The sequence below is a fragment of the Cheilinus undulatus genome, linkage group 5, assembly GCF_018320785.1.
Source record: "Cheilinus undulatus linkage group 5, ASM1832078v1, whole genome shotgun sequence".
NCBI classification, from domain to species: domain Eukaryota; kingdom Metazoa; phylum Chordata; class Actinopteri; order Labriformes; family Labridae; genus Cheilinus; species Cheilinus undulatus.
This window is the reverse complement of record NC_054869.1, coordinates 48,391,009-48,462,551: the sequence shown is the minus strand read 5'-3', so window position 1 is coordinate 48,462,551 and position 71,543 is coordinate 48,391,009. Positions and strand designations below refer to the sequence as shown.

General features: G+C 39.7%; 5 protein-coding genes across 9 annotated transcripts in view; all 5 read left to right on the top strand.

Moving 5' to 3' along the window:
- The window catches only part of LOC121509524 (NLR family CARD domain-containing protein 3-like), a 37,336-nt gene extending 28,755 nt beyond the window's left edge, over positions 1-8,581 (top strand). For both annotated transcript variants that reach the window (XM_041786961.1, XM_041786960.1), the window contains one exon: positions 1-8,581. This exon is cut by the window's left edge and continues 745 nt beyond it. The gene's annotated coding sequence lies outside the window, so the exon portion shown is untranslated.
- A 3,350-nt stretch (positions 8,582-11,931) lies between these two features.
- On the top strand, positions 11,932-39,981 carry LOC121509526 (endoplasmic reticulum mannosyl-oligosaccharide 1,2-alpha-mannosidase-like). 3 transcript variants are annotated; one of them, XM_041786963.1, is made up of 16 exons: positions 11,932-12,185; positions 12,327-12,453; positions 14,217-14,304; positions 16,456-16,575; positions 16,934-17,042; positions 20,135-20,256; positions 23,431-23,564; positions 23,650-23,759; positions 23,907-24,086; positions 24,161-24,309; positions 25,859-26,047; positions 28,201-28,391; positions 34,252-34,372; positions 34,920-35,114; positions 35,352-35,483; positions 36,754-39,981. In XM_041786963.1, the coding sequence occupies exons 4-16, from the start codon at positions 16,471-16,473 to the stop codon at positions 36,958-36,960; spliced, it is 1,944 nt and encodes a 647-aa protein (XP_041642897.1). In that variant the 5' UTR covers positions 11,932-12,185; positions 12,327-12,453; positions 14,217-14,304; positions 16,456-16,470; the 3' UTR covers positions 36,961-39,981. The 3 variants fall into 3 exon arrangements, with proteins under 3 accessions (XP_041642897.1, XP_041642898.1, XP_041642896.1); XM_041786964.1 differs by having other exon boundaries at positions 14,214-14,304; XM_041786962.1 differs by lacking the exon at positions 14,217-14,304.
- Positions 39,982-47,831: 7,850 nt separating this feature from the next.
- Positions 47,832-51,190, top strand: LOC121509542 (kinesin heavy chain-like). 2 transcript variants are annotated; one of them, XM_041786985.1, is made up of 5 exons: positions 47,832-47,917; positions 48,007-48,077; positions 48,158-48,267; positions 50,940-51,097; positions 51,165-51,190. In XM_041786985.1, the coding sequence occupies exons 1-4, from the start codon at positions 47,833-47,835 to the stop codon at positions 50,956-50,958; spliced, it is 285 nt and encodes a 94-aa protein (XP_041642919.1). In that variant the 5' UTR covers position 47,832; the 3' UTR covers positions 50,959-51,097; positions 51,165-51,190. The 2 variants fall into 2 exon arrangements, with proteins under 2 accessions (XP_041642919.1, XP_041642917.1); XM_041786983.1 differs by having other exon boundaries at positions 50,998-51,097; positions 51,165-51,182.
- A 5,799-nt stretch (positions 51,191-56,989) lies between these two features.
- On the top strand, positions 56,990-58,663 carry LOC121509540 (tripartite motif-containing protein 16-like). Its single transcript, XM_041786980.1, has one exon. The coding sequence runs from the start codon at positions 56,999-57,001 to the stop codon at positions 58,661-58,663; it is 1,665 nt and encodes a 554-aa protein (XP_041642914.1). The 5' UTR covers positions 56,990-56,998.
- A 7,654-nt stretch (positions 58,664-66,317) lies between these two features.
- Positions 66,318-69,250, top strand: LOC121509538 (tripartite motif-containing protein 16-like). The gene has a single exon (XM_041786978.1). The coding sequence runs from the start codon at positions 66,342-66,344 to the stop codon at positions 67,995-67,997; it is 1,656 nt and encodes a 551-aa protein (XP_041642912.1). The 5' UTR covers positions 66,318-66,341; the 3' UTR covers positions 67,998-69,250.
- Positions 69,251-71,543: the final 2,293 nt, after the last annotated feature.

The following is a 71,543-nucleotide window of genomic DNA, read 5'->3' as shown; positions in this document are numbered from 1 at the left end:
CAAATGTCTTCTGCTCTGTAATCTTAGGAGAAAAGTGATTAAGAGTGCAAAAATCTCACCTTTTGAGATAGAAGAGCTAAAGATTAACAAAGATGCTAACACTAGATCAACTAAGATGTGCAAGCAGCTCAAACAGACCCAAATATTAAACACCTGTCTGTTTAAACTCAGAAGTATTTGGCTATCATCTTCTTGCGGGCTTTTAATATTTAATTTAAGTGTTATCAGGATTAATAAGGCCAGAGGAGCACATTTTATGAACCACTTAAACAAATTTAAATAGTCCCTCCTAAAGACATTAAAGTATTAAAGTGAGGCACCCGTGAAGGTGTGTGTGTGAGATAAAGACTTCATTTCATAAACATAATGTCAGAATGTTTGTACAGGAAGCACAGGCAGTGTGTAGGCCTGGGATTTGGGAAGGCTGTCTTACCAGTGTTCATACTTGTTTAAAAAAAGAGTGCACACCCGGTCTTATCATGCACATTAGTGTGAACGTTCACTGAGAGGTGAGAGCTTCCCTCCTGATTTAACTTGATATTAAACTGTCAGAAGATTGAGAAAACTCAGGCCAAAGTTTCTTAGTAGAGAAAAAAATGTACTTCTTGGGTAGTCTGATAAATGTTATCGTATCTCTCACAGGGATTAAAACACCCTTTGTGCCTTCCCTAATCAACTGTGTTGAATTATTGAGTCTTTTAGATCAAAATAACAATCCACACGTCTTTGCTAAATGGTATTTCAACCATTGTCTCTGTTAACTGGAAATGTTTGAATACACTCTGAGAGAATTAGCACCTGCAGGGTGTGGGCAACTCTGAGTTTGTACTTGACATGTCTTGAAGCGTATTTAGGGTCAGGTTACCAAAGTATCATTTATTTTGAAAGGGCCTATGACCGTATGAAAATAAAATCAAGAAACAGCCAGCTTCACTTGTTTTTGCTTCTGGACAGAAACCATAAAACAAACTAGACAATTTCCTCAAGCGGAAATCACGAGAGGGGCTTGGGGGGCGGTGCCGGTTTCATCGCAAGGCCATTTATGACAATAGCCCAACTTGTCATTACAAGGTCATGTCCAAGTCCAAGCTGAAGCAGCAGGTAGCTGGACAATGACACGGTGAAATGGTTGAGAAACACTGTACATGACAGGAGACTTCATTCATGTGTTTTAGTCATGTGGCCTGATTAGCTGATGCTGATCACCTGGCAACTGAGCCTCAGCTGTTTTCTTGACATACCTGGTGGTGTTGACCTTCCCTATGAAATAGAGTCCTTTATTTGAATTTTATACAGACATGCAGTTCCTGTCAAGGTCTTGATGAGAGCAGGTGCAGAAAAGATGAATTTGATTATTTCCAGCTCCATTTGAACACATTAAAAACTTTTATTGAGAAAGGATTGTGTGTTGTTAATTTGATTGACGTCACCAAAGTCAAGAGAACACAGAGACACACACCAATGTGTGCTCCGCGTGTTAACACACACACAAATGCACAATCTCTCCCATTCACTTCATATGGGATATATGTGTGGCTGTCTTTGGCCACTGACATCGCCAAAGACTTTATGGGGGACTGTATGTGGATGAGAGCGTCCCACCATTCTGTTAAAGCATTGTTTAAATGGGCTGCTTTATTGGAACAGCTCCATGTGTGTGCGTGATCAGAGCTATATGTGTGTCAATCAACGATGACATCATCAAAGCACCAGAGCTGCTGTTGCCATGGTAATTAATGCCTGCACGGTTACGCATCACTGATCACAGATCATTTACACCTGAGACAGCAGAGAGTAGTTTTGGGTGATTTTTGCTTGTAAACACTGTCTCTTTCTCCTCTCTGTGTGCAAAAACCGTAAATGGTAACATCATATGGATTTTGGCGTGAGCATCTGCAGGCTTGGAACTAGCAGTGATGTAATTTTGGTGTTGATTGTGCAAGAAATGAGGCCAGGAGGGCAAGCTAAAAATAGGCAACTTTCAGACCCTTTAGACAAATTTATCAGATTTGGTAACATTGCAGCAGATCAGAGAGGTGTCAGTGTACTTGGGACAGTTGGTCCTCTCATGCCAAAACTGCACATGATATGGCTTTGGTTCTTGGTTCCACAGTAGCGGGACAAGATTTCCTCCGTTTTAATATATATTTTTTATGTGTGTGGTGTTAGATTTGTGGCCGTAGTCACTAGTTGTTTGCAACAGTCTCAGCTGATGTGTTAGCTCTCTCACACTCTGGGGTGATGACATCACCAACTCTAGCAGGGTGATTTTTAAGCATTTTCACTCAACGCACAGGAGATTTGAAGACTTGCCTATCGAAAACCATAAACCCCATCATCATAACAAAGACATTCCTGAAGACAGGACAAAAATACCTACTTTTTAAAGTTTGAATGATCCCTTTAGGTGAAAGTATGGCAAAGCCGTAGGGGTGGTTAAAAAAAACCCTGTTTTTGTGGTTTCTTCATCCCTCTCCCCATTCATTTCAAATGGGACTTTTTTCCTAGTTTTTTGCGAATAACTATGCAAAAAATTAGTGAATCTCTTAGAAAAGTCATAGCACACTGGATCGGGAACAAACCACACGTTTTGATGTATAATTTGCAGGGGTTTTCTCAAAGCCCTAGGAGGAGTAGCGCGGCGAAATTCTGTCCGCAAGATGAAGAATAAAGAAGAAACGAACGGAAGAACAATAGTGGTAACCTGCTGCTGTGGAAGGTGGAGGAAGCTCGCTCCCTCAGCCTTTGGAGGGAGTGGACTAGAGCCCTGCGCGGGACTGTTTTCTTCATCCCGCTCCCGCCCGCTCCTGCTGAATTTCTGACCATTACCACCCACACCCGCAAAACCCATGCCCGCACAGTAATAGAGATGCATTGATTTTCCCACAGAAGAAAACACCTCATTTTATAGGCTATTAATAGAGATTCACGGGCAGTGCAATTTGCAAATCTTCAGGTCCTGGAACGCAGACCGGGTGTTGTTCCAGCGGTAAAGGGGAAACATAACTGTCACAGAATAGAAACGAAAAACAGTGCCTTGTGCAAAAACGGGCCAAGAAGATCATGTGACTGCAAACAACCAATTAATATAAATGATTAAAAAAGAATCAGCTGCAGAGAAGCATCGACAGAGAGCATCTCTCTCCCTCACTCTCTCTCTCTCTGTGAGCGGCAGCTGTCAGTCAAACCTGCCGTGTTTCAGCACCAAGGACAGCTCTTTTAACCACTCAGCATAAACATCACTTCACAACACAAAAGCCCGCTTTTTCAGTTGAAATAATCAATAATGAAACTATACTTGTCATGCCATTTAGTATTCGGTAGATGTTATTCTGTTATCCAATCAGAGCTTGTCTGCTAAAACAACACTTTTCGAGCATTTGACTGCCCGAGTAAACTTCCAAGTCCATGATGATGGGCCGATCATGGATGACCCTCTGTCTCTCATGTTAACGCCTTTTTCTTAAAATATCTGTGGACTGCTTCCACAGTTCACACCACACGTGCCCAGCTGTGGGACTCACGTTAATAAATGAATGAGCCACTGACAGCTTGTTTTTATCTCATAATAAAGCTATAAATGCATCCAAACATAATTACAGGCAGTGAAAATAAAGAGGTCATGTTAAGGCACTGCGGACAAATTTATGATTAAAACACGGTCTTACCTTAATATAGCAATATGTGACACTTTGGCATGGATGAACCACTGTCTTTTTCTGTCAGCTCTTTCCCGTTAGTCCTGCTGTAATTCGGGTACCCAGTGATAGCAGCCTGCTAGCAAATGTTGCTAGCTCTTCATCTCAGCTCCAGATGCCCTTACATGTGAGCCCTAACTCTTGTCGGCACTGTTTTCTGGCTCAAAGAAGGAAAAATTACTGTTGCATTTCCCGTAAGAGACTTATGCATTTTGTGACATAGATTACCTATATATACACTTTTGTTTTATAATGAGACCCTGTAAATCATGTGGATAAGGGGGGCCTACAAAAATTCTCAGCCCCAGGGCCTAACATTAGGTTAATGGGGCTCTGCCCTTGTGCACAGAATATCTCTACCCACGCGAGCAATATTGTGGCCTGAGAGGAAAATCATGCCTTGAGCGCACTCAGAATCTGAGAGAACACACTGTCAATGCTCTTCTACTCACGAAACCTTCACCTGCTCGCTCGCGAGCAGATTTTCTTTTTGGCAATAAGTGGGCGGACCCAGTTATCATCGTATCCCTGAAAAGACAGCACTGCATAGCACAAAGAAACAAAAAAAACAAAAGTAGAAATGTGAACATAGGACAGTATTCTTAGGAAAAACTGTACATGCAGTGCTGTAGGAATTACAGTGCAGTCTTCCTACACCTCCTGATGTTCCTGTATGTTGGGCAAAAAATTCTCATTCACATCACAACAAATTTCTTCTCTTGTGATGCAGCATGGAAAGAATCTTTTAGAGTGTCTTATCCAGCCTCTGCAGGTATCTGCTGTGATGTCACCACACGCTGCATCCATGGCAGCCAGAAGGGTCATCCGTGTATGTGGCGGGCGATCATATACTTTCCATCTCCATGCTGAGAAAATTCCTCAATCATCAAATTCTCCTTGATCAAATTCCTTGATCATTGGTTGATCTAATGCTTCATACATTTCTCTTTGTTAGAGAAAGTCAAGATTCACCTGGGTGCAATTTACCAATTCAGGACAGATTTAGGAAAAAAAAAAGTCTAATGGAAATGCATAAAAATATGCTTGACATTTTATGGCAAGATGTTCTACCATTTTGCATGTAAAGACTTATACGATGAACTAATGCCTAAATGTTGTGGGGGGTGAGACTATTCAACAGAGACCCATTATAATACACTTTGATCAACATGACATAAGCAACTGATAATGTAGGAAACCGCAGAGAATTGTACTTAATCATTTGCACGGATGTACCAAAGCATTTGCAACTTGATCAAAGAAATGAGAAACTGCTTTTTTGATGTGCACAAGTGACACAATGATGTGAAGATTGAACAAGTAGTTTTTAGAAGTTCAATTCTGATCTGAGAAATGTATCAAAGCGACTGAAAAAAACTGTAAACGGAGCCAACCCACTTCACGCTGTTTGTCTGAGAGTCTTCAGAGAGACAGAATATGACTCACGTCCAGGCACTTGATCGCAATTAAAAAAAGGAATTACAGTTTTTCTCCATTGGTTTGGCTCATTTCTTGAAACAGAAATTACATTCTCAAAATAACATGGACAAACCTCCAAACCACTTGGCAATTGTTCACAACTGAACTGAATTTCTCCTTCATTTCATCAAATTGCAAATGTCTTAATACATGTTGCAAATGTCTCAGTACATCTTTGCAAAGGATTAAGTACAGATAGCCTGCATTTAGCACAATTTCCAAGTGAATAGATCTTGTTGATCTAAACTGATTGTTGACTTCTCAGTCTAATGGTTGTTCTCTCCAAAACATGTCAGCATCATTTCATTGTAGAAGTCATCACATGCACAATAGTCTGTTCAATTGTCAAAATTAGTCAAGAACATACTGTAAAACCATGAATACCATACAGGTCTCTGGTTCACTACTCATTCAAGGATGACATGGTGTTCCTACCACCTTACTCTCTTTTCCTCAATCTTATTGAGTTTTTCTCTGCTTGGAGGTGGAGAGTGTATGAGCATCATGCAATGGACCCTGCATGTGAAGACATTACAGGTGATCAGTGTAGGGGATGGTTGCAACATTCACACCCTTTCTTCCCTTGTTGCATCGCAAGGGAGAATATACGCTGTGATGTAGATGAAAATCTGTGGCCAGACAGACAGCAGCGTGTGGACGGGCAGGAGGGCCAGGAGAGGGAGGGTGAGGACAGCGACCAGTGAAGAAGTGTTAGTTGTGAAACTCCAGCTTTATTTACAGCACTGTAGGCTACATATAATTTTCCTTGTTTTTTGTTTATGTGTTTATATTACAGAATGTTACGCTGTATACATTTTCTTATTAATCTGATGTATGGAAGTTACTTACAGTAATGTGTGTGAATAAAAAGTTACAGTTTCCTTGGCAGTATGAGTGCAATGTGTGATGTCAAACCTTGGAGGCTACTCATACCGCGAAGTCCTTTTTTTTTTTTTTTTTTTTTTTTCCAGTTTTATACACAACTGTATTCTGTTAGCTAGACAAAAAAACTAGCACAGTAACCATTGTCAGTGAAGGACTGGGCTAAGATTGGAGGTGGACATGAGGGATATTTCAATTTTCATCTGCCATAGTGACAAAACATCAAAACATTTTGACTTGCAGTGCTTACACAATGCCAAAGGGACAATGCATTTGGGGGCACTGACTCTATATATGAGAACAGAATTTAGTTTTGACAAATGAGTGAACTGTTTTGGGAGAGATACGAGCTTTTGCAGAGGTGAACCATGGTGTTGTGCTGAACCATCCAGGTTATTTTGGCAAAAGTATCAAGAGTGTTCAGAACATCCGGTCTGTTTTAAGAAATGAGCCAAAGCAATTGAAAAGGATCTTGCATTTTTGGTGGCACTGACTATTTATATGGGAAAGGAATTTAGCTTTGAAGCATGAGTGAACAGTTTTGGGAGAGATATGAGCTTTTGCAAGTGAGCTATGGTGTTGTGCTGAACTGTAAGACTGTTCTGCCAAATGATCTTAGAGTTTTGAGAATGTAATTTCTGTTTCAAGAAATGAGCCAAACCAATGGAGAAAAACTGTAATGCATGTGATTTTATGTGTACTCAATGGCTTGGTAATTTTAAACGTAAAAAGAAGAAGAAGAAAAAAAGAAACATGAACACAGCAAACAAAAACTTTTTGTAGTTATGCAAGAGCAGCTAAATTATGATTAAACTACAAAGCAGCATGCTTCCAGCTTGCCTTAACTCACAGAATGATCTCTCTTCTCTCTATCCACAGGTCTCATCACCTGTTGCTTTTCTTTGGACTTGAGCATATGTACGGCGACATGGTGACATGCATGATTTACATGTTTAAAGGGAGTTAGAGTTTTACAGAAGCATGCACATAGTAGGAAGAAGACAACAGCAGTGGTCTTTTCTTATATGCAGGACGGTTGTCAGTGAAAATGATCCTGTACATAATGTTAAAGTTTTTAAAGTTAAAGTTTACGCCACATTTGTAGTGTGTAAAGATAAAGTCAACAACAGACCACTGACTCTGGCTGACGTATCTAGGATCAAATGTGATGCTCCACAGCCTTTAACAAATCCTAAAGGTTTTCTTATTGTGGGCTTCTTCAATACCTCACTGATCAAGGTCTGGCAAAAAAAGAGGTTGGAAATAATCTGAATAGTAGCTTTTATTGGATGATCATATTTAGAAATTAACATTGTTTACAAAACAACGCTGCATATGATGGAGACATTACACAAATTTTTAAATGTAAATGTCAAACCAATGTAAACATGGTAGATTTTATCAGGAGATGTCGAAATAGTAGAAAAAACAAGTTATATTAGACATTACAGACAAAGTGGATTCTTTATTTATGTTCCTAAATCTGAGGACAAGATGCCTAAACTTTCAGACTATTCGCATCTAATATGTATATGTGTCTCTGGTAGAATTGTTATAACATGAAAAGTTAATTAGAAGCCTTAGTTTTTGTGTGCTTGTGCAAGCTCCAAATGTGCAGAGTGTTCAATTACCATCAGTGCCAAAAAACTACAAGAACAAGAAACTACTCGTTAACCAGGAAATAAACGACTAACTTACAGCTAGTTAAATGGAATCATTACTTTTTTATTACCTGAGCACTGTTTTCACTGTTGTTCCACTGTTAATAAACTGGAGCATCATACTGTGGAGTTGCCCAGTACTTTATACTTACCAGCTCTTTTGTTACCTGGTTAACAAGCAGTAATCATTTTTATACTAACTTTTCTGTACCTTATTGTAAAGTACACAGTGAGATATTGAACCAAGTGTATTGCCCATTGCCTGAACTAGTACACTTTATTTTCATGTACATCCAGATTTTGAGCTCTTGTCTGTTGACATTACGATGGTTTTGAAGCATTTTTATTTATTTTGATTTGATTTCTATCGATCTCAGGTTTCTTATTTGATTCTCAGTTTCAAAATTCACTCATGCTGCACGAGGATTAAGGCTGCAATAGTTGTTTTTGTACTTTGAGCCACCTGGGGGCTCCACGGCATCTTATTTGAGAGTTAACAGATGTCTTTTGTAACTGTAACACATGTTTTATCTCATACTATATCCTCCTCATCTCTTACTGTGTCTGTCTGCTGTTTGGCTTTGGGCAGGAAGTGTGCCATGAGATTTCTGACTGAAAGACCTGCATGGAAACTGAAGGAAACCAAACAATGCTCTAAGTAACGCTATACTAAAGAGTAGAGGCTGATAATTATCTGAGATTCTGTATACATTAAAGTGCAGCTCTGATGAATAAATGGAGAGACTCTGCTGTTAGAGTTGTACATAGTCCTGCAGGGCTCAAAATGTAAGGTGTCAATGCTAAACTGTACATTTTGGGAATTTGCTTTTTATATTCATGAATTAAAGTTATTGAAATGGATAGTATTGTCTGTTCTTTCCCAAATATACCTTTTTTTCTCACCGTCTAACATTAAATCAGATTAAATTTTTCCTGTTTTTGGTCAATTAGGATTACCAAAATTATTTCTATTTGCTAAATGCCAGAAGACTGAGAGAGATCATTTTTTAGACAATTTTTTATTATTTTCTTGAGAGTCAGAAGTTTACATACATTTCATTAGTATTTGGTAGCATTGCCTTTAAACTGTATGAATTGGGTCAAACGTTTGGGATATGCTTCCACAAGCCTCTCACAATAGTTTGCAGGAATTTTGGCCCATTCCTCCTGGCAGAACTGGTGTAACTGAGCCAAGTTTGTAGGCTGCCTTGCTCGCACATGCCTTTTCAGCTCTGCCCATAAATTTTCAATGGGATTGAGATCAGGGCTTTGTGATGGCCACTCCAAAACATTGACTTTGTTATCCTTAAGCCATTTTGTAACCAGTTTGGCAGTATGCTTAGGGTCATTGTCCTTTTGGAAAACCCAATTGCGCCCAAGCTTTAACTTCCTGGCTGATGTCTTGAGCTGTTGCTTCAGTATTTCCAAATAATGTTCTTTCCTCATGATGCCATCTATTTTGTGAAGTGCACCAGTCCCTCCTGCAGCAAAACAACCCCACAACATGATGCTGCCACCCCCCTGTTTCACAGTTGGGATGGTGTTCTCAGGCTTGCAAGCTTCCCCCTTTTTTTCCCACATGTAACGATGGTCATTATGGCCAAAATGTTCTATTTTAGTTTCATCAGACCACAGAACATGTCTCCAAAAATTAAGGTCTTTGTCCCTGTGTGCATTTGCAAACTGTAATCTGGCTTTTTTATGTTTCTTTTGGAGTAATGGCTTCTTCCTGGGAGAGTGACCTTTCAGCCCATGTCGGTACAGGACTTGTTTGACTGTTGATAATGACACACTCTTACCAGCTTCAGCCAGCATCTTCACAAGGTCTTTTGCTTTTGTTCTTGGGTTGAGATGCACTTTTCGGACCAAAGCACGTTCATCTCTGGGACACAGAACCCGTCTCCTTCCTGAGCAGTATGATGGCTGGACATTCCCATGGTGTTTATACTTGCGTATAATTGTTTGAACAGATGAATGTGGCACCTTCAGGCATCTGGAAATTGCACCCAAGGATGAACCAGACTTGTGCAAGTCCACAATTCTCTTCCTGGTATCTTGGCTGATTTCTTTTGATTTTCCCATGATGTTACACAAAGAAGCAGTGTGTTTCAGGTGTGCCTTAAAATACATCCACAGGTGTGCCTCTAATTAACTCAAATGTTGTCGATAAACCTATCAGAGGCTTCCCAAGACATGAAATCATCATCTGGGCTTTCCCAAATTGTTTAAAGGCATAGTAATCTTAGTGTATGTAAACTTCTGACTCTGAAGAAAATAATAAAAAATTGTCTAAAAAAATCCTTTTCTCATTATTCTGGCATTTAGCAAATAGAAATAATTTTGGTAATCCTAATTGACCAAAAACAGGAAAAGTTTAATCTGATTTAATATTAGACGATGAGGAAAAAAAGTTTATGTGTCTTTTTGATAGTGTATGTAAACTTCTGGTTTCACCTGTATATGGGTACATTCATGCAATCTGCCTTTCAAGATGAACCATCATGGTTGTTTGTAAACTCTGCTCAATGCATTACATTATGGTCCACTTCTTTATGTGTGCTGCAGACATTTTTGCAGTAGATATCATTAGTAATTTTCATAACTAAGAGAAAAGTCTACACACACATCTAACCAAGGTGGGCAGGTGCTGAGTCAAAAATGAGACTAAGAATGAACAGAAAAACGTCTTGCACGCTGCTTGGCTCCAGAAATACATTTCGCCCAATCAGTTTGGTTGCATCTTTCTTTGAATCGGTAGACAAAAGGTTTCTGTAGACTTCTGGGTTCATTTTGCTGCTACCATCATGTTTTACATCATCAATGAATTAATGAGTCCATCCCAGAAGAAGCCTTGCAAGCCAAAGCCATGACATTACCTCCACTGTGTTTTACAGATGAGCTTGTATGTTTGGGATCATGAGCAGATCCTTTCTTTCTCCAAGCTTTAGCCTTTCCACCACTTTGGTAAAGGTTCATCCTTGTCTCATCAGTCCATAAAACTTTGTCCCAGACTTTGTCCAAGACTGATGTCTGATGGTGATACCTTCAATCCTGCCCTCTGGAGGTTGTTTTAGGGTCTTTCTTTACAGCTCTCACAGTGTTTCTGTTGTCAACTGCTGCTGTTTTCATTGGTCTAACTGTTTGACATCTGTTACTGAGTACATCAGTGTTTTATTTCCTCTTCAGGACATTCCAAATGGTTGTACTGGCTATGGCCAATGTTTGTGCAATGGCTCTGATTGATTTTCCATCTTCCCTCAGCTTCACAAGTGCTTTTTTTTTTTTTTTTACCCATAGACAGCTCTCTGGTTTTCATGTTGGTTACACCATTAAACATAAATGCAGGCAAAACTCAAATCTGAAATGAAGCATAGACATTTAGCAGTATTTATTTTTGGAATAATTAATGTAATACATACCCAGCCATCAAAGTGTCTCAAGACGTCTTAAGATGTCTTAATAACCGAATTCAAGATGTCTCAAGACATTTTTGTACATCAAGACATCTCAACAAATGTGTCTTAAGACACATCTTAAGACATCTTGAGACACTTTGATGTACTAGTACTAGTAGTACTAGTAGTACAAATATGCACGAAAAATGCACCTGTCAGCCAATACTTTAGCTCACATGAAAAATGGATGGGTGTCTTCTAAGTTGTGTATCGGATCCAGATCTATATACCTGGAAATAAAGGCTGAAATGTTGATCTTGTTCCTCATTTTCATCTTTTGATGTCAAACCCAAATGTTTTTAGTCTACAGCAGAAATAAAGGAATTGGCCTCCCTTTTCCAATACTTTTAGAGGAGAATGTGTCATTTTTGTTTTGCCATAAACTGTCACGGTGACCTCAGCAATCCTGTAGTAAAATGGTTGTCAGTATTCAAGAGGGGTCAAAGAAACAATTCAAGATTCGCCTCTGTGATTGACAGTTAAACATGAAAGAACGATGATGCTGCAACCTTGCCTGGCCCATTTGGACTGAATTCAGCCTAACTAGTAAACATGTTGTCAAAGACATTTATAAAAAGTAAGGTTTTTTAATTACTAAAATAGACTGGCTGATTTTTGGTTTATTCGTTTATTTCTTTTTATTTTAACTTAAAATTAAAAAGTCCTTCTGAGATGGGATTATTTCTGGTGTTTACAATATTTCCAGGGAGTCCCTGAAGGCAGCATGTGTTCATTAGAAACCCATCGTTGTTTTCATTGAGCGTCATCATATCCCGCTGTAGCTACAAGTGGATGACACCTACTTCATTTAGTTGATTCTTTGTAACGGCCATTACAGGAGGAATACTTGAAGGGTGGGTTTTCTTGTCAGTGGAGCATTTTAAACATGAATAAATCCCCGAGGCTGTTTCAGTGACGTCCAGCTAACGGCAGTTCTAACACCGACTGCTGTTTTCCTCCTGGTGGTGAACTGGTTGCACATCTGACGTTAACAGTGGATACTTTACGAGGTAATAGCGATTTTTGCTCTTTTTTTCACATAACTCAATTAAAATCAACAGTTAACCATGTTCTGCCTTTGTTTTATGACTGCTGTGCTGTTATGAAATAAAAAAGTGCGAGACTTATACATACCTTGTCGGTTATGTTAGGCCTCAAGCCATGCCTCGGTCCACAGTGGGGCTGTGAATCCGCCAAAACGTCACTTCGAGCCAGGGAGGCGAAGGTGAGGTAGTCGCCACAGCGGGGTAACTCCAGAGGTTAACTCTCGTGTATAAGGTAGGATTACGTTACTGTGATATTCATTTCATTTAATAGTAAGACTTAATATGAAGCTTTTCGTGTCTGGACATGCTTTGTGTATCAATATTTAATTTTGGTAAAGCTCACATTATTGAGTACATCAGCCTGTTGATTATCACTGATGTTGCAGATGTGATGACAGCTATAAAGCTAGCTGGGCTAACCTCCAGTCGTTATCTTACTGAGTATTGGGTGTGATGTGAATGAAGTTATTGTAGGTTAAATACGCATTAAAACCTGTAGTACTTTTTAAGCAAAAGAGGATGCAGGATATTGAAGAAGGACCTGGATTCTTGTGTAGTTGTTGGCTGTGTGAGATAAGGGTTTCAAGCCAAGTTTCAGCGATGAACATGTTATTTTCGGACTAGTCAGTTTGACTACAAGGAGGCAGTTGATCAAACTTGGCAAGCATTAGGTTACATAATATTGTCAATATCTGTCCTTTTATTTATCAGTCAGTGTTAACACAGCTAAATTTAACTGCATCTATTCAAGAATTGGCAGACAGCAACACAGAGCAGCCAGTAGAAGGGATCATTTCAGAGGCAGGTGAGGAAGCTTGAACAGAAATTTAGTAAGACCTTCCTTTTAAATATCTGATACATGGTTTTTAATTTTTCACAACCACATCTACAGTGCTGTGAAAAGTAATTACTGCCCCCATATTTCTTACTCTTTTACATATTTGTTACATGTAAGTGTTTCAGATCACCAAACAATTTTAATACCTGAGTTAATATAAGATGTAGCTTTTAATGGTGATTTAGTTCATTAAGGGAAAGAGCCATTGAAACCTACCTGGCCCCATGTGTTCAATGGCTGAGTTCTGTTTCACAGGGCACATTCAAGCCTGATAACTGCCAGACCTGTTGAGTCAAGAAATCCCTTAAATAGAGCCTACTGTCAGACAAAGTGAAGTAGGCTTAAAGATCTCAAAAAGCAACCCATCATGATGTCATATAAAGAAATTCAAGGACAGAGGAAAGTAAAGTCATTGACATCCATTAGTCTGGAAAGGGTTATAAAAACATTTCTAAACATTTGGGACTCCCACAAACCACATTGAGAGCCATTATCCACAAATGGAGAAACCTTTGAACAGTGGTAAACCTTCCCTGAAGTGACTGGCATATCAACATTACTCTAAAAGCACTTCTAGGACTCATCTCAGAGGTCACAAAAGAGCCCAGAACAATATCCAAAGACCTGTAGGCAGGTGTTGCCTCCACAGCAATGTAAAAAAGTCTCCTTGCTGGCAATAGCAAACACTTCCATGCCATGCAGTTGTTTCCACCAAGGGTGTAACAACCAGTAATTAGGTTTAGGAGGCAAAGACTTTTTCAGATAGGGCCAGGTAGGTTTGAATGGCTTTTTTCCCTTATTAAATGAAATTGTCATTCAAAAACTGCATTTTGTATTTACTCAGACTATCTTTGTCTAATGCTAAGATTAATTTGATGATCTGAAACATCTTAGTGTGAAAAATGTGTTTAAAAAAAAAAAGAAAGAAAAAAGAAAGAAAGAAAGAAATCAGGAAAGGGGGGGACATACTTTTTCACAGCACATGCTCACTGAATCCGGTCCCTAAAGTCTGCTTGAACATATGACTATGGACTTTGAAAAGGGAAAATAAGGTAGTTTGGTGCCACCCATTGTGTTCTTGTTGTTTTGGGGCCAGGAGTGACCTGTTCTGAGTGAGAAAATGGTTGCACACCACAAATATTTGTTTGCTCCAGCAGGACAGGTCATAAAAAAGGGAAATCTGAGTTACATCACATTGCTGCTGGATTCACTCTCTCCTGCCAAAACACCCATCACTCATCAAAAGTGAGTTTCTCTGCAGTTTTTTTTTTAGCTTTAGGACCCATGCTGATTTGTTAATTCAATGCTGGAGTACCAACGTCAATCAGCAATCTCTTCCCCACAACAGGATATTGTTAAACAGAGGTTTGATCAGTGAACAAGCTTTCATTTTTTGATTTAAACCTGGCAAACTCAACCTGCACTAGGACTGATGAGGAGAATGTTTAATGAATGTTGCAGGGCTTGGCAGGCTTTATTTGCACTCTTTGTTTGATTAAACAGTAAATATGTGTAGATGTGGAAGATGATGAGAAGGTGGACACGGTGTCTCTATTTACTCTCACAGCACATTCATCTTTTATTAGAAAAAACAAGAACAGTCTGCGGAAATGAGATGATGAAGAAATGATCGTAACTGTCACCGTAATCTTAAAATAAATTAATTTTTAATTGAATTATTGAATTAAATGTAATTTAAATAGTTTTTTTTTAATCAATGTTTATATTAAGGTTGCTAAATGATGCAGTTTTTAATTGCAAAAAAATCTCAGAATTGCTTAAGTTAATCATGGTTAATTGTGCCCTTCTTATTGGATTTTAAAATTCCCCTATTATGCATTTAAAACTGGTTGTGTCATTTTGGATTTTTGTTTTGTACTAAACTAAGGGTAATTGACTTCCTGTTTTGATACAGACATGCTTTTACAGGTAGATCCAAGATTTTAACACAAACTTAACCATGGAAAAAAATTGTTATGGACTGAAAAGGGAATATGGGGGCAGTGAAAAGCTAAATGTTACATAACACAAGGTACAGATGAGTTCTTACTTTTCCATTAAGCTGTCTGTTAGGTTTTTTTTTTTAGGTAAAATGAGACATTAAAGGGATAAAACAAAGATAATATGAGCGATTTTGACTCGAGTGATGATGATGTGCCGTTTACTGTGGATATGAGAGGATATTTGTATGAGCTGGAGTACACCGAAGAAGAACTTCAATAGATGGAGATACAGTGGGCTGAAAGAGAGAGTAAGGAAACTATTCTACATATAAAAGAGTCTGCTTTGGGCCTTTGGCCAGGCGTGGTCCTGAGTCAAAATGTCCTTCAATGAGTATCTCAGAATCACTGTATCATGATACCATCAGTATCATGGACAAAATTGTACAGCATCGGGGAATACACTAGAGTCCTATTTGTTTTGATTATTCTTACTTCACTAAGGGCTGCAGAGTGTCCTCTTTTTTGGTGTTATGGAAAGGGCCACCCTAGTTACAACTGGTGTTTGGCGTTAGCTAATGGCCATGTGATACGGTGACTTTCAGCTGAATGTGTCCGTGGTTGTGGTGTTTATACATGTTATTTGGTTATTGACATGTTCCCGTTCTTCTTCTTCCTTTGAATCGACAGACTACACCGTTTTGGCACATTACTGCCCTCTACAGTCTGTAACTGCTATTAAGGGGTGTCCCATTTCTAAGTCATGAGATGACCCTTACACTTGGTTTTGAGGAGCGAGTTAAGACTGAGGGTTGAGCTTGAGGGTTAAGATTGAGGGTTAAGGGGAGAAATGGGATTGGGCTTCAAGTAAGTCTTGACCAAAACAACCAATTCACCGAGATGAGATAGAGAAGCCAGAAAGTCTTTTAAATGCAGTTTCAGTTCTGTTTTACATACTAATGTGGGGCATTTTGGAAAAAAAAAGAAATCACTTCTTCTTTTTTTTTTTCACAAAACAAGGGAAACACAAGAGATGAAACTTGAGAATAGTTGTAAAGAAAAGCATAAAGAACACAAGTCAGGGAAAGTATAAATGAAATAGGAACAACTTGAAATTCAATTTTTTTAAGTCCTTAAAGAAACACAATGAAAAATGGAACACAAGTTGGCTAAACATATTGAAACAGAAAAAAAAGAACAAGTCTGGGTCAGATTTACACAGAGAACCAAAACAGTCCCTCTTTCAAAAGCAGTGAAACAGGCTTTTATGTCAGTGTTAAAAGCAGAAAACAAAGAATGTCCAGCTCGGATGTGTGTTTCAGTTTCTTCACTGAACTATTGCATCAGGAGCTATCTTCAGGGTTGTCCTGGAGCTCATGTATCACCTCCCCTGGTTGCTCCAGTCCCTCCCAATTTGCTCACTCACACCCCTATTTAATGCATCTCTTTCTTTTAGGGCTGATCTACAGACATGCACTCCCCACCTCGACAGGACTATGTATCTATAAGCTTTGCTGAAAAAGGAAGTGGAGGTTACAATAATAGTAAGCAGTGGAGGAGACAGTCCTGCTGGCGGGTGAGCTGTGACATTGATCATCTCCTTAGAAAGACTTTTCCCTTTCTGGTTTTGTTTATTTATCCCTTTCATGTCCTATTCTGCTAATGCCTGATAAGGACAGGTTGCTGCTCTAGTGTTCCACTTTTCCCAGTTTTTTCAACATATCTGTGGAAAACGATTCTGCTGTTGTGGAGAGTGTGTTGGCCTTTTTAAAGGCTGAACAATGATAGATTAAAACAGCATCACAATATCTTTTCTTTCCATGATTTTAATTATAATTTGAAAACTAGGATATTATAAATACAGTCCCTTGTACTTACATTATTTAAAATGTCAATGTAATAAAAAAAAAATCCCATCTTCTGTGTGCCTGCAGAAATGGAAGCAGTTATCAAGACTGCAGCGGAGCCTCATCCTCTTCCTTCTCGTCCTCTTGTTTATTTGTGGAATTGCCTCCTATCCTACTTTTACTGAACACCTCAGAGGTAAGGCTTCCATATTGCCATCCATAAAGCATGACTAAACCCCAGAGTTTCAGCTGAGGTTAATCTACATTCATGGACAGGGCTTGGAGGGAGGGAGAGTTACACATGCCCACTTCCTACTTCCTGCTGTCCCTTATCAGCCACATTAACATGTAGCCAATGCTGCTCTTTGAATTTGATTATTAGCCTTTATGTCATGACCATACAAGGTAGACTTACCACAAGCTTTGATATGTGGTTACACAGAAGACGCAGTTTCTCATATAATCAACCTGATTTTAAGAAAAACATGTTTTTATCCATTGTCTTGGCTAACACATTACCGATTATTCTGTAATGTCACACTGACATCCCTGATTGTTTCAATGTGCGTTATGTATGAAACTTCTGCATTCAATCCAGTTCTGCTGCTTGAAGTGAATATAACTGTTGTGTTTTCAACAAAAGTGGTTTAAAATGAGCAAAAACATGTTTTTTTGTAACTGTAGGCAATAGCATTACAGTACTTTCTACAGTTGTTTAGTTTGCGAATTTATGATAAAAATCCGTTGAGTTGCCAAGCTCAGGGTCCGACATTAACGGTTGCCCGAATGCCTGGGGCAACATCAAAAAGCCAATCGGGCAAGCAAAACTTGCTAAGGACTTGCCCGATTGGGCAAGCATGACTCTGAGCTTTTCTGTTCATTAATCTTATTTTCCTCTCTCGTTTCTGTTACTATGGAGCCCCCGAGTAGCCAGATGCAGTGTGTTGCTGCCTCCATTGACTGAGCGTGTCTGCTGATGTGCAGACAGCTGTACAGACTTTAACTAAAAACCTTTATGAAGGTAAACACTATCAGTAAAGATTCATGGTAGGTTACATCAATAAATCTGTTACCCACATAAAGAAGACAGGCTTTTACTTCCAAATTTAAACGTTTATTATTTTAAATCCATGTATTTTACTGTCGGATTCGCTCGCCTGAGGAGCGTGTGTAAGAAAAGAGAGCAGAGGAAGTCTGTCGGTGCTGCGTCTCTTCAGTTTGCTCATTCATTGAGGTGTGCTGTAGTGTTTAATCTGAAGCTTCCCATTTCCTCGTTTTAACTTTTTCTCCAGCCACATCCTGCCGATGCTCTTTCACATCCAGATCTTTTGACAATTATGCCAATTCGCGTCATCAACGGGCATAACACATACGGATCACACATGGAGATAACGTCATATCTAGTAAGACTTGTTCAAACGTGGGTATTTAAATTGATCTTAATGCACTAATGATCATAAATATTGTCAAAAGAGAAGAAATATAAAACCAAAGCTCCAAAATGAGGCAGGGTGAAATGATGTTTCTGGAGAGCTGCAGGTGTGAGGCAGGGCTGGTTTTAGTCAGTTGGAGGCCCAGGGCAAAGACCAAAATGAGGCCCCTCCCCCTTTTACTAAAGGATTAATAATGAGTGGAAAAAAATTAGAAAGCATCTCTTTTATGTTAATAAAGCCACAGAACTACAGTAAATGCCCCAATGTGAGATATGAATACCCAAATAGACAACCATCATTCATCATTTTCTTTTAAAAGCATCTCAGAGCTTAAACTCAGCTCATTCTAATATGTTAAAAAATCTTTAGGCCAGGTGGAACTTTGTCAACGCTGGTGTTGGGCCAAAGACTGGTATCTCCAAAATGATCACTTTTCAGGGAATGAAAAGTTTATAATTTATAAAAATGATATAAATATGATTTATAAAAACAAATTAAAATCATGAAAAATTGAGATACAAGGTTTTAGCCTGGTGTCAATGATAAATAAAATAAATATATGCTCATTATCAGTGACATATTGGTTCTTCTGACTATACAGACATTGTATCCCCCCACACCTCATACCAGAGTCTGCTTAGAGTCGGACTCATGACCATTTTAAGCACAGGGACAGAAGTGTACCTAAGTTAATTATTATTCAGAGGACCTGGAGAATATTAAGGATAGATGGAGCTCTTGTACCCATGATTACTGTAAGATAGCCTAAAAAGCCCAGTAAACATTAACATTAAAGACAAAATTAAATTGCAATACTTTTTCAAAACTTGATTATTTTACATTTCTGTACATTTTTTATACAAATTCATTAATTTTTTTTTTTTTTTAAATGGGTATTTGCATCACGTTTATTATGGAAACATTTGATCAATTTTCATTGTGCCCCTAAAGTTCTTTATGTGCTCCTAACTTTTTCAACTTAGGAGCACATGTCCTCCTTGGGACAAAAGTTAGCGTCAAGCCCTGTCAGGAGAACTTTCTTCCAAGTGGGGAGGGCCAGCAGAGCCTGGGGGCATGGCTATCTCCCCACATGACATCATGAGGGGAAAATCAGAGAACGGCTTGTTTCAGCACACATTTTCTGAAAGGTGGGGGGGGGGGTCTGGTAGTGGAGGGGATTTTGAAAAAGGCCGGGGGCACATATTTTTGTTATAAAAGCCTGAAAAGTAAATTTTGCATCGTATTTCCCCTTTAAATCCGTCATTGTAGCTAAAAGCAGGTTTAACTTTTTTTTCATTCTTTTCATCAAAAAACAGTAAAATGGGGAAATGACGGTCATGTAGAAGAAACAAATTAGTGTATAATTTATACAGTACATCTAAAAAAATAGAATATCATCGTTTTTTTCCTGGTATTTAATTAAAAAGGTCAAGCTTACATGTATTCTAGATGCAAAAACATTCAAATTGGCCTCTTTGAAACAAAGGGGAACTTCACAAGGAGTGGACTGAGGCTGGAGTCAGTGGACTGAGAGCAACCACACAGGCAGGTCCAGGAAATGGACTACAAGTGTGGCGTTCCTAGTGTGGAGCCAGTCCTGAACCACAGACAACGTCATCAGCATCTAATCTGGGCTAAGGACTTTGCCTTTATTTAGACGGGATAGATGAAGAGAGATGGAAACTATAGGGAGAGAGGAGAGGAAGACATGCACCAATTGTTATTGAAATTGAACCTTACTAGATACACATATACATTGGTTTCCATCAGAGAAAAGTGGTCTAAGGGTCTAGTTACTCTTTAGACTAGGTTATTTTACTCCCTTGGACTGAATATGTTTGTTTTGTGTGTTGAGGCCTTACAGATGAAGAAGAGCAGGACACCAACAGCAACAGCGTCCTGAGGCCTTTCGTCCCTAATGTGCTGCCCGAACCCGTCAAACAGGGGCGACTACCACTGCCAGAGCAAACCTCCCAGGTTTCTGTCTTGCTTTTTTTCTGTGAAGGTTTCTGAAAAGATTGAAGGACTAATATTGTCAATAAGCAGTTTTATTCAATCTCCATGTTAATTTAGATTGATTGTGGCAATCTCCATTCTGTACAAAAGTAGTAATGGAACTGTTTATCATGTACCAGAGCTGGTGCTGTAGGTGTTTTTAATACTGTTTTTTTGTTTAAAATAATTTTTAAAATGAAAATAATCTCTATTCAACCAAAGCACCATTTCTGTACCAAACTTCATTAATGAATTGAAATTGATTAACTGTCATGTATGCCTGCTACAGCAGGTTTGTGTTAACGTGGGCTCTCTTCAAAATCAGCAGCACTCCATGTAGAGCTGATAATGCTGTTGAGCAATGCATACATATTTGCGTAACTCCTACGCATAGAGGCTGAAGCAGCATTTTAGAATGCAGAATTCAGCCACAAAGCAGCAGCTAACAAAGACAGCTAGGTCAGAAGGGTCTGTGAATGTATACTCATGTTTGGTTAACAGCTGCAAGGCAGAGGCTTTTGTTCTGCTGGAAATGGGTAATGTTTGAAGGCTGTGATATACAATGTCATTACTGATGAATTGTTGTTTTAAAAAGCATTTGGTTTAGCACCTATAATGTAATCTTAATGAGAATTTTCAAACTCAAAGGGGGTGAGAAGTCTCTGGTTATGGACTCTTTTCCCTATTTTTGTACAGTTTCTGCCTAAAACTAGAGAATCTTTAGGCAAAGAACCAGATTATAGTGTTTCGAGTGTTCTAGTTTCTGTTTTCAGTCCCCATGGTAACTTGTGTTTCAGTGGGCTTCAGCTGCATACAGGACAAACAGTCCATGTCGACAGAGCCAAGAGAAGAAGCTCAAAGTTGAGATGCTGTAGTAAAAAAAAGTGATCGGTTTCTGTCAAAAATCAACATGAAATTTAATTGTTTCAGTGACAAAACCCTGAGAAATAGGTGTATGTTCTATATTTATCATACTTAAAGACTTCATATAAACTATTTAAGTAAAGTTTATTCATGATTTTGAAAACCTCAGAGCAGATAAAGTCACGTACCCCCCCGGACCCCAGGCTGGGAACAGCTATTACAATGGGAATTAAATTGCTGCTCTACTGGGTTCAAGTCAGACTGAACCAACCCATTTTTCTTTGTGTTTACAGACAAGATGCTTTAAAAAACAAGTACACTCACTAACTTGGAAAGGAGAAAACACATTTGACCTGATAACAGTACTGCACCATGATTACACTGACAAGAGTAGGTGACATTTGTTTAGTTACCTGGATGCTCTGAAATGTCAGAGTTAAACTCATTGATGACAGCTCTCTCTGAGCTGTTGTCTGTCATATCACTTTGTTCGCCTACTTTTTTACCCACTACTATGACTAAAAGTTGAGCGCTCACCTAAAGTTTCCACATACAGTGATGCACCACGATCCGCCGGCAAATCGGAGCCCATCGCTCCCTCTCTCGTCTGTCAGAGCAGTTCAAGAGCCTGCGCTCCAGTCCAGCAGCGGCGTGTTCTTGGAGTGCCACTCTGCTCTGCTTCTTTCAAGATACGCTGCAGGTCTATTTTCAGCGCCAGCTGCTGCCAAACCATGTCAATACCTGTCGATCAGAAAGCTCCAAACAGACAGTCACAAGCATAGAATATCTGGTGCTTTCAAAATACAACCATAAATCATCACTATAACGACATTACATCCCATCCTGCAGCAAGAGAAGAGGGTCACAGAGAGGTCCCTGCTGATCAGGGCTGCAGTGCTGTAGATATGCTTCCAGTGGGCGAGGTCACTCGCCTTAGGTTGGAGCAAAGCCTTGCTGTGCAAAATTGCGGGTCAGTGGTGATGAATTACAAAAATCAAATCTGTGGCAGAACTACATCGGTAAGGGTATTAATACTCATTCACCACCCACCACTGATGCTTGGTCTTAAACAAAGCTTAATTACTGCATTCTTTTGAAAGTCTACAGTAGCTCTTTAAATTTAAAACCCATAAATGTCTATTTTTAAGTCCCTTCTCTCCTTAGTCATACTTTGATGAATTACCACACCTTAGAAACATCAAAACCATGGAGATTAAAGGCTGCCTGCTGAGGGCTGCAGCTATTTTTAGTCTCATGAGGAGATATGTCATGTCATGACATGAATGGATTTGTTTATTTGAAGCCTAACCACCACTGTAACTGATCGTCTAAGAAAAGTGACATGGAGATACAGACATGTTGGTGATTTGTGGTCTGAAATTGTGTTTGCTCTTCTTTTGAGGTGACAAACTTTATCTACAGGGAGCTAAAATGCTTTATACTGTATGAAGTTAAGTTGTCATCCATGCTGTACAATGGAATCTTCTTATTCCTAAACTTCACAATTTAATAAACATTTCTTCACTAACTTAAAAGAAAAGACATTAGACAATGGGTGTAGGCAGGTAGGATTGCTCTATTATGTCAAAAAACATCATCATGATTATATTAATTGGCGAGATCATGGTTATCAAACATAATTACTCACTGATTTAACAACCATGCATCACATAATTTTATGTATCACACGCATAAGAACTTAGACACTTTTATTACTTTGGGAAAAAAAGCAATACATTTAAATAAATGAGTGAAGAAACATAAATGTATTTAATTGATGATGTATGACAGTGCATATATTGGCAAAATACTACAACAAACACTTGAACATTCAATATGGTGATTGAAATTGAAACTACTTTGACAGCACAAGGTAGAGGTATGAATCCTTAAAGGCTCCTGTCTCTTCATAAAACCTTGTTTCTTTGCCCCATTTCATCCTCTGAACTGTAAATGTGGAAGTAGAGAGAGGATCATGTTGCCATAGCTGTAGTAGTTAAGTACCTGAAACTCTTTTTACCCATTTCAAGATGCACTTTAAAGACAGTTTGCAAAAGTGAATTTGACCAACACTCTACTACTGTGTTTGTCGCTTCCAGAACTTTTCACATGAATAAAATCACACAAGTATGATGGAGGCAGGTCAAGTTCAGCCTTAGAAATAAGAATATGACAATGGTTTTGTCTATGAGTTTCTAAGGAAGGCTAACCAACTCTGTCATACAGAATACAATGAACTTCTGAATTAAGTAAAGATCAAAATGCTCCTCTTTATGTCATTGTTCTTCACAGAGGAAGTTACCCTACAAAAGAGGACCACCCATCCTTCAGAACCGTCTTCAGAGTAAAGGAAACTCTTCAGATTCAGGGCCAGGGGGGAGAGCGGCTGACGGCAAGAAGGACGGGGAGGAGGAAGGGGTCATCAGGTGGGACATGGAGGATGGAAACAACATCATTTCTATGCTGTATACATTTGTTGTATTTATATCTTAATCACTTGGTGACTTTTAGCTGGCGTGGGGCTGTGATCGACACTGAGCAGGGCACAGAGGGAGCCAAAGAAGATGAGAATAAGGGGGCTTCACCTGCCAACAAGAAGGTCAAACCAACGAAGGAGTCAGGTATCTGTTTGTTTTTTTTGACAGTGTTCTAGATGCATATATATTTTTTAGTTGGATTTGAATGGAACATCTCCATCTCGTTTTCTAACTCCTTCTGTAGACTTGGATAGCGTATTAATTGGCCATCTTGTGTGTCTTGTGTACTAGGAGCTAACCGGCTCGAGGCGGTGCAGGAGGCTTTCAGACATGCATGGAAGGGCTATAAAGACTGTGCTTGGGGCCATGATGAGCTCAGGCCTCTCTCCAAGTCCTACAGCGAGTGGTTTGGCCTGGGCCTGACGCTTATCGACGCACTGGATACCATGTGGATCCTTGGGCTTAAAGAAGGTAGGCTTAACAACTGATGCCCTCTAGCATGACCACAGTATCAGATCTGAACAGTTTCTCCTGTTATTTTGCAGAGTTTGAAGAAGCAAAGACTTGGGTGGCCACAGAGCTCACTTTTGGCAAGAATGTGGATGTCAACCTGTTTGAGAGCACCATCCGCATTCTGGGAGGTCTGCTGAGCACATACCACCTGACTGGAGACACTGTGTTCCTAGAAAAAGCTGTGAGTCAACATACATGCTTAAATAACACATTAATCTATGTCTTTATTAGCAATGCTTTGGAATTCCTCATCTATCAGATGATGATATCTCTGGGAAAAGATGCCCATATTACTGTAATCCTGGTGTAGCTAGTGGCTTGTTGTAAACCAGTAATACTAAGCTTCACTTCAGTTTCATTTTGGCTTTACTTCAGCGACGGGAACCAAGAATTAAACAAAAATTCTTTTGAGTTACCATTGCAAGGCGCAAGAATTTTTTTCCCCAGATCACTACAGTAAGTTTTTGTGATATATATGCTCAAATGCATTAAAACTGCCACAGTATATTCATTTTTCACACTAATTACAACCTTCTCCTACATCCTGGTATGTCCCAAAATTGAAAGCAGAAGGTATCAGATTGATGCAGGATGTAATTGGGGAGAGAGGACAGTTGTTCAGTTTGTTCAGGAGGGAGAGAAATTTCAAGGAGGCAGATTTTTAGATACGCACCAGGCAGGCCAGTTAAAGGATGCTAAGGACTGGGAGATGCAGGTAGATTTGGGAAACTTGTTGTGACACAGGAGATAGTTGCAGTAGTCTGAGCCCTGACATAGTGCTATGGTCTGCTGGTCAGCGTTAGGTTTATTTTATAGACAATTCCCTGGGAGGAAGCATGTGAGAGGAAAAGCTCAGGTATTCAGATTTAGGAGCCAAAGCTAAACAGTGAGGATGGAAAGTTAGGGCTCGTCCATCAGAAGTGGGTTGTAGAGGACACCTGTTTCATTACTTAGAAATCTGGGAGTAGATTTGTCAGTGGATTTGGATCAGGAGGAATATTGCTGGCTGAGGGCTGAATAATGGGTAATGGTTTTAATTATAAGTCAGTCAAGGGAGGCAAAGGTAAAGGAAAGGGGAGGTAGAGCATCAGCCTAGTGTGACAAGGAAGAGTGCTAGCCCCAGCCAAGGCTCTTCACCCTACCTCTGCCTCCCTTACCCTCTTGCTAAGCTCTCTCCCTACTCAGTATCTCTTTTGTTCCTTTTGCAGCTTCATGTGTCGTGTTGGAGGTGGACATATACTCAGGTTGTAGTTGGAGTCATGCTAGGGTACGTAGAAGGGTTGAGTGCAAGCAGTCAGGGCACCTGATTGGATCTCAGATTCTCCCACCCTCTCACAAGGCCTGGGACTGTTGAAGGTGGCATTGCTGTTAGGCCATGTAGTAATGTAGGTAAGAAAAAGAATGTCTCTGTGTGGGCATGGTGGACAGTGAGTGCTGGCGTGGAGGTTTGGTTTTGACAACCCTGGTAAAGTGCTGGCTTCTTGCTGCCCATCAGTCGACACGGTTGACTTATACAAACAAAAAGTGCAGAGTGCTCTGCTGCTGATTTGATTTTTACTGTTCTTTAAGTATAACACTTGATGAAATTATTTCATATGACTTATCAGTAACATTTTCAGCAAATCACAGTGCAGTGGTAATACTGACAACTGTGACATTTGAGGCCATGTTAATGGGTGATGATCAGAATTGAGGTTTTCACATTGTTTACCTGTGGTCTTCATCTGCAGAAAGACATCGGCTCCAGACTGATGCCTGCCTTCAACACCCCGTCCAAGATCCCCTACTCTGATGTGAATATTGGGAAAGGCACAGCCCATCCCCCTCGCTGGACCTCAGACAGCACTGTGGCAGAGGTTACGAGCATCCAGCTGGAGTTCAGAGAGCTCAGCCGCCTCACACAGGAGCCTCAGTACCAGGTAACAGACCCATTGATACAACCACACCGAACCAAGGTCTAAGGAGTCAGCCCAATAGCGGCACTAACGCCTCAATATGCTTTGTGTTTTTAGTTTCAGTTTTCATGACAAGACGGCAATTTTTAGGGACAGCTTTTCCAAACATCCTTGTTTATTTCAAATTCTTACATTTGGTCAGATGAGACCAAATTAGAGCTCTTTGGCCATAGAGGTGTTGCTTTTGTGTGGAGAAAAAAGGGAGATGTGCCAAGCTCAAAGAACACTGTTCCCACAGTGAAACACGATGGTGCTAGTGTGACTCTGTCGGGATACTTCAGTGCATCTGGAACTGGGAATCTGGTAAAGGTGGAAGGAATCATAAAGAAGAAAGGAAATGTGAAGATTTTGACCGAAAATCTCAAGTAGTCAATTGTGAAACTGTCAATACTTTGTCCTCCAACACAACAACAACCCAAAACATACGTGGCTCCTGGTAAAGAACTACCTCCAGAAGACCAAAGGGAACATAATATATGGAACCAATATGCAAACTACATGTTAAAATATTCAGAAAAATTAAACAATTAAGCAGAGGCTCTGTCACCATGAGAAACAGCACAGAACAACACCGTAGCAGCAGAAAATACAAAGTGATGCTGCACACTTCCTGTGTTCGTGACACCCAGACCCCAATGTTTATTGACTTGGTTATCTAGCCGGTCAGATAGTGTTGTGGGTGGGACATTAGGTGAGCCAGTAGAGCGTGAAAACAAAACCAGAGGGGTAGATGCACCGTGCAGTGAAGCCAAAGTAGCAAACATTTGAATTAATTGATTTTGATAAAATGCTGAAACTGATGATCAGCTAAATGCCAAATATCAGCATCAATATTTGGCCAGGCCAATAATCAATCTACCCCTTTTACTGATTTGCCCGCACAAAGTCCTGAATAGTAGTGGGTGAACTGAAGACCAAGGTCCATGCTAGAAGAGATTAGCCAAAGAATGAGCTGGAAGTGTGAGACTTGTTAAAAACTACAACAAACAACTGCAGGTTGTCAAAAGGAGCCACTATTGACTATAAGCATCAGGGGGGCTATTAATTTAGACCCTGGTAGGTTTTTTTGGGGATGTTTTTTTTTTTTTTTAAACTTCCATCTGCAAAGTGAAATACTGCAAGCATCCAAAATACGGCTGGGCAGTTGACAAAAAATCCTACCATCTTAATTTTTGAACTTTTTTCTTATTAGATTAGAGAATGACAAAACCCCTTTGACACAACAGTGCATATCTAATTGGCAATATGAGGCAAATTATCAGAATGCGATACTTTTGAAGAATTGTTCAGCCCTAGTTTAGGAATAAGTTAAGGAATAATCACTTATCAAATCACAATCACAATATTGGGGGGGGGGGGGTTCAAAATTAGATTATTTTCCAAAATCATTCAGCCCTAATTCAAAATAAAACTAGGATGTCCTGAAAAGCTGTGTTAGGAATTTCTTGCTCTGCTTAAAATTGCTCTGGGAAATATTTGGAGAAAAGGACATTTTCCTAGGGTATCTTACTAGCATACGGTCTAAATTTGCAGCTAATATAGCTACTGATTCTCAAGTCTGATAGTAGCAGCTTTGTTGTGGTATCCATGGTGGCTCCAACACCCAAAAACCCTGTCATGTTTAAACAATATGGTTCAATAAAAGAACTTAACACGTGATCGAATTTTGGTGCAAAAGCTGCTGCTTAAAGCATTGTATTTGCTTTAACATTATTCACTCGTTTCATATGTATTTTTCTTTTTAAAAAGGTATGTTGTGTTAATGTTGGTGCATCTAATATGCCATTATAACATGCAGAAAGATGCAACAACATGACTACAAGTGCAGATGCAACCATCATTCCCTGCATACAGCTTGACATGATTGAAACACAATCCCATTTATTTTCTGTAACAAGTGACCACCTGACACAATACTGGGATAGAAAGTGACACTTCTTACCTTTTTGCTCCAATTTAAGGTAATAATCCTTCCTGTTAGCTCATATTGTACTGTATTATTTTGTGTGTTTTTGTTGTCAACCAATTTTGGCTTGAACTATATTTGTTCCGGAGCACTTTTAGGTGATCATTTTTGAACAGTTTTACTTATCTAACCCTTAATCTTAATTTCCTAGGCTGCAGTGGCCGAGGTCATGAGACAGATCCACAAACTGGATGGAAAGCTGGATGGTCTGGTGCCGATGTTCATCAACACAAACAGCGGACAGTTCACACATCAAGGCATCTACACCCTGGGAGCTCGAGCAGACAGCTACTATGAATATCTGCTGAAACAGTGGATCCAGGGAGGCAAGAAGGAGAATGAGTGAGTCAACCCAAAGAAATACAGAATTCACTACACAAGTACTTAATATTATAGACTTAATATAAGTTTTAAATTAATTTGTTTTACAAGTTTGGAAATGATTGGCAATGTTTAAAATTGTGAAATGTCTTTGGAGATTAGACTCCATGGGGATGTCTTTATGAATTTGAAGGGTTAGTGAGGCGGACAGCATGATAGGATACCCCCTATGGAGTCTAGACTCTTGTGGTGGTGATGAAAGGAGTAGGATAACATGAGACATGCACTTCCCAGGAGCTTAACACTGATGGGATTCTTGGAAGTAGCGATGAAGGGATGCGGGACCTTGAACTTGACACCAGTGAAATGTAATGGAGGTTGCTGGGGTGGAGGAGGGTTGCAGCAGTCTCAACAGACTGACTGTGGAAGAAAAAGAACAGATTTTAAAATATGGCAGCTACAGGATGATTGGATTGAGAGAGGTCATGGCTGAAAAGGATTGGCTCAGAGCTTAAGTGAGTAGAGGCCCATACCAGCTGATCACTAGAGCAGGAACAGGTGTGTGAAAAGGGAGACCTTAAGTGATTGATTACTAATAAATGAAAGGAAATGAAACAGCCTTCCTGCTTGCTAAGCTTCATCATGAAATGAACCATATTGTTTTTTTTGCTACACACTTTTTCATTTACACAGATTGCCCGTAAGCTGCTTACACTTTAAGGTTGTGTTACATGTAATTTAAAAGCAGCTATTCCCACATAAGTGGTAGATGGTAAACTGGTATCAGTACAGTCACCGGTAGCATTTCTGCCATGGAATGAGTTTTTGCAACACACCTTCAAGCACGTTTTGCTCTTGCATTATGTAACTAAGTGAATGTCACCCACCCTTGTTGTAAATAAGAAAGGTAAAAAGGTAAAATGTGTGTTCTTTCCTCTCCAAGTTTGATGGCTGTAATAACTGCAACATAGTGAGCGCGCTCACCGTCTCGGCTTTGAAACAAGCTGCACTCTGCTTTGGCTGGTCTCACTTTGTCTCAAGCCCATTGCTGCAGCTATTTATCTTACAATAGCTTAAACAACTGTATTAAAGTGTGTTTTAACTCATGGCTTTTGTTTTTAAGTCCGTGATGACTCAAAGATCCAGGCCACAGCGTTAAACGAGGTTTCTACATGGAGCATAAACAAATGTGAACTCCTGATGTTGCCTTGGATGTCTCTTCTTTATTCTTCTTAGTGGATTTATAGACTAATTCCATGCATTCTGCTGTCTGTTTTGGAGTGCAAATGCAGCGGTGCTTGGGCTTGAAATGATGTTGCTAATGTGAAAGTAGACCGGCAAGAGAGAGGGGAACTTTCACCTCATGTAAAATAACCCTTAAAGACACTGGAAACATCTCTGAGTGTTATCAATCTTGGCATCACCAATACAACATACCAGTGGCCCATTTTGAAATGATAATGGTGTTCTTGTAGCTTTCACAAATAATCTGCGTTGATGTTTTTGAGCCCAGTTAAGAGTGGAACTGGTTAACTGCTTCATCACTCCTATATCTGTAGACATGACTAAATCAGGAGTTTACTTCAATCTGGCAGCACTGGGAGTCTCTGGCTGTCAGTGGGACTGCTGACAGATTAATAAAGTGGAACAAGGATCCCCTTCAGACACACTCAGACACCCTCAAGGGCACAGGCTTAGATTAAGCAGCTTTCAGTGTCTGAATTATTTGTGTGAAGTGGTTTTGTGTCACTTCTGGGATTTGGCCTACATTAGTACTACAAGAAATCCACTGCTGCATGTCTGTTCGGAAAAAATAAGCCAGAACATTTCTGATGTTACATTGTAAACTATCAACTTTGATTGGATGCAGGACTTTTGTTTCCTCTTTACCAGCTCAGAATCAGCTGTTACAGAGTTTAAACAAGTTCCCATCACCTTACCCAAACAACCTTCCCCTGTACTTTTGTTTTTTTTTATTTCTAATATCAGCACTTGCCTTTATTGAGTTAACCCCCCCAGATTAAAATTTACTTTGTTTTTCATGACAGCCAGAGAGCAGAGGTTACAATCGTAAATCGTTTCTGTACAGCTCCAAGACCGACAAGAAGATTTAGTGTTAATGTAGAAATAACAGCTCGATTTGTTGTTTTTTTCTAAATGGCAATACATATATGAAGGATAATGAGTTATTACCAAAATATGTCTTATTTTTGAAGTTCGGCAAAGGTGTTAAAGGAGACATATTATACTAAGTCATACTTTAACACTTGCATACAATGCTACAATGTTGAGGATCCTTTCTAAACCATACGGATTTCATTTTATCAAGAGACACGTGTCTTTCCATAAACCCTGCAAACGAGATTACCGGCCTCTCTGAACAGCTCGTTGCGAGAATTGATACGAGCTGACGTCAGCTCGTTTTCCGGCTTCCCCATTGGGCGGCTCTGAGCAGATGACTCCCCTCCCCTCCTCCCACAGGAGGCTCTCAGACCTGCTCTCCCGGCAGCTCATTCTCAGCCACGCCCCCTTCCTGGCACTGTATACACCGCTGCTGTTGTTTGGATTCTTGCTCTCATGTGAATTTATTCCAGTCAGAATGTTTTCTAAACTTATTCGTGTTTTTTTGGTTGTGACGATAAATCTACTCTGTATGCGCTCCCGAGGACGAAAGCAGCAGAAAGCAGTGGGAATTGTTTGTCTCATTGAGTCGACCGCCTGCAAACTTTTTCTCTGTGCTTGTCACTTCACCGACGATTGTCTCGTCAATAAAGGACAGTAAGACGCTGGATTTGCTTCTAATCTGCTGCTAAAACATGGAGCTGTTCCCTCTGTAAAGATTGCCCAGGGAGGCTTAGAACCACAAGCTGTAGGTCACTTTATAACATTACTTTGAAACGAGCCATGGGTCAGTGGGAAGCTAATGTGTGCTAAACTTTGTCATCAGTTGTTTTCATAACTATCTGCCCTTTTACCCAAAACTATGCCGTGAAACGTTGTGTACCTTTACATTACTAAGTCTTGACTTGTGCTGATTAAAAGCCCAATGAGTAAACTAAGCAAAACTTGGTGATCAGTGGGCTGAGAAAACAGTTCGGCCTATTGTTCAGCCCCAGGAAGCTTTGACCAAGCTGGCCAATCAGAGAACAGTAAGGTCATGGAAATCTCTGAGTCTTAAAGAGACAGGACTGAAATGGAGCGTTTTCAGCAGTAGGTGAGATCTGCTGAAAACAGGGGTTTTCCTGTCACCAGTATAAGATAAGTGAGGAGTTTTTTGAGCTGCACATCATAAATAACTATTCTAAAGGTGTCCCAAAATGACATACTTAAAAGGAAAAAGGGGTAAAATATGTCTCCTTAAAGGTTTCAAATTCATCACTTCTGCACGGCATCACACACTCATGGAACTGCCTCTTGTCCTGCAAGAAAGGCTTCCTACTGTGGTATACTATAGAGAAGCTGATTATCTTGGTTGCCACCTATGTGTTTTAGTGCAAAAAAGTATAAAGGCACACACATCCCAAAGGGTTAAGTAATGGGTGCTGAACCACAAAAAGTCACAGGCAAAACAGAAAAATAAGTCCCCACACCAGTCGCTGCTCAGAAGCTTGTTTAATGATTATCACCACATATGTGACGTTTCGGGCCCTAGCCATTTAGCAGACATAACTTAGATGTTTTAGCCAGCTTTACTAGTATTTATTTATCTGTTCATCAGAAATTAAAGAAATTTGTTTTTCAACTTGATGCGTTAGCCATTGAGGAGGGGAGCCTGGGTTTTACTTAACGAGGCATGATTTTCGCAGACATCTGACATACTGATACTCACAGATTCATTTTACTTGACACCGATATTGGTACCAGTAAACAGTACTGGTTGTGCTATGGATGTCTTTGCATATTACCAGGGGCATGGTAAACAATCTGTTGGAATAATAACAAAATCTTCACATTTAGGGTGGAGTAAAGGTTGGAAGTGGGTAGTAGGTTGCCACGAGCCCCTGATCAAGCATTTGATGTCCTAAGGACTTGAAAACTTCTGCTGGTCCCCAGGCATATCACCAGAGGGGAAAAGCCCAAACAGAAATAGAAATGCACTTGACCTTGGCTGCAGAATGACATACGTGTGTGTCCACATGTATTGAGCTGGACTCTGGCTACCCTCTGTCCACCCTCCAGCCCCAGGTTGTGCCACATTGGGGCCAGTAATGAATAGAGATGAGCATCGTTTTGGTTTTTTTCTAATACTGTTGCTAAATCAATCATTTTAATATGGTGCCGATGTCTGTTAGGGGTGGGAAAAAACTGATGCAGCATAGTATCGCGGTATTTTGTGTGACAATATTATACCGATACACGTCTGCCAAGTAAGGCTGAACGATTTGCAAAAATAATCTACTTGTGATTTTTTTTTAATTGCGATTAATTATGCAATTATTATTAGGTTCCTTGTCTTATGTATTTTTCCACAAATACAAGAGATAAATGATCCTATTTTAGGACTTACATTCAGCCAGGAACACACTCATCATACATTTAACAATTTCATTGCAAAATGGATGTACATTTTTACTTGGCAGGAAAGGCTCTGCTTAAGATGCTCCCTGGGTTAGTCAAGTGGCATGCTTTGACTCTCCAGGGAGTGTATAGCATAAACCTCCATGTTGACAGATACATTAATGACAATGTATATTGAAAACAATGAAATTATTTCAGAAGCAAAAAATCCATAGTAGCATGAACCTGAACATTAGGGTGCAACAAGCTTTAGCCTATGCTATAAAGGAGGAGGCTGGGGTGGAGGAGGTGAAGCTTTGCTAGCAGCAGTAGTGTTTTGCATCAACATTAATGCAAGCAGGGAATAGTAATTAGTGCGATTATTTTTGCTCGCACAGCAATTTTTATGAGTTGCTTTATTGAAAGGGATTATCCTTTTCATGTCATTCTTAAGAAAAACTTATATTAAAAACGGAGGGCTTTTGTAAACCATTCTAAAAAATGGCACTTGAATATAATAATGATTAATTATGATGAATATAATAAAATGCTCTTTTGACACATTTCAACTTCAAGAAATATTGCATCTACGATTTGTAAATTGCAGCAGGCCATATAGTGATCTAATCTAACTTGCAATTACTGTGATACTGCCAAGTATCATTTTTTTTTGTTTGTTTGTTTGTTTGTTTTTTTCCCCAAATCCATTGCCTATATGAACTGAAGTTTATGACAATAGAAAAATATAATCAATTATTTAAACAACTCTTTGTTCAGTGAGGTCTGCACAGGTGACAGTCATAGAGCAGGAGAAAGTAAGTACAACAAACATGGCTGCACTAGGAATGCAAGTAGGGTACGAATGAGATGGACAGGACACATGAGGTTTGGAAGGAGTGCTGCATGAAAAGGAAATACTGCAGAAATACGACAAACATGAGGGCAAGACTAAACCAACTAAACAGTTGAAAAAATGGTATGGGTCACAATATCTCACAAGAAATGGTAGCACGATACTCACTGTATAGCAAAATGTTAAAAATCGCAATAATATCGAGTCGTGGTCCCCCTTGAAACAAAGTGGGAAGGGGAGAAAAACCCTTCCTCGATCACACCTCAATTCCTCGATGTGTGCACTACAACTCAACACATACATCCATTTTGTCGCAGAAATTTTCCTGGTGATGCTTTCAACACCAGTTTACAGCCAACTACTACCACCTTCACAGCAGTGCTCACCTGGTCACAAACAGAACTGTGTTTTCAGTGTAAGAGAAAGATTACAGGCATTGCTACCACTGACCTACACTTGCTTTGTTCTCACGCCTTCCCGCTGGTCATGTGACTGAAAGCTGTGAACTAGTTGTTTTCTTTGTGTTTTTAGGTTTTTAGAAGACTACCTACAGGCAATCGAAGGTGTGAAGAAGAACATGCTGCAGAAGTCCTCACCCAACGGTCTGACCTTTGTCGGAGAGCTCTCACATGGACAGTTTAGCCCTAAAATGGTCAGTAAGATTAAAAACCCTCAACAGATTTCCCTACAAGCTGTAAACTCCAGTCTGGTTCAGCTGGTGTTGATAATGTCAAAATTAAACCAAAAAATGTTTAATGTTGGTTTTTTTGCTGGTGTTTTTAAGAACACATCCCCAACCAAACTCACATGCGTGAAAAAGCCTCTAACATTACAGCACATTACATTCATGGCATGAGAGTGGGAGAGCAAACAGACTGTTCTGTAACACTGAGGCGCAGGTAAATCTAACACTGGACACAGGAATCAAATAAGTGCTTCCTTCCTGTTTCTGAAGGTGGCTGTACTAGATGTATAGAATACAGGATTAGCTGCTTACACTGACACAATGGTGAGCAGAGCCTGTTTAGTAATTCATGTGGTGGGAATCGTTGCTCGTCAAGGCTGATGATGCATGTTTTCTTCTACTTGGATCAAGTTGGAGACTGCAGAGAGGAAACTTTTTAAATGAACTCGCACATATGTCATTAGAATTGCGTCAGTACGGATGATATCAGTTAACACAGCTGGGTTTGTCACAGGACCACCTGGTGTGCTTCCTTCCTGGCACTCTGGCCCTCGGTGCTCACAACGGCCTGCCTGCTGATCACATGGACCTTGCCAAACAGCTGATGGAAACGTGCTACCAGATGTACACCCAGATGGAGACCGGCCTCAGTCCAGAGATAGTCCACTTCAACATGCACGAGGGAAGCACCCGAGACATTGACGTAAAGGTACACAGTAATGCTATCCTCTAGTTATTAGCTGTTTGTAAATACATTAATGGTGTATCCACAGACATACCTTGCATCTCGCTTTACTTTTACTTTTCTAGCTGATTTTGTGGTGAGAATGTAAATACCAGCCCAAACTTCCCGTTGTTCCCCCTGATGATCAGGAGTAGTTCATAGTGGGGCAGTTATGTTCTTTCTGAGACAAGTCTGTTTGTTCTCCTCTGTGTTCTCTGACAGCTCGCAGACAGACACAACCTCCTTCGCCCAGAGACCGTGGAGAGTCTTTTCTACCTGTACAGATTCACCGGGGACCACAAGTACCAAGACTGGGGCTGGGAGATCCTCCAGAACTTCAACAAGTACACAAGGGTTGGTAAACCACTGATCTCTGACCAGATTTATACCTATACATATCAAAAAAGAAATTCAAATTATTTTCCTTACATTCAAGATTATTTTGCTACAATTCCAACAAAAAAGAAGCAGTCAGATATGGCTGAAGTCTATTATTTTGGAAGAGCTTTTTAAAGTCTTCTGGCTTTAGTATAAAAAGCAGCATCATTGAGAGCATACTTACATCCACCAGGCAAAAAAGCAGAGCTCAATTATGGCAAAAGTCATAATCACAATTAAATTGACCGACGTTGAGATCACGATTGTTAAACATGATTACTAACTGATTTTACATCTGCATTCGTGTGTGAATTTCAAATGATAAAGCCTGATTAAATTGGGGTGTTGCCTCTAAGGGCAGCCACATAAATAAAGTGTGAAAATGAATTTATTTTAAAGATTTCATTAGACCAATTCTGTACTTGAAAGGTAGGAGGAATTTAGACTCAACTAAATAATGATTAGTGCATGGCAGTACATGATCTCTTTCAGTGTTGAACATGTGATATATGTGCACTGTTCATTGTTGGAAGTGAGGGTGGGTTTACTCTATGTAATTTTGGCACTGGTCCAAAAGCAAAGGGTTATTGCTTTGACTGTTGCATCCGATATGATCATGATTCTAAACGGTAAACCATGTAATGGTTCATGAGAGGACACCACTGCTTGAACAAGGAAGTTAAGTATGCATGCGCATTATTTTACGCACCATCTCTCAAGAGGGACTGTCTCTCTATCCATCTTGTTCTCTTGTTTTTGGACTGATGTGAGAGCATGTCTGATTGGTAGAAGTGTAGCCACTAGGGGTGAAATGGTTCGTGGAGGTCATGGTTCACTTTGGACTGCATTAAAGTCAATCTTTAATGCAGTCTGAACAACAGTCTCCAAATGGCCATAAAAAACATTGTTTACCAGTCATCTTTGGTTGGTTGTACATCAAATTTAGACTATCACAGCCATAACTAAATAATTTACATTCTAAAAATTGCATGTTTTTCTGTCTCTGAGTAGATAGAGCCTCAGTATTTCCTACACTTGTAGGAGAAATTTTGATTGCAGTGATCAGGGGTTCATGAACAATATACATGTTTATTTAGTGGGGCGCCATGGTAAGGGTTAATGGATGTGTGCCTGAACTTTCCAGGTTCTAGTTGATAAATAGTTTTTTTTTGTTTTTTTTTTTGTTTTTTTTTTTACTATATATAATGTTAAAAATGTCTAAATGAATGCATGTGATTCTTCCCAGGTTTCCTCTGGCGGCTACACCTCAATCAATAATGTACGAGACCCGGACTACACAAGTCCTCGAGACAAGATGGAGAGCTTCTTCCTGGGAGAGACACTGAAATATCTGTTCCTGCTTTTCTCTGACGATCCCAACCTCATCAGCCTGGACCAGTACGTCTTCAATACTGAGGCTCATCCTCTGCCTATATGGCCTTCCACTGCGTGACACGCACATACACACACACACACTCACAAAACTGCACATATAAACATTGAAAACATCTCAGGGACGGTCTAATAACAAGATGATTCCTTCGTCTTCTGTCTCCATGACAGGATGTTGTCAGAATAACAACCATGACCACCACAGCAGGAGAAAGCCTCCTTTTAACTGATGAAATGATTTCTTACAGCCATGACAAAAAATAGAGCCACAAGAGCCTCGTTCAGTCTGTGGCTGAGCCTTGTTTATCAAACAGACCGGTTGTGGACCTCTGGTAGTGACAAAGTTCGCTTTTGGACGTCCTGACAGCTAATCAGCATTCAACAAAAACCTGATTGTGACTTGAATTGAAGATGTCTTAACCACATGTTGACTGAGAGAGGAGGAGGTGTGTCGGGTTGGACTGATAGATAATAGTTTAGAGCTGCTCATAGCTTTTTTTCAGTTACATTTATAGAAAGACCATATCTTTGTCAGAGCCTCCATGGGTGTACTTTTTAACCCTTGGGTCTTATTATTACAGTGAAATAATTTTGTGAAGCAGCATTATGAAGTAATGGTGAACAGGGGTTGGGGTTTTGTGACGTTGTTCAGGGAGTGAATATCTATTCAGTGATTTTTTTTTTTTTAAGTGTTAAAAACAGTTTAAAGGTTTGCCATGAAAATAGGTATAATTTATTGTGCTAACAGCACCGCTGCAGTCAAAACAGCCAAAAGGAAGGAGTTTATTCACAGCATCAAAGTAGCATCAAAGACACAACTTTGTCTACGTGTCTGGCCGGCTTTATCATCGCTCGCTGCTAAAGAGAGGCAGGAAGCTGTCCACAAATCCTTCAGAACTGGCTCTGGTTGTTAGCTGTAATGAATGAGTTACTCTGAAAGCTGCTGTGTTGCTTTTTGCTCATCCAGAGCTCCTGTAGGTTGTCACAATTCCAGAATCAGAATCTTAAAAAAAAAAGACTTAAAATCTAAGTTGTTGTTATACCACAGCAACAAAAATGCAAGTCCTCAGGACTAGGGATGCACATTGTTTTTGCTACTGATACTTGGGATGCCCCATCAAGTCATCTGCAGGAGATCACAGATGTTCTGTGAGTGAGATCAGCTGATTACCAATATCAGTACAATCATGTTTAGTGTTCGGTTGTGTTGGTTTACAATTTGTTGTAGGGCACTGGGACCTCCTGCAGGGGGCAGTGTAACCTGATATAAAGAGCATGAAGTCTTCCTTAATCAGTCAACAACATGCTTTTACTTTTTTTATTCAACAGAGCAGAACAAATACCTCTCCAAGAAACAATGCATCCTGCAGTAAGGACTAATCTATTATGTCCTAATTTATGCATATTGATATCCTGCTTTTTTAACATGCTAAGCAGTGCCAGTAGTCTAAATACAGTGGTTCTCAGCTAGTCTTGTATCAGGACAAGCCACCACCTCCCTAATAACACATCACAACCTGAATGTATTAAATTCTCAGTCATAACCATATGTTTTTAATAAATATGGCAGTTTGGAGTTAAGATTGAACAAAATTTGATAGAATGACAAGATAAAAATATTCATAACCAAACCACATCATAGACATTTTACTGCATATTTTCTTCTAGACACATCCAAGACCGACTCAAGATGGCTTCACATCCCTTTTTCGAGCCCTGACCCTCCACTTAGGAACCAAGAGTATAATACAGTGTTTCCCATTAATTACTTAAACAATGGCGCTCCACCATAGTCTTATTTTTATCGCCATAGTCTAATTTGCTGCACCAAAGTCACATTCTATAAAGCCAACATACCGTTGGCCTGCTCAGAAGTGAACCACTCGTGTACTTGAGCCATGCTGCGTGCACAGAGTGTGGCACGGACGAACTTTAGACACTTGAGCTACAGGAGACGAAACCTTGAAACATTTTAGGTATAACATTTGTTCCTCTCTACCTTATATCCATGTAGGATCTGTGTATCCATGTGGATTCGGGCACTCCTGCTCTGTCTCTCTTACACGTGTGGGGGCTGTGTAGTATGCTACTTTAATGTCCAAATCGCTGAATATTCCATTGATATTCTCATCATAAATGACCAAACCTCAGCGTGTGAGGATGTGATTATAAGACTGAGCTTCAATGTGATTCATCATATTATAGTAAATCATAACAGTATTCATAGTGGATATAAAACATGTTTAAAAAAAACTGTACCTAAAGAAAGGGAAAGTAGCACTTAGGTAAACAGTTTTCAGTTCTAGCTTAGTGAAACAGTTTCTGACTTTAGTTATTAGTTGGTTAATTCATAATTCCTTCAGTACTTAACAAAAAACAGCTGCTTTAAACGCTTCTGTTTCTGTGATTTGATGAATTCCTGAATTACATTAACAAGGAAGGAGAAACAGTGTGTTAATAAAGAGACATTATTTCTCTCCAGAATGTAAACTTAATGCCCAAATTAAATAGATGTATAATTTAAATATGTTTTGTTTTTTAAAAAAAAAAATTAATTCAAGGTAAATAGTACTCTTTAGATGTCAGTAACAGGTTTTTGTTTAAGAAAAGAAAGTCTGTATCATCCAGAATTTTTATCATCACGTCAGACAATAAAAAAAAGCAATTGGCCAATCAGTTCACCTCTGATTTAATTACTGTAAGAGAAAATTATCTAAAAGGAACAACATTTTCATAGATTTAGCCTCTTGATTTTTTATTTTTTATTTTTGCTATGAAAACGTGCAAGATTGGTGCAGTTGTAATCAACAAAATACAAGGTGAACCATGTAACCTCTCTCCCACTAACCACAATGATGAACAGGCAAGTTAAATCAGTTCAACACCCCACCTCTACCCATGTGACACAATTCAGTATGATCCAACAAAACAGCAACCCAAAATACCCCCCAAAAATTGTAAACACATACCTATCCCCTAAAATCACCAGGTTAATTCAGTCAGGGCTCCTACAGTCTTTAAATTAGTACATCTTGATCTTAAAAATATTCTTAAAGTATTTATTTTTTAATGGCAGAATAACCTCAAAGATTATTCTTTGTATAAAATGTGAGCTGTGAAAGGGGTGCTTTAAAAATGAGTGCAAATTTCTGCCACCCAGCTCTGCTGCTCCCTTCTCAATACTGCTCTTGTTTTAATTTGAGGCACGTGTTAAGAAAAGGCGTAAATTTCTCATAAATAGGGAGAAATGCTCTTAGAAGTGCTCTTCCATGTTCATGCTAGAAATGTGGGCGTTGCTTCCAGTGCACATGAGCATTCTGGTTCTCCAGAACTAAATCGATAAGACCAGGTGTATCTGTAGCCACATTTCCATCAGGTGGTCCAGTTTGGTATGGGTTGGCACACTAAACAACAAAATAGTTTGCGTTTCTACAGACGCCTGTACTTGGTGGGTGGGCTGTTGAGGCTTTGCATTTGACATCACATGCATAGCCTGTGCACATGGATTGTGTACTGAAAATTAGATCCAGATAAACATCAGGAAACTCGATTTGTGCCCAGATATCAATACCCACAAACTAGGAAACACTTCAAATCTCTGGCGAGAGTCCAAATATCCCAGATAAAAGCAGATCTTTTCTGTCTTTCTCCTGTTTTCACCCACTCCTAACAGAGCAGACTTCTGTTTTTTTGTTTTGCAGCGTGATGTCAGTGCAAACCCCCATTGATGTGTGGAGCTCCACCTTTTTGGGATGATAGATTGGTAAGATTGGTACCACAAGGGTTAGGTAGGGTGCTACAAAAGTGGGACAGTACGGGTCAGGTTTTATCGGAACTTTTCCAACTATTGATAGTGGAAGGGCCAAAAAATGCATGCTGACCTGGACCGCGCGGTGGAAATGACCTATTTGACCATTCTATGGTAAACTTGGTGTAAATTTGAGCATAGATGTTGGTCACAGCTATGCCAGAGGCAGGAGATAAGACTGAATTCATTTATGCCCACCTTGTGCACTTGGTCCCAGAATCTAGACCACAGGTGATCGATTTTGGGGGCCAGTGACCAATCACGTATTTTTGATGAAAATCTTCAAGTTTAAAAAAAACACGGCTTCTGAACAATTGGGGCATCTCTAGTGTCAGTAGTCTTTTATTTATCTGTAAACCTGGTATCAAAGTCTTTAAGATTCTGACAACCTAACACTGAGCTCTTTGGGTTTGCAGGTTTATCAGTCAGCGTTTGTGAACAGAACAGTTTAATTCTCTCAGAGTAAGGCCATGAAGAAATGAAGGGAAGGAGTTTTATACAGCCAAGGCTGTGGAGCTGCTTGTAAATCAACAATGTAACTGAAAACGTCCTTTCTCAGTTTCAATCCCTGATGAAACGTGAACATTTCTGTCTCGGCCTGTGTGCTGGTGGTCTGACCCTGCGCTGGGAGGGGCAGCGGGACGGTTACCTTCGTAGCAAATGTTTAGCAGCTAGCAGCTGCCTGAACTAACATCTCCTGTGTGCTACAGTCACACCCTGGCTGCTCTGCTGACATCCTTGCTCCTGCAGGGGGCGCCACTCTGTGTGTAACACCATTTAAAGTGCCCCATTTAGAGCCGCTCTCCAACAGCGTCTTTCTCTATGCTTGAAAACAGGAAGTATGGCTGAAGCTCCCTGACATGGTGTGAGCATGCCCATTAATGTGTGTTTTTCTCTCCTTTCATGCTGCATTCGTGTCAAACAGGAAGTGTGACTTTACTGAAATTAAACCAGCCAAAGAGGAAACAGAGCTAGGACAGTGTTTTCACTGCAGCCTGACAAAACACTGATACAGAGCAAGGAGTTTAACAGACACAATTATCAGAGGATAAAATGCACAGGTGTAAGTATGAAGGTTGTCTCTGGTGTCTTAAAAATGATCAAAAAAACATCCATGGTGGTAGGATGGACTTGTTAGCTGGCATGAAACATAAACAGTTGTTGCTCAGGTCATGACCTGAGTTGCTTCGTACCTCTTCTTCTCTCTTCTTCCCGTTACAATACTATGGCAAAAAAAAAAACAAAACAAAACAAAAAAAAACAATCTGGACTGCCAAAACTGGTGAATGTGGTGTTTGTTAAACTCCCAACCTGCACATAAGAAAGGTTCAGTAAACAAAATTGACAGTACTGTTTTTTCCTTTGTAATATAAATCTTTCACATGCACATTTCAATGCACCAAAGACACTTTACATTTCAGTGGTTCCCAACTGTTTTCCTTGGAGGCCCTCCTTGTGTCTTAAAAAAGCAGAACCATGACCCAACACATAACAGTGAACTATCGGTGTCAAAACTTAACATTACATTTAAAGTCCCTGTAAAGTTACACAAAAAGGTTTAGGTTTGTTGTACGATAGGCCAATGTGTAATGAACCACCACGCTCAATTTCAGTCTTGAAAAACCTCTCTTAAGTTTATAAAATTGTCATGAAATCATGAAAAATGAGCCAGTAATATCTGCTCTAAGGTGGTGTGGGTGTGTCTGCTTGATGAGCTGAAGCCACGCCCACTCACTATAAATATGATCCTCAAATTTAAACAAAGGCGACAACCTGAATGGAGGGATTATCTTCCAGCTTTACCGCCATGTCACATCTCTCTTTTAAAGCTGCCAGAGAAACTATCATATTTATGTCATGACAGACTGATTAGAGCTAAAAAGTCTCAGTTTCATTTTCTCATCCTGTATTTAACTCTTCAGGTATTTCTTCTGTCTCATCTCCTGAGCTATGTGAAGTTAAGTCTCTCTACTGTTTATGAGAGGTCCTTGTTAAGTTGCTGCTGAAAACACCCTATCTCCTGATGTCACTCTTCAAAATAAAAGTCTTCAGTGATGATTAGCATTGAAGGTTTTTATTGTGGCAGGCTTGGCAGGGATAGAACGTGTCTATCGTTGGATACTTAACTGTATGTTAGCATCACACTTGGAATAGAGAGAGACAGTCACAGTCTGCTTCTTTTAACCATCCAGGACTAAAGACAGGAGAAATATGGATTAAAACACACCTTCAGCAGGTCAAATGTTTGTTCCTGCTGTGTCTGGTTCAAATAGACAAACACTCTAGCTGTTACCCTGACCCCTGACCTTACAGTATACTTTAGCTCAGTGCCAGAGCAGAAAGACAGATATTACAGATTAAAGTTACAGTTTTCTGGCACAAATCTCTTAATTATGATATTTTAACTGACCTGTAGGCCAGCTTGGCTGATAGATCTGGCAAACTGAACAAAAAAACAGAATATTAACTTTTAATGAAGGCAGTGACATTTGCTAGCAACAGACTGTATTAAGATGAACTGCTCAGTGATTTTATGTCATTGTAGTGTTATGGAGCAGGGTACTTCCCCAAAGATGACCGGTGACTTTGCAGGGACTATATTTGCCCTGTCCAAATTAAGCCTAGTGAGGAAAGGGGTGAACAGCTTTCTCACGGTATAAGTCTTAAATTCATTCACACATAGATCTCAGTGTTTTCACATGTTTACAGCAGCCTTATTCCAACATGTCTAGTGTGTTAAGACAGAGTTTGGATTTCACTTTGCAGGGACTTTAATTGTTTTTCATTAATAAAATCTCATCTGGATAAGCGTCTACAGATCAGTTCTATCATAACACCTTCACATAAACTTTACAGGAAGAAGGTTTAAGGCTTGTCTGTGCAAACTTAAACCAGCTCTTAAAATCAATCACATTTTTGCATTGTATTAAAAAATCTAAATCTGCAGAATAACTGAATGTAAAAGTTGGTTGAATGATGGTAAATATGACATATACAGCTGGTGAAGCTGTAAATTCCTGTGTGACATGAATGCAGCATCAGTGAATAGGCGGGGCTCAGATGACCTGCATTGGTTTGGGTGCCAGGCAGTAAATTTCCTCCTGAACTGTGAAGCTTTGTAGTTTTTCTGAGGTGCGGCGACCCTCTTTTTCTCTGAATGTTCATCTTCTTTCTTCTTCTTGTGGTTTTCCTCGCTGAGCTGTAGCGTACTTTTGTGTTTCTTCTTCAGAATTTAGCGTAATATATTGATTCTTAGTGTATTTAGAGGTATAATTGCAGCTATTTTCAGCTCTCCTTGAGTGTTTTGTTTAGCTCTTTCTGTAGTAGCAGCAGCTTCTGAGCAGCTACAGGCATTCCTGTAAATATTCCTTTTCTTTTTGTTGATTTATAAATTTATGAATTTTTATGGAGACCAAACTTGTAAACATTTTTTCTTTGTGTTGTCTCACTTGTGCCTTTACTGTTGCTTCAGACAACGTTCAAAAAACTACCGTAAACTGTCATTTCTATCCATTTGAGCTGTTTTTACACATGCATACAGTCAGTTCATACAGTACAGAGCTATCAGGATCACACGGATTTTCCCAGCTGAGCGATGATGAAATGATTGATTATATTTATAGCAGTCCTTCAGAGCAGTCCTTAGCTTTACATAACACCAATCTCCACCCGTGTATTTAAATCTAGTGACAAGGGCTCTGTGTGATCCCTCCCTGGATGTGATTCAGCACCATCCTGAGCCAAAGACGCGCTGAGAATCAAATCGACCCCGGTGTTTGATTTTGTTTGGGATTTAAAAATGAAAAGCCATTTTTCCAAAGCCACTTTTTCAGGAAAGCAAAAATCCTGAAGATATTTGAGTGCTTTTGATAACAGTGTGGGGTTTTTGAATATTTTAGAATTAAACTCATCAATGATAGGAGGCTGCACACATTTGGTTTTTTTTTTATGAGGGTTTAAAAACGGATTTTCATTTGAAGTTATATCAAGGTAGAACCCCCTAATTGCACTTAAAAAGACCCTCAAACTTTCAGTAGAGAAACAATATTAAAAACAGCTGTAATGCACATTTTTTGTCTCCTAATGACGAGTGAAAGGCTGAAATGGGTAGCGTGGTTGTCATCTGTTTACAGGAATCGTCGGTTCTGAATTTTCCAGGGCTTGGATGTTGCTATGCTAACACACACTGCCATTTTTTTGCCATCTTCTGGGTTAAAATGATTTTTGTTTCAAGAATAACATGGCCTCCTGTCTTTGAATGATGCTTCTGTAAATAAAGTTTGCAGGTTTCTCTGCTGGAGCGTCACCATGTTGATTTAGAAATGTCAAAAATACCCCAACCACAGTGGGGTCTGAGGATGATGGGTCATCTTTCAGTGTTTTTTAAATAATTTCAGTCGTTTTAAATCATACCCAATGAACTGTTTACGTCATGTGGTGTATCATTAACGCTGGATTGGCTTTATTTTGTAAAAAAAATGTACAAATAAAGAGATTTTATTGAACAAGGAAAAGAAACACCTGTGTCAATCATTTTTTAAAGCATGCACAGACACAAGAAAGCTGTATTTCAATAAAAAATCATGACTTTTCATGCCAAATCTTTAGTTTTTTAGATAGTTTTTGGTCTTGGTAGAGAAAGGACTAGGGATGTCACAATTACAGATTTTCTTGGTGCGATTATTGTCAGAAATAATTGTAATTTTATGATTATCACAATTAATTTTGCTTTAATTAATTTCACACTACCATGAATAAGTAAAATCACATGAACACTCCTTATAGGTCTTGAATTTTAATTTATTTCCATCCTAGGATGCTCTCATAACAAAATAATACATCAACAATGTAAAGTAACCAAAAAAATACAAGAAAAATGATAATCCCATTTGGATGGACCACTCGAGTGGTCTTAGTCGAGTAGTGTTTTGAGTTAAAAAGCTATAATTCAGTCAGTCACATCTATTTTATGTCCCTCAAATATAAACACATTCCTCATATTTACAACTGTATTTATTAAAGTTTCTCATCAAAAACTAAATTTTCCAATTTTTCTGTGGCATTTGAACACATCATAACATATGTAATACAGTCGTCTTATTTACTGAGGTTATCTGAAAGCATCACATTTTCCGTCTTCAGCTCGTAAAGTTCGCTAATTACCGCCAGAGCACCGACCTCAGAGCGAAGACCCTACTGTATCTGTAAGGATTGTTTCTCGTTCATTTTTAGGGCCCGAGCATCGAGTGGTGTGAGGACCTAATTCGGTGCTCGGGCCCAATTGTATTTGCTAGGATTATTTTACTTACGCATTTGCCGTCATTGCATGGACTTTTGAGGCCCTTAACATTTCTGAATTCGTGGGAAACTTTGCATGTACATTAAGTTTCGTGAAAATTTTTATATTTTTTGGGTCTCCAACATGAAAATTCAGAATTGCAAAAATAGCGCCCCCCAACAGTTTTCAAAGTTAAAGCCCCCTCCTTTGACTTTGTCATAGATTCATGGGTGTCACCACAATATAATCTGGGGGGTCACGTCCCCCTCACCTTGAAAAAAAACGTCGTTTGGACCCCCCCACATTTGCCATTATGACCGATTTACTTCAGCGTTCTTTCCATTGCTTCACAATCAAATCCGTTCCATTTTTTCATTAGGGGGAATGCCCATATCAGTAGAAATCCAGTCCGCGTTTTCCTGGTTTCCTACACATACAGCCACTTCACAATCAAATCTGTTCCACTTTATCACTTTTTTCTCTCTCATGACGTTATTCCTCTCTCTGACAGCGTCCATTAAAAGAAGACTCCAGGTCTGAAAACACATTTGACAATTTCTGAACTGTCAAACTGCTCGGTCATGTTTTAAGGAGGTGGCCCATTTCTAATGTAGCCTACATAATTATTAGGCTGCTATACTATCTGTGTATTTGATATGCTGATAACATGACTAAGCTACATCACAGAAATCTTCATATGAACAATCTACATTAAGCTTATTTCAATTACCAATATGAAAGAATGCTCAGTGCATCTCCATGTCTCCTGATGTAGGTGGTTGAGATTGAGAGTGAGTCAGAGGCAGGGGCAGTGGAGACAGCTCTGTTGCTGAAGTAAGTGCTGAAAGGTGACAGGTAGTCAGGAAAATGTCACATGGCTTATTGGGAAGATTAGTATTTTCAAAATCTTCTAATGCCCAGTGCCTCAGTGTTTGTATGGTTGTCAGTAATTGCAGACCATGTCGGCTCCAAAGAAAAACAATGAAAGAGGGAGATCATTTTCAATCTAAAAACATGATAAATGCACCAGAATGCATGTTGATATTACTCAAATTTGAAGGTCAAGAGTCCTTACCTAAAATGGTGTGGCAGTGACAATTTTTCATTCACCATGTAACAGGAAGTAGAATTACCTAGCGCTTACAAAACTTGTAAAGCCATGAAACTTGGCAGAAAAACATCCAGTATAAAAACGAGATGATTGATAGGATGATTGTCGGTGGGCATGGCTTTTTGGCTCAGTAACGCCCCCCACAGTAATTTGAAAATTCAGCCCCTGCAGCAGGATTATCGAGGATTTGAAAATTCTTGAGCTTTTACATCATTTCAAGTTCTACAAAAAAGCCTTTGGACCCATGCCGTAAAACAAACAGGAAGTCTGCCATTTTTATTTTTGTGGTCAAAAAGCAGCACATTTAGCATAATTATCACTACAGCCATTTTTACACAAAAACTATCCTCTGAGAACAGAATCCCTTTTCTTCTTTGTTTTTTTGTTTTTGTTTTTTTAAGGTTTGGTGTTTAAATGTCAATCAGATCCATTAATGTGCCTGAAACTGCTGTAGTATGCATGCCAGGCCAGTAGTTGGCAGTGTGACTGACAATGAAACACATGCATGCACACCTTTCCCTCCTCCTGGTGGTGTCAACAGACAAACATGGCTGACACACAAATGTTTGGACAGATGAAGTCGGGTTGCTTCCTAGTGACAGTCAACCACAAAATAAATAGATATTTAAAAAATGGGAACATATAAACGTTGGCAGGAAGTGAGCAGCACAAACAAACAGCACATTTTTTGTGGTCCGTGCAGCACCAGGCCAAGATTAAGTCTCTGACGGACTACATGCTGAACATGGAGCAGAAGAAGAGACAGCTGGAGGAGAGCCAGGACACTCTGACCAAGGAGCTCGCTAAGCTGCAGGCTCACGGTTTGCACCTTTATAATAACCATTAAAACATCTTAGCTCAAGTAAAAACAGGCTAACTTGATGGAATTTTCCTCTTTGTTTTTCATCAGAGAAAAGACATGAGATATCAGGAGAGGAGAAGGAGGACATCAGAAGACGCTATGGGGACGGGGACATAAAGGTGAGGGGGAAACACATCACTGAGACTCTCTGTTACAGAAATGTGAAATAGCTGAATGTTTTTGTGTCTGTGTGGCACAGAAAACTCTGGAGGAGCAGCTGGAGAACCACAGAGAGGCTCACCACAAACAGCTGAGCCCACTGAGAGACCAGATCGAAGACAAGCAGAGGATGCTGGACGAGCTCACAGAGTAAGTCTGACTATTTAAAATCAAACTACATTTTTAAAGACGTTAGAGAGCACAGACATAAGAAGAAACACATGGCATGAGATATTTGAATCAAAGTCTGCAGTAAAATAAGTACACTAATTATTTAGACCAGTGTTACTGAAAACTGCTCAACAAATGAGCCAAATTGTTGAAAAATACCTTTGCAATAGCCACATTTAAAGTGGTGAAAAGTGGCAAAAATGGATTAAAAGAGGTATATATGGTCAAAAAGCAGAATGGTAAAAAGGTTCAAAATTGGAATAAAATGGCAAAAACTGGGTAAAAAGTGTCAAAAAGGAGTTACAGATAACAAAAAATGGTCAGAAAGCAGCAAAAAATGTGCCAAAAATTGTGAAAAGTGACTAAAATGGCCTAAAAGCAGAAACAGAATTGGTGAAAAGGCAAAAAATAGGCATTAAATGGCAAAAACTAGGAGACAAGTAGCAAAAATGGGGGCAAGTTATGGATGATGAAAATAGTTAGAAGCTGCAAAAACGTGGTAAAAAAATGGCAACAAGTGACTAAAACGGCAAACAGTGGCAAAAATGTGGTAAAAAATTAATGAAAAGTGACTAAAATGGGCAAAAAGATGCAAAAATGAATGAAAAGTGACCAAAACAGCTAAAAGCAGAAAAAAAAATTGGTGAATAGGCGAAAAAAAGCATTAAATGGCAAAAACTATGTGAACAGTAGCAACAATGGGTGAGAAGCGACATAAAAAGGAGTTACAGATGATGAAAGGGGCAAAAAGTGGCAAAATGGGCTAAAAAAGTTAAGTGAAAATTGACTTAAATTGTAAAAAGTGACAAAAATGTGGTAAAAAAAATGGTGACAATTGAGTAAAATAGTCAAAAAGTGGCAAAGTGTCATTTAATGTCAAAAAGCAGCTTAAATTGTGAAAAGTGGCCAAAAAATTGCCAAAAAGGGGAAAGAATTGCAAAAAGCAGGATGAAAGTGGCAAAAACTACAAAACTGGCAAGAAGAAGTGGCACAAATGGGCTAAAAGCAGCAAAAATTGATTAAAAGTGTCAAAAAAAGGAAAAAAAGGTAGAAGAATTAGAAGAAAGAGTAATGAAAAAACCTACGAGAAAAAATAAAGGTTGACAATTAAAGCCTCCTGTATAAAAGTGGAAACAAACTGATTAATGTGACGTGATTCCATTCATTCCTGAGGTGAAATTTTTTTAAGGTTTTCTGGGGAAAAATATTTGAAATGAAGACATAAAAGAGCCACAAACCATCCCAATGAAGCCACACGCTGAGTTTTACTCATTTAGACTAATAAATGTTTGTGACAAGACTTGAACTGTCTGAACTTGGCCTAAAATTTTGACTTCAAGTCCACAGAGACGAATGAAACAGCAGAAAAATAAACAAACCTATTCATGTTTGATGTTTTTTAGATCTAGGATAATTCCACAGGTTTGATTGGTTCTCATTGAACCACTTTATGCTGGTTTAAATTATCCTAAAGTTTGTTTTTTATTGTTTTTTCAAACCAAAGTAGTGACAGTCATTACGACTGTCTACTGTGTGTGATCCTCATGAGGAAGGATGTAAAATCCTCGTACCACTCCTCTTTACTGAGCCAGGAACTCTTAGCTGCATACGACTGTAGTCTGGCTTTACACTGGCTCTAAAAGTCTACACACACCTCTTACATTGTTGTCATGTGAAGGTTCCCTGCCTGGGGTCCAGGCACCCCTGGGGGGGGGCGCCTATAATGAACTTTTATTTATACAGTCATGATTGAAAATGTGATGAAAGAGAAAGTATTAGAGCCCGCTAAAAAGTCCAACAAAATAAAGATCTGTACCTTTCTTGAAAAAAGGTGACATTTAAAAGAGCATTTTTGTAATGATAAAGTCGTATTTTTTCAAGAACCTGAACTCAGAATTTTCTAGTTCAAAAGTCCTAAATTATTTCATCATGCACTTTAAAATGTCAGAATTGAACATCCTAAACTTGTGAATTTACAAGGACCCAAACTGAAAACAGTGAATAGAAATGTCTCTTCAGAGTCTAGGGAATAATGATAATGTGATCATTCTTGGATCATTTCCTCACTGATCAATCATACTAAGAAAAATCTCCTGATTAGGCCGTCAACTGTAGGACTTATGGAAGGAAAACAGCTTCCTCTCTTGTCATTTTCTTTTCCACGGCTCCTTTGGATTTTATAATGACAAAAAAATCTACCTTTGAGTTGACATAAATTTCCAGTTTTCTTTTTCTGGTAAATTTATGACTTGTTAAATTAGAAATGTTTGAGATTTTACTTAAAAATTGACCGAACCTTCTCATTTTGGTATTCTTATGGTGGCTCTAAATGCCGTTATAATAATAATAATGGATAGTTTATATGCAGATATTTATGAAGAACTCGTTTATGCAAGCCTGTTATGCTGGATTTAGTCAATAAAACAATTAAAAATGATGTTTAATTTTTCAGAGATTGTCCTGGGGGCTTTAGAGTGTTTAGAGTAGAGGGACCCCAAAGAAAAAAGGTTGGGACCCACTGATGTAAAGGTCTATCATTTCAGAAATGTTCTGCCTTCTACCATTTTTGAAGCCAAATAATTGTTTGGAGAAATTTCCAGAAACCAAGCAAAATGAATCTATGTTGATGTGGTTTGTTGGCATTTCTCCAGACAGTTACACTGCTGTTAAAAAGCGCCTAATCAGAGCTCAGCGAGTGTCTCCTCTCAGTCTGAACCAGGGTCTGCTGCTGGAGCAGGAGAAGCTGATGTCAGACTAGGACAACCTGAAGACTGAAGAGCAGGAGAAGGACGCCAAGCTGCAGAAACTCGTGAGTAAAAGACTCATCCGTATGTTTATTTATGTGGAATGTGAGTTCATGTGTTTTTTGTTTGCAGGCTGCTGAATGAGCAGAGAGAGCGGGCCTGGAGGGTCAGGGTACCAAAGTATCATTTATTTTGAAAGGGCATTTGAACGTACGGAAATCAAGAAAACGGACAACTTCACTCGTTTTTCGATTTTGGACACAAATCGAAAAACGAGTGAAGTTGTCTGTTTTCTTGATTTCCGTACGTTCAAATGCCCTGTCAAAATAAATGATACTAAGTATTTCCTGTTTGTACAGTGGAGGAGATGAAGTCCCCATGAGGGGTTCAGTGATCATCCATGCATGCAAATAAAGACTCCATCTTGTAAAACTCCAGCTGTGTCTGCGTTTTTGTTGCATAACCCCCTACTTACATCTCTGACGGCTCCCCAGGGGGGCGCGGCGCCGCGTCCCCCCTTCTCCATCAGGCATGCTTTGATCCAGGTACCGGCCACAGTGGGGTTTGAACCCCAGCATCCCCTGCAGAACTGGTCTAGTCCAGTCCTCTGTGCCACCGCCGCCATACCTTTCACACTACCATCTCTTCTCCTGGCGCATTTATCCTCTTTGTTCAGGATGTGGTTTTAAAATTCACTGAGACCAAGATGGGAATTGAACCTGGAACCTCCAGACTCTGAGTCAGTCCACTATCTCTTTAGGCTACAGAGCCAGACATGCAGCAGACCCTCAGAGGGGCTTTTCCTTCTTTATTTGGACTCAGATCTTGAAAACTTAAAGACATTGGTTAGATTTGAAAGGCCAACTCCTGTCCAGGTCTCCTGAAGTCTAGATTTGGACTCAGACTTTTAAAATAGATGGACCCATGGTAAGATTTGAACCTGTGAACTCCTGATTCACAGTCAGTTGGCTTTTCCACTGAGCCACTGAGACACACACCTGTTCATGGTTCTCAGAGGATCTGATCTCTGCTTTTGGGGACTGGACTTAAAAATGCACCAAGAATCAAACCCACAACGTTCCAACTCTATGACAGTCCCCTTTACTCCTGAGTCAGTGATTTACACCAGCAGCTTAAAAAACCCACAGAAGATTTGAACCAACAACCTCGTGATTTCAGAGCAATTACCTATCTAACTGAACTAACACACAGGCTGAAGCTAACTGCAGTTTCTCCTAGACTTCACATCTGAAGTAGAACATCTCTATGATCCACAATCTTTGTTGTTTGAGCCCATTTTCATACTTGAGTTGAACAATCTCCACGAGTGATCATCTTTGCTGCGGAAGACCATTTTCATACTTGAGAGGAGATATAAATAGATATAAAAGCATTGACGAAAATTATGAAACAAACTTGTACACATCTTGAGTTGTCTATTTGCTCCTCTGGTCGATCTTCATCACCAATGATTGGAACATTCAGTTGATGCTTTTAGCCACTCTGTCATTTTTCTCCTGTGGAGTGAGCGTGCACACGAGGGAGAGGGAGTGAGGCTGCAAGCACGCAGGAGAGAGAGAGAGGGAAACCGTGGCTGAGCCAAGCAGAGCAGAAAGAGGAGCTGTGAAAATGACAATACAGTGATTTGTTTATATCAGCTAGCCCCCTCAGCTAGTTCAGCCTAGGCTTATGAAATTCAGTGTGCATATAGGTCATCATCAGACCTACAAAAAAGCCTCTTGGACCCATATTGTAAATCAAACAGGAAGTCAGCCATTTTGATTTTTAAAATTTGCTTTTCATAAATTTAGGGGTCGTATTTGAACGAACTCGTCTGTGAGATTTTATCTGACTGACTCCAGATTTTTTTTTACTCAAACTAGACAACCTTGAGACCCTAGGTTATGGTGAGTTTTCACCATAGGATGGTGACGTTATCGGTGCCCAAACTTTCTGCATTTTGCTCTATTTTTCGATGTGAAATTACACCATTATTGCCTTGTAATTTTTTAGTGTTTCTTTCAATCATCACCAGACTTCACAAGGATAATTTCACAATCGTCCTGAATACAACCATGCATCAATATCATCTTCTTGCCACAGCGCCCCCTTCTGCCAGATGAACATTTACACCATTGATTTTTCATTTCTGTTTTATGGGTTGCCACAAAAAATTCACCAAAAATACACCGTTCATCCTAGGCCTATGATTTTCTCTCTGCATATGGATCATCATCAGAGCTAAAATAAAAGCCATTTGGACCCATACCAAAATCCTAACAGGAAGTCCACACAGCTCTGTCCCAATTTCAAAATAAGGCAATTTTGAAAAAAAAACTGAAAACTGATGTAACTTTGGGGGATATCATTCTGTGGTCTCCAAATCGTTATGGCAACACAACAGTATCATATTGAACACACCCACATGAAAACATCTCATCATGGCGCCCTCTACTGCCAACAGGAAGCGATGCAAATGGGTCATTTCTGGATTATTCTTACTGTGTTGAACCTATCATGCTATGATTTTGACCTGAACTCCTTAATATCCGTCCCAACATGGACAAGCTTTATTCCCGGATGACCCAGCATCCACCTCCACCTTTGACATACTGCCACCTACTGTTGAGGGGCAATACTACATCATATACAAAGTGCACCATGCTGACTTTTTTTAACAGAATGACACTCAAATAAGGATCGCCCTGGTGTCTTTCCCGAGCTGCAGCACACTGCACAAGTTCAACTACACCCTGCTATTGCCACACAATGGTGGTTGCGCCACACCCCAAGTTGCAGCAGGGTGCGAGGGCCCTCCAGTGCTGCTTGCAGCCCTAGTTTACTTCAATTCTGCCGATTCCACTGCAGATTTCAATTGTCTATTGCAGATTAATATTGTTAACAAACAAGATTGTCTCAAAGTTTGGGAGCACTTTTCAACATTTATCTGAGCAGCTAAAGAAGAAAACTGTCCTGAAGCAGCTGAAGAGAGGGATATGTGGGCCTGCCTGCTTCACAGGCAGTGTCTTTTTTCCTCAAGCCGACAGTTTAAGGTACATTTTTTGTTTAATGTGATGCATGACACTTCTAGTTTATGTTCCCCTTGAAGGAACTGATGTATGTTTTTACACCAGTCATATCTCAAAATGGCGTTATGTCACAGAGCCTATCAGACTCAACAGCAGTATTGATGAGCTAATTGAGTTAGGGTATTTCAAAAACACAGAACTGGGTCCTTATGGACCTGGGTTTCGATCCCAACCCCTAACATTGACATGACTTAATCCAGTAACTATTTAACTTTACTTTGGCGTACGATGCCAGGCAGTTATACCGGAGGTGCTGAAGTATTGCCTGATTTCACTGCAACTTTTTTGTGGCACGTTTTACATTTAGGCTGGCCGTCTGCCACAATGACACCCTGGTCATTTTTTTTGTATACAAAAAAATTCAACCGTCTATTTGGATGGAACAGCTCTTCCTCTTCCATGCTGTAGTTTGTTTGGGACTGTGACACGCCTCTGCCTGCAACTGCACGAAGCAACACATGACACACGGTTGTTGTGTAACTTTGTCCTCGTTCTGGGTGAGTTGCGCTGACGTACCAATATGGTTCCGGCATAACATTTTCGGGAAATTTGCGGTATTTAGGAAATGTTATGATTAACTAATCATAAAGTTTAATACCGCAATTAATCGTGTAAAGAGGTCATCATGCAATCCCTAGATAGGACAGTGGAAAGTAAGAAATAGGAATGAGAGAGGAGGGAACGACACAAGGAAAAGAAGCCACAGGCCCGATGTTTGGCAATCTGCACCCATATGCATGCTAGCTGTCCACACCACAGGAGCTAAGAATTTGAGAAAGTAAGCCACAATTATGAGATAACAAGTCAAGCTTTAAAATTTGTTGTTGCTTTGTGATAATGATGGAAAATTTCAATAATTTTCCATAGATTTTTGAGGAATGTGATAATACATTTGGGGTTGGAATTTCCTTTAAAATTTTCCAGAATTTTCATGGAAAGTTTAGGGAATTTGTTTGGAAATTCACTAATTTTTCAGGGAGTCTTTAGGATTTTTATTTGTAAACCTCTGGAAATTTGATTGGGTGGAATTTATATTGAAATTGTAGGGAATTTTCTCATGATTATTTAAGGACTTTATGGGGTAAAATTTTGTGTGTCTGTGTGTGTGGGGGGGTAAAGTCTTGAAAACTTCAGGGACTTTAGGGATAACACCACACGTGTCTGATGGCTGACACCATTTTTTACTGGGTAACGTAGATCAGCTGTTTTAAATCAACTCGCGAGTGAAAACAAATAATGACAACGTACGTTTGAAGGTGATTTAATACAAAAAGGCTACTGATGATAACACTAAAGCAGAAACACAGTGAGGGAGAGGAAGAAAGCAAAATAGATGAAAAGCTGTGTGTGTAGCCTATGAAGGGGGGGCAAGATGAGTTTGTGTCAAAGACAGATAAAAATGTAAAATAATATCTTTATTATTGCAACAAGGAACATGATCATTAAAAGGAATGATCATTTTTGTGACTTTTTCCAGATAAAGCATAGTTTTTCTAAAAAACAACAGTCTGTGGTAGTGTTTGGTATATTATCCTTGTTGATGCATAATTGTAACTCATGTCAATGTCAGTGACTCATGCCAATGACAGTTTTTAAGGAAAGAAAATCATTTTAATTTTAAAGCCTGTTGTATCATATTTAATACATACTTTTATGATACCTCTATCTAATCAATATGATCAAAACATTATTAAAAAACTTATGAATATAATCTGAAAAATGATAAAAATGCCCTCAAGTGGATTATTAGTTACCAAAAACACAATGAATTGAGATACAAAAAATATATATGTTAAATTTTATTGAAATCTACCTTTACATTTACCGTAATCAAGGAAAAAAATGTCAATTAATAGCAATTAGGATTTTTGCCATGATTGCTACTTGAAGCTGTATCACAGAGTGAGATTGATGCATTTAGCTGAGGTTAAATGCAGCAAAATAATATTAAAGCAAATGTCTGGTAGTTGTTCTAAATTGTCGTAATTCTAGAAAACTGCCTATCATTTTGACCAGAGACAAAAATGTCTAGCTGATACTCTGATTGAGACTGCTGCCAAGCTCACAAACGACAATTGACTGCAACCGTAGGGTGCATGTGTGTTTTCAGAAAGTGCTGTTTTACCCATCTACATGGAGATAGAGATGGGGGTGCTCCAAATTGTTCCTGCTTCAGACTAGGATCATGGTGGCCGCTTAATTATTTGCACTTTTTTTGTACCATGTGAAGACACGATTACTTCTAATTCAGAAAGTGTGTGTATATTTCCATCAATAAAATAAATCAGTTGGAACAATAAATTTCTTGTCCCTGTGCTGTATTTAATTGGATAGAAATTGTAAATGATTTGAACAACACTGTGTTCTGTTTTTATTCCCATTTTTTTTATAACATTCCAACTTTAAAGGAATTGGGGTTTTACACGTCCTATCACTCATGAAAACTGATGATACTCAGCTGATACTGCTGAAAACTTAAAAATATCTGAGGTGATGCAGGAACTCAACATGAAAGATTTTTTAAATGAATTTCTAAGTTTAAGCGCAAAAGTTATAAAGTTGTAGAATTAAAGCTTCAAATATTTTCAGATGTTAAGCAGAATTGGACTGACGCGTTAAAAAGGAAACATTGACTGAGAGGCTCCTCTTCCTGGAAAGAAGCAGAGCTTTATAAACCCTCCCCCCTTTCTTTTACTCTCTGACTCAGCATTTCCTCATCCTCTCCCCATCAGATCTACAGTTTGAGGATGAGTGTGACCAACAGGATCTGACGATCACAGCACAAACACATGCTGTGCAGATCAGCAGATCAGAGCTCAAACTAGTTTAATTTCTCAGGAAGTCAAACTCTGACGGTCGTCATCTTTGACAGGTGAAATGGCGCAGAATGAAATTCAACTGGATCAGGAAACCATCTCTTGTTCCATCTGTCTGGATCTACTGAAGGATCCGGTGACTGTTTCCTGTGGACACAGCTACTGCATGAAGTGTCTTCAAAGCCACTGGGATACAGAGGATGAGAAGAAACTCTACAGCTGCCCTCAGTGCAGGCAGATCTTCACACCGAGGCCTGTCCTGCAGAAAAACACCGTGTTAGCAGTTTTAGTGGAGGAGCTGAAGAAGAGTGGACTCCAAGCTGCTCCTGCTGATCACTGCTACGCTGGAGCTGAAGATGTGGCCTGTGATTTCTGCAGCGGGAGAAAACTGAAAGCCCAGAAGTCCTGTCTGCAATGTCTGGCCTCTTACTGTCAGAATCACCTTCAGCCTCATTTTCAAGCGGCTCCTTTAAAGAAACACAAGCTGGTGGAGCCGTCCAAGAAGCTCCAGGAGAACGTCTGCTCTCGTCATGATGAGGTGATGAAGATATTCTGTCGCACTGATCAGCAGTCTATCTGTTATCTTTGTTCTGTGGATGAGCATAAAGGCCACGACACGGTCTCAGCTTCAGCAGAGAGGGCCGAGAGGCAGAGAGAGCTGGTGGTGGGTCGACAAAACATCCAGCAGAGAATCCAGGACAGAGAGAAAGATGTGAAGCTGCTTCAACAAGAAGCAAAGGCCATCAATCGCTCCGCTGATAAAGCAGTGGAGGACAGCCAGAAGATCTTCACCCAGCTGATCCGTCTCATGCAGAAACAACGCTCCGATGTGACCAAGCAGGTCCGATCCCAGCAGAAAAGCCAAGTGAGTCGAGTCAAAGAGCTGGAGGAGAAGCTGAGGCAGGAGATCGCTGAGCTGAAGAGGAAAGACGGCGAGCTGCAGACGCTGTCACAAACACAGGATCACAACCAGTTTCTACACGACTACCCCTCACTTTCAGCACTCAACCAACCTACACGCTCATCCAGCATCCATATCTGTCCTCTGAGGTACTTTGAAGATGTGTCAGCAGCTGTGTCAGCAGTCAGAGATAAACTACAGGACGTCCTGACAGAGACATGGACAAACATCTCACTCACAGTGACTGAAGTGGATGTTTTACTGCCACAACCAGAGCCCAAGACCAGAGAGGAGTTCATCAGATATTCATGTGACATCACACTGGATCCAAACACAGCACACAGAAATCTTTTATTATCTGATGGGAACAGAGAAGTAACACGGACCAGTCAACAACAGTCTTATCCTAGACACCCAGACAGATTCACTGGATGGTCTCAGGTCCTGAGTCAAGAGAGTCTGACTGGACGTTGTTACTGGGAGGTGGAGAGGAGCGGAGGAGTTTTTGTAGCAGTCGCATACAAGAATATCAGCAGAAAAGGGGACTGGCGGAAATGTGGATTTGGATTCAATGATAAATCTTGGGCATTAGATTGTCATGACGGTGGTTATAAGTTTTGGTACAACAATGTTCAGACTCGTGTCTCTGGTCCTCGGTCCTCCAGAGTGGGAGTGTACCTGGATCACAGAGCAGGTGTTCTGTCCTTCTACAGCATCTCTGAAACCATGACTCTCCTCCACAGAGTCCACACCACATTCACTCAGCCTCTACATGCTGGACTTTATGTTTATAATTCCACTGCTGAGATGTGTAAACTGAAGTAGACAGAAGTCATTTAAAGGAAAAGTGGTTTAACCTCTGTGTTTGAATCCTTCAGCTTGATTTTTCTTCATGTTTGTTGCTGAGAGCTGATTGGACCTCATTCACCAAATGTTCTTACTCAGAAACTTGTTCTTTATTACTGTGACAAAATGATTAAAACCATTGGATATCATTGGAGATGAAATAAAGGAACTCAAGAGTTGGCTTTATTTAAATAAACTGTCACTGAACCTATGCAAGATTCAATTCACCAGTTAAAGAGGGGGTATTATAGTTTTCTGATATTTAAAACATAAAAATCACAATGTTGGGTGTCCATACTTCATATATGCAACTTTTCAAACCGCAAAATAAACGTATGTGGCAGTAATCTTGGAATTAGGGTTAGGGTAGACTGTAAACTGATGAAATAGGATCCTGCAATAGGATATATTATTAATATTTGGTATCAATAATTAGAGCAGAAGCTGGTTAAGGACTGTCAAAAAACAAAAAAAAACTTTAATATTTTTTATAGCTGTTTTTTTCTCAAGACACACTAGTGTGTTATGTACGCTTAGTGAGTATTTTATGAATTATGACACAGCAAAAAAAAAAATCTTGTAAAGAAATATTGATGCTAATCTTTCACATATACTAGTCCTCAATAACTGAATCAGAAAAAAATCAAGTTTACATCAGGTTTATTGAAAATATATCATTGTGTTATTTAGGCCATAAAAAGGGGCTTCATCACGAGAGAAACTTGGCAATGAAAGGGTTAAAATGTAAATAAATCGCAAATAACTGGTATCAATAATTAAGGCAGAAGCTGGTTTACAGGACTGTCAAAAAAACCCCAAACTTTTATATATATATATTTTTTGCTTGTTTTTGCTCAACACACACTAGTGTGCAAATGTATGCTTAACATCCCTTTTTAATTGGAGAACCAGAGTGTTAAAATGAATGGATCTTCACTGACTCCAGGCAACACCTTTACACCTTCCTCTGGTACTCCATCCACCTCAAAGACTTTGTCAAACAAGGTTTTAAGGTTGGGTCATTCCTTTGATGATCTCTGAAATGTTCTGGAATCTGCCACTCTGGGTCTAACTCTGAGCTTTTAAGATCAATACCAACAGGAATTTGAACTTCACTGGACCCTTTGTTCTTTTCATGTCGACGTTGTTGTCTACTCTTTTTTACCTTGGCTCCTCCCTGCACTAATTCATCATCAAAATTGGGTAGAAGCTCTAGACCTCTGGTCATAGATCTTGTAACAACCATACATGTACATGCATCTGAGGTTTGTTGAACAACATCATCAAGAATGGGTAAATCTTCTCCCAGGTTAACATCATTAGCTAGACTTTCAAGAACTCCAACAGTTAGCATAAAGACTTGACTCTCTATCTCAAGGGTTACATTGGCAGTAGGATAATCCCGGCTGACACCATGAACACAAGTTACATTTTTAACTTTCTCATAACTGGGAAGAATATTACTGATCAAACTTGCTTTGACTAATGTTTGATTACTGCCAGTGTCTGCTAGTGCTTTTACCTCTTTGCAATTAATGGTTACATTGGTTACATGTTTATGTTGACACAGTGGCTCCTTAGATCTCATTTCACTCCCTGGTCTAGGTACTGAACTCATCTGTACAGCTTTGGGTTTCCGTAAAGGACACCCCTAAGTCTTGTGACAAGGTTGCTGACAATAGAAACAAGCAAGTTCACCTTTTGAACGAGACATTGTAGGCCTTCTCGTAACCCCGCTGTCAGTATTACTGTGGTCTGTTAGGTTGGTCAGTCTGTGTCCCTCATACCTAGGCTTCATTGCAGATGTCCTCCTTTTGATAGGGTCTTGATGAGCTGCCATGTACCATTCTGCCAAATCTGCTGCTTCCTCTCCAGTCTGTGGATTGTGCTCCTTCATCCAGGTGTGGACATCAGGCTGAAGAACACACAGGTACTGTTCCAAAATCATGACTTTGCAGTCATGATGACTGACTTTGAGGGGGGCCCCTATCTAACCTCTTAAAAAATGAAAGTGATGATCAATGCGAGAAAACAGATTAATAGACACTGCCCTTTTAAAGCTGAAAAACACACCAATCTGTTGTGAAATGCGTTGTTTTAATACATTTAATTTTGCTGTGTACATTTTAAACAATTCAAACTTTTTGACATGACAAACGGCCACACTCGCTGACAAGATGCTGCTTTTCCTGCGACTGTGACACAGGAGCCGTCTGTGGTGCTATTTGACGCCTTATTTGTGGCCGGTGCAGAATTTCCACATCGATTAAGATTTGCCTGCCCAAGAATTTACGTTTTGAATAGGCTGATAAAGCAGAGCAACAAATGTTGAACTGTTAACACAGTCTTTACAGGCTTGCAGGAGAATATACATGCTTTGATCTTTTGGCATATTGATGAGCAATCTCTCTAACCACCCTCTTCAAATCCAGACTGCGTGCACGTTTATTTTCAATACTGAGAACGGCCAAACCTGACAGTCTCTCTTGTGCCATGCTGCTTCTAATCAGTTTGAGCTTTGAGAAGGATCTTTCAGCGCTTGCGACAGTTACAGGTAGAGAGTCAGGAACAGTTTAATTGCCGTGCCTACATCAGGCACACTAGATAAAATAGAGTGGCGCGTGATGAACAGTGTGTGCGCCAAATCTTGAACTGAGCCATGCTCAATTTCCTTCCAGACAGACACTAATGCGCTTCTAAATGAGAGCACTTGTTCTGGAAAATCGTCTGATAAGTTGTCGACCCCATAAAGTCTCTCAGTTCTTTCATAAAGTTGACATCAGTAAATTGAGTTCTCTGAGTACTCACAGTAACCACTTTAGGTCAAACCACCGGCTCTTCATCAACAGGCTCAGAAGCTTCAGTCATCCGGTAACTGTCCGGCTGATCTTTAAAAGAAGCTGTGGCCCCTTTCTGTGAAGGATCAAACTCCATGCTTCTCTATTCCCGGTCACTTTCATTGCCTTCCAGTTTAGCTGGGTTTCGCCTCGTGACTCGGCCTTGGCCACGTTCCACACCTTTCATCTGGTTGACTGTCTTCTTTCTCTTTCCACTTCACAAAGGCGTACCATTCCACTTCTGCCACCAAATGTCACGCTCTTGGATGGAAGGCAGTGTGAGAGGGAGAAAAAAATTACCACCAGGTGGAGGATTCATAAGCAGAGGAGAACATTTATTTGAAGATTACAAAAATAAATCAAAGAAAATGACAAATATTTCAAAATTTCCCCAGCAGAAGAAAAAACACAAAGAATTAGTCCAACGCTCTCCTCATCGCCTCACCTCAACTGTGACACACATCAAACCAGACTGCTGATTGCACACACCTTAAGCAGGGTACACACATAAGGATTTTCTAAATCTTAAGAGATTTTTTATCTGTTACAGACCCCACACATGAAGATAAAAAATCAGGCATTAAACAGTTTTGATTGCACTGTGTGTGGTGTGCTCCGATAATGTCAACACAGCACACCACACACATCATGACTCTGTCCCACCACCGATCTAGAATCTCATCCTTCAAGCCAGAAATCTCACGTGATCACACGTGATCTAACAAAAACGAAGAAGAATTATAGCAACAACCAGAAAACACAACATTCAACATTGAAGGGGACATACAAGAAGAGGGAATGATGGTGTTCTTGAGACTATTTTTAACGTAAAAATCCCGAACTAAAAAAAAAAAAGAAGTCCACTGAACTTTATGATGGTTCAGCAGGTCATCCATGCTTGTTTTCATTTTCGCCTGCTTCCTTGTTCCTCAGTCAGCTCGCTTTTTGATTGGCTACATTTCGTTCCACATCACAATTCAGGGAGTCATGGCTCAGGAGTCGTCGGCTTTCCCCACACACTAAGATTTTTGGTCATAAATATTGAACAAGTTTAATATTTACGATTGTCTGCCCCAACAGTTTTTGGAGCCAATTATTGGGACTAATTCACTCTTAACACACCTCAGACCACAGGATAATCTTATAGGATAATCTTATTAGACATAAGACAATCGGGCGTTTGCCTTACTTGGTCAGAAAAGGGGAAAATCGGGACAAAAACAGCCCGATTATCTTCATGTGTGTACCCCGCTTTATATGCTCTGTTACCTGCAGCTCTCATCACAGCCACACTGACTGCAGGTGTGATCAGTCTCACACCTGCAGCAGGTGAGAGAAAATACAGCTCAACTAAAGTACAAAGGGAAAACACTATTCAAGTAGATACTTAAAGCAAAGCATATTAATTAAAGAAATACAAAATTTACATATCCCCTTGTGCATTATTCAAAATGAAAAGTAATTCAGTTAATAACTAAAGTATTTTAAGTTTTCTCAGAGTGAGCACCAATTTATCCACCTATGTCACTTAAATACTGATTCTTTTGCAGGAGGAATGCGCACCTTCCTCCAGCACAAGCAGTACTCATCAATCTAGGCACTGGGCCTCACAGCAGAAATCAATGACATGATAAAATCTCTCACTTGCTTTTAAATAACATCTGACATAAGGGAGCTCAGGATGACCAGAATTGCCACAGGTGAGACTGTGATCTTGTACCCTAACCCCTCATCAGCTCAGAAAAAATTAATGAAATTATACTCACCGATGTTAGGATGGATTGTTTTTAACAAAATATCAATTTATTGAATGAATTTATTCAGTTGGGAGCTGACTATAGGGTTTAAGATGGCATCATTGGGCCTATTAGGGTTCAGCACAGACATAATGGGGATCTAAGAATTCCTCTCTTAGGGTTTTTTTTCTGAAGCTATATGTTGATGGCTAGTTTATGAACCCTGGGTACTAAATTTGAAATAAAAAAATCGCTAAGAATGAAAATATTGACCTCTAATTCACCTTACACCTGCTAACAGCATCTCTGCATTCTCTCTGCATAATATTTTTGTGCTGTCATTTGTTTACTACATAAAAATCACAGTACACATATTCAGATACAGCTCAGTTTCTATTTACTCCTCAGATTTCCAAGGTACCCTACCGTTTTATTGTTTGTGTTCCAAAATAGCTGAAGTAGACACAGTAATAAGTGATAAGGCTGATTTCATGTGGGTTGAATAATTTCCACTAAAAACTACGCCCTTGGTTCTTATTCAGAAACTTGTTCATCTAACCCACTTCAGGTGCAATTATGCTACAAATAAAGAAAAAGATCAGACTGTTTAAAGCCATACAAGTGTAGTGTGTTGAGGGATAAATGGGTTGGGTTTCCCATCATGCATTTAGGCAGAGTGGTTTGCACCATGAGTGTAGTTATAAGTTGTGTTCTTAAGTTCCCAAATTGAGAAATTTTTCTCACAATAGCATGCTGTTGAAGGAGCATGACCAGAGGGAAAGTGGCAACAAAGAAGACAGTGTCTATTGAAGACTGAATTTGCCCACCAGATGGATCCAGTGACCCCCTGTCAGTGGTGGGACAGTGCCACCAAGAGGTCCACCATGGTATTTTCAGCTCACCAGGAATGGCTGAAACAATGGAAAATAGCATCTTCAAACCTTCTCAGCTGAAAGTGGCAGGTCTTCTCCATCCATGATGATGACTGGCAACAGTGACCACAACAACACCTGACTGCCAGCTCTGCAAGTACCACCAGAGGGCCCCCAATGGAATGCAATGAAGCTGCCCCATTATAATGGGAATGACCCTCCAGAGACCTTTCTCATTCAAGTACAGTTCGCTGTTAAGTTGAACAAGTGGTCAGATGAGGAGATGGCAGTTCAAGTCTCCCTTGCCTTGGAAGGAAAAGCCCCTCAGATCCAAACTGATCTCTAATCATGAGAGCAACTCAACTGGCAAGCTATTGAGAGAGCACTACAACAACACTTTGGACGCCGTGCCTATGCTGATGGTGCCCTGGACAAGCTGGTCAGCCACAAGAGGAAAGAGGGAGAGTCTGGGCTCTTAAACTGCAGATCTTCACCTTCATGCACGACAGGGGTAATACATATACAGCGTTGACTAAACATAATCATATCTGAGGGTCACACATTAGTAAATTAACCCAGTAGATATCTAGTTATGGAGAGCGGTGCCATCCCTGATCAACTGACTCTTTTATCAGGTCTCTCCTGTAAATGCATCCTCTCCTGTTTAACATCAACTTCTATCATTGTTTAGTTTGTGAATTTATGATAAAGCTCTGTAAAGTTACCACACTGGATCGCACAGATCAGCTGTTTTAAATCAACTCGTGGATGGAAACAAATAATGACGACGTACGTTTGAAGGTGATTTAATAAAAAAGGCTACTGATGATAACACCAAAAAAAAAAACGACAGTCTGTGGTAGTGTTTGGTATATTATCCTTGATGATGTGTGATTGTAACTCATGTCAATGTCGATCACTAATGCCAATGACAGTTTTAAGAGAGAAAATCAGTTTAATCTTAAATCTTTATCAGCAGGTCAGACCAGGAAAATTCATTTGAAAATGGCCAACCAAACTGGAATCAGCACCACGCTGGTTTGATTACTACAAGAGAATGATTAAGCTACAAAATTTTGTTCTGGAAAAACACAAGATTGATGAATTGAACTTTAAAATATACAAACTTTCAGCTATTTGTTTTAAAATTAAACAAATATTTACAGCACAAACCGGGCTGGAATAACCGTTCATTAACAGTTATCAAGGAAAAAAATTCAATTAATCTCCATTATGATTTTTGCCATTATTGCTCAGCCCTTCTTGAAGCTGTATCACAGAGTGTCAGATTGATGTTTTAAATGCAGCAAAAAAATGTTAAAGCAAATGCCTGGTAGTTACAAATAGCTGTAATTCTAGAAAACTAGCAGTCATTTTGACCGGATACAATGTCTAGATGAAACTTTGGTTCGGACTGTTGCCACGCTCATGCACAGCAGTTGACTGTAACCGTAGTGCGCATGTGTGTTTTCAGAAAGTATCATTTTGCTCATCTACACAGAGATAGAGAAGGGGTCGTTTTAAAAAACTTCTCACTCTGGGGCTAGTTTACAAATTGGTCCTGTCTTAGACTGGGATCATGGCGGCCACTTATTTATTTGCTTTTTTTTTTTTTTTTTTTGTACCGTGTCAAGGTGCGATTACTTCTGATTCAGAAAGTGTGTGTATATTTCCAACAATAAACTAATAAGTTAAAACAATACATTTCTTGTCCCTGTGCTGTATTTAATTGGATAGAAATTAAAAAGGATGGAAACAACACTGTATTCTGTTTTCTTCACATTTTTCATAACATGCCAACTTAAACCAAATGGGGTTTTACACGTCCTGTCACTCATGAGAGTCGCTGTAACAAAACAGATTTAAAAAACTATAGAAATGAAGGATTTATGTGCCTTTGAAATGAAATATTTTCAGATGTTTAGCAGCATTGAACTGACGCGTTATTGTTAAAAAGAAAAACTGAGAGGCTCCTCTTCCTGGAATGAAGCAGAGCTTGATGATCCCTCCCCCTTTTCCTTTATAACCAGCTCCTCTCTGACTCAATATTTCCTCATCCTCTCCCCATCAGATCTACAGTTTGAAGATGGGTGTGACCAACAGGAGCTGACGCTGACAGCACAAACACATGCTGTGCAGATCAGAGCTGCTATAAACTAGTTTATTTTCTCAGGAAGTCAAACTCAGATGGTCGTTGTCTCTGAGAGCTAAAATGGCACAGAAGGGAATTCGGCTGGAGCGGGAAAACATCTCTTGTTCCATCTGTCTGGATCTACTGAAGAATCCTGTGACTGTTTCCTGTGGACACAGCTACTGCATGGAGTGTCTTCAAACCCACTGGGATACAGAGGTTAAGAAGAAACTCTACAGCTGCCCTCAGTGCAGGCAGACCTTCACACCGAGGCCTGTCCTGCTAAGAAACACCATGTTAGCAGTTTTAGTGGAGGAGCTGAAGAAGAGCGGACTCCAAGATGCTCCTGCTGATCACTGCTATGCTGGAGCTGAAGATGTGGCCTGTGATTTCTGCAGCGGGAGGAAACTGAAAGCCCAGAAGTCCTGTCTGCAATGTCTGGCCTCTTACTGTCAAAATCACCTTCAGCCTCATTTCTTATCACCTGCATTTAAAAATCACAAGCTGGTGGAGCCGTCCAAGAAGCTCCAAGAGGATGTCTGCTCTCGTCATGATGAGGTGATGAAGATGTTCTGTCGCACTGATCAGCAGTCTATCTGTTATCTTTGCTCTGTGGACAAACATAAAGGCCATGACACGGTCTCAGCTGCAGCAGAGAGGGCCAAGAGGCAGAGAGAGCTGGAGGTGAGCCGACAAAACATCCAACAGAGAATCCAGGACAGAGAGAAAGATGTGAAGCTGCTTCGACAGGAAGCAGAGAACATTAATTGCTCCGCTGATAAAGCAGTGGAGGACAGCCAGAAGATCTTCACCCAGCTGATCCGTCTCATGAAAAAACAACACTCCACTGTGACCCAGCAGGTCCGATCCCAGCAGAAAAGTGAAGTGAGTCGAGTCAAAGAGCTGGAGGAGAAGCTGAGGCAGGAGATCGCTGAGCTGAAGAGGAAAGATGGCGAGCTGCAGACGCTGTCACAAACACAGGATCACAACCAGTTTCTACACGACTACCCCTCACTGTCAGCACTCAGACAACCTACACACTCATACAGCATCCATATCCGTCCTCTGAGGTACTTTGAAGATGTGACAGTGGCTGTGTCAGCAGTCAGAGATACACTACAGGACGTCCTGACAGAGACATGGACAAACATCTCACTCACAGTGACTGAAGTGGATGTTTTACTGCCACAACCAGAGCCCAAGACCAGAGAGGAGTTCATCAGATATTCATGTGACATCACACTGGATCCAAACACAGCACACAGATATCTGTTACTATCTGATGGGAACAGAAAAGTTAGATGGACGATTAAACAACAGTCTTATCCTAGTCACCCAGACAGATTCACTAATAGTTTACAGGTTCTGAGTCGAGAGAGTCTGACTGGACGTTGTTACTGGGAGGTGGATTGGAGAGAAGTTGTTTCTATAGCAGTCGCATACAAGAATATCAGCAGAACAGGGAGTGAATGTGGATTTGGACGTAATGACAAATCTTGGGTGTTATTTTGTGGTGACAATGTTTATTACTTTTGGTACAACAATATTCAGACTCCTGTCTCTGGTCCTCGGTCCTCCAGAGTGGGAGTGTACCTGGATCACAGAGCAGGTGTTCTGTCCTTCTACAGCATCTCTGAAACCATGACCCTCCTCCACAGAGTCCACACCACATTCACTCAGCCTCTACATGCTGGACTTTATGTTTATGACACTGCTGAGATTTGTAAGCTGAAGTAGACAGAAGTCATTTAAAGGAAAAGTGGTTTAACTTCTGTGTTTGAATCCTTCAGCTTGATTTTTCTTCATGCTTGTTGCTGAGAGCTGATTGGACCTCATTGACCAACCGTTCTTACTCAGAAACTTGTTCTTTCTAACCCACTTCAGGCTCTTCTGTGCTACAGAAGAAAGAAAAAATCTTATCCATAGATCCATATAGGTTTGTACTTTCTAATATTTCACAGTTAAACACTCATGATTGGCTGATTGATGTGACCTTCATTTCAATCATATCTTACTCAAGACCAGATGACTTTATCACCAAACACAATCTACTGAATGTCCAACCAAACAGATTTAGAAATAACACGACATCTTCAATGGCTCTCATGGAATTTTGTAGAGGAAATAACATCAGACACTTAAAACAAGGAAAATGCTGCATGAACCTGACACAATAGGTCATCAATTATTAATAATAAAACTTCAGAAATATGGAATAAGAGCAGTAGCTCTCACTTGGCTCGTTGCTTACTTAGATCATAGGAATTCAATATGTTCATATGGACAGTTTTATCGAAAAACACAATTTACTCATGGACAGTCAATATGGTTTTAGGACAAATAGATCAACGGCACTAGCATTAATGGACTTAACAGAATAGATCACAAGCGCTATTGACAGTAATAAGTATGCTATCGGGGTATTCATAGACTTAAAGAACGCTTTTGACACAGTTTGTGTTGTTTTGTATCAAAAATATTAAATCTGGTTGTTTTTGCGGATGACACAAACATACTCTGAACAGGTGAGGATTTGCAGCAACTGTTGGATGTGGTCATGAAAGAACTAAGTAAACTTAAATCATGGTTTGACAAAAATAAACTGTCACTGAATTTGGTAAAAACTACATTTATGTTATTTGGTAACCATAAAATAAACATACAGGTGAAAATGATGATTGATGATGTCACTATTGAAAGAGTATATGACAACAAATTCCTTGGAGTTATACTTGACCACAAACTTTGCTGGAGAGCTCATGTAAGATACACTTGTTCTAAACTGGCGAGAACTGTTGGAGTTTTGGGTCGAGCTAAGCACATTCTGAATAAGAATGCATTATTTATTTTGTACTGTTCACTGGTGCTGCCATATTTAATGTATTGTGTTGAGGTGTGGGGGAACAGCTATAAAAGCACCCTACAGACAATATGCATAGTACAAAAACGTTAAAATTTATGGATCTGGTACAATTTAAAACTGTATAAATAGTTTATAGAGCAAAAAAAAAAAAAAAAAAAAAAAAAAATGACTACCTGGTAACTTAAATAAATTGTTCTTGGACAGAGAGGGAGGGTATGAATTAAGGAGGGGGCACAATTAAAACTACCCAGTGTTCGTACTACTCTTAAAACTATGTGCATTTCTGTCTGTGGGGTGACACTGTGGAATGGTTTAGAAAAATATTTAAAAATGAGTGAAAATGTCAAACAACTTAAGAAAAGTTATAAAAAATATATTCTTGGGAGATATAGAGTCATAGAAGGAGAGCCAGGTGTTGTCTAAGGGCTGTTTGTGTAATCCTCAGGAAAAACAAAAATCTGTTATTGTCAGGATTATTGTATCTATTTTATTTTTTATTTTTTGGAATTGTTGGAGTTGGGAATTGAGACAAGTTTGTCTCTATTGACTTTGCGACACTAAAGAATGAAGAATGAATGGAAGGATGGGTGAGTGAGTGACTGAGTGCATGAATGAGGGCGGGGGTGGGTGAGGGGGGTGTGGGATAAGGAGTAACACGGGAACATTATGGTGTTAATAAAAGGGGGGTAGGACTCGAAAAGCTTCTGCTTCTTCCTACTCCTGTTTCAGACTCATGAAAAACTTTGTGGGATGGACTATGAATTGTTTTGTCATTGCTTTACTTTTTTATTGTTTATTTTTGGTCCGAAATAAATGAATAAATATGTATAAATCAATCAAGTTCATTCAGAACTACTACAGGTTCAATGCTGGGGCCATTATGTTTCATTTTGTAAATAAATATATGTGAATGATACATATGAATGTTCTTTATACTGACACTGTTCTATTTGCTTTGACACAGATTTACTTTATTGCAGTGGCAAAATGATAAATGGGTTTTGTGTATAAAGCAATTTAAATTGATGGTGATTTTTAAATGTCATTGATCATTATTTTATTCATGTGGGTCTTCAGAGGCTCAGGTTTTCTTAGATATAAGTAGGGAGGCTCCAGGTCAAAAGCTTGGGAACCACTGATTCAGGGAAATCAATCAGTGAAGAAACATTTGATTTTTTTTGGTGTTTTTTTAAATTATTGTAACTATTCTTTGCTTGATTATCATTTTGTATATTTTAAATTTCTTCAAAATGTTTAAAATAAACTCATAAATAAAACTAAATTTTAAGAATTGGTTACAGTCTGTTGTTCTAGTGTCTTCTGCTGCTGTCTCAGTCAGGACTACCTTGTAAAAAGATCTTTATATCCCAGTTGGACACTTCTGGTATGAAACACTCTGGGTTAAATAATGGTTAACTTCATTAGACCTAAGGTGGCTGAAAATAATGGCCTTTAAAACAGTTTTTATTTTTCTAAACAACCTCCAAACAACGTAGGGTTTTCTGGACCACTGCACTGAATTCAAACATTTACAAAAATCTTAATTTATTCACCTTTTCAGCAGTTAAAACATGAAATAAAAAAATGTAGAAGCATTTGTGAACATTATTAGAAACCAGCATCCCCCTCTTCACAGCATGTCTCTGTCCACTGAGCCTTGGTTAACAGGTCTCCATTCACATCATAATCTGGGTTGTTGGTTAATTCATTCTTGCTCATCTAAAATACTCCAGTAGTTGTCACTGCTCTACTTTAAAAATTTTTTCATCCACCAGCCTTCCCTTGCTGTAGAAGAGGCTTAAACCAAAATCTTTTTTAGCCCATCTGCCCACTGTAATGTGGGTTACAGTGCAGTTCATGAAATATATGTCTAACAAACAATAACTCCAAGTGGGGGGCGGGACGTGTACCTAGCTGGAAACATTGAGTATACTCGATGTTTCCCGGCTAATGCCACCCATGATGTATAAAATGACTATATCGCAAAGTTTTGAGCCGTCAGCGGGCATTTCTCACTGGAGTTTTGCTTCTCCCATTGTCCCTGAACGCATCTCTCACAGCAGAGAGCTCACTCTCTCTCCTCCACCCATCCAGATAACTCCTCTGCACATGCGCATCAGCGGCGAGAAGCAAGGGAGAGGAAGGTAAACAGAGCAGCGTGGCTAGTTAGCGGGGAGTTAGCTGACTTTTGAGACAGTCAACGAGAGACAGCGCTGGATCTGCAGCGTTGAGCAGTCGTTCAACTTTGAAAAGGAAGAGGTCGAACTCACGTGGTATTCGTTAAAATACGCCGCAAGATGACTCAGAGATAATGGCGGCAGTAACACACACATCGCTAAAGACATGAGCCCAGTTTTGCTGAAAAGACACTTAACCCAGATTACGAGATTTGCCTGGGTGCGAGCATTTTGCTGAAAAGT

What these genes read in the sequence shown, in the direction of transcription:
- LOC121509526 (XM_041786962.1), top strand. Translation starts at nt 16,471, where the DNA reads ATGCACTCCCCACCTCGACAGGACTATGTATCTATAAGCTTTGCTGAA. An exon ending in TTTTACTGAACACCTCAGAG is followed by an intron (nt 17,043 to 20,134) that starts GTAAGGCTTCCA and finishes TTGTGTGTTGAG; the next exon opens with GCCTTACAGATGAAGAAGAG. An exon ending in CACAGGAGCCTCAGTACCAG is followed by an intron (nt 26,048 to 28,200) that starts GTAACAGACCCA and finishes TTAATTTCCTAG; the next exon opens with GCTGCAGTGGCCGAGGTCAT.
- LOC121509542 (XM_041786983.1), top strand. Translation starts at nt 47,833, where the DNA reads ATGCTGAACATGGAGCAGAAGAAGAGACAGCTGGAGGAGAGCCAGGAC. An exon ending in CGCTAAGCTGCAGGCTCACG is followed by an intron (nt 47,918 to 48,006) that starts GTTTGCACCTTT and finishes GTTTTTCATCAG; the next exon opens with AGAAAAGACATGAGATATCA. An exon ending in ATGCTGGACGAGCTCACAGA is followed by an intron (nt 48,268 to 50,997) that starts GTAAGTCTGACT and finishes GTCTCCTCTCAG; the next exon opens with TCTGAACCAGGGTCTGCTGC.
- LOC121509540 (XM_041786980.1), top strand. Translation starts at nt 56,999, where the DNA reads ATGGCGCAGAATGAAATTCAACTGGATCAGGAAACCATCTCTTGTTCC.
- LOC121509538 (XM_041786978.1), top strand. Translation starts at nt 66,342, where the DNA reads ATGGCACAGAAGGGAATTCGGCTGGAGCGGGAAAACATCTCTTGTTCC.